This window comes from Melanerpes formicivorus, unplaced genomic scaffold (assembly GCF_026170545.1).
Source record: "Melanerpes formicivorus ecotype bairdi unplaced genomic scaffold, bMelFor1.0.p_v2 SCAF_37, whole genome shotgun sequence".
NCBI classification, from domain to species: domain Eukaryota; kingdom Metazoa; phylum Chordata; class Aves; order Piciformes; family Picidae; genus Melanerpes; species Melanerpes formicivorus.
Window position 1 is genome coordinate 2017520 of NW_027142389.1, and position 59807 is coordinate 2077326.

Genomic DNA, 59807 nt, shown 5'->3' on the forward strand with positions numbered 1-59807 from the left:
GGCGCAGCACTCCCAGTGACACCTGATACGCGAACACACCTCGGGGTTTTCTCAGTACCTACAGCGCTCAGCTTTTGCCCTGCTGGGACTCGGCCGCTCCAAGGCCACTCTTTGCCAGGGCGCCGCGCAGGGACCGCTCCCCCGCGGGGGCCACGACGGCTTCGCCCCACGGCGAGGCCTGCCGGAGCCTCCGTAGCGGCGCCGCATGGCCGAGCCGAGCCGGGCTGCTCCGCGCCGCGCCCTCCGCAGAGGCCGGGGCGGGGGCACCGCAGCTCCAGCCCCGAACGGAGGCGCGGGGAGCGGGGCCGAGCCGGGCCGTGGGGCGGGGTCGGGCGGGGTTTGCGCCAGGGCGGGCGGGCGGACGGAGAGGCGCGGCGCCGAGTCCCGTTAGAAGCAGCGCGGAGCCCGCCGAGAGAGCCCACCGGCGCAGGAGCAGTGACCTGCCGTGCCCAGCCCGCCGGGAAGATGCCGAAAACGGTGGGTGCCGCCGGCGCGGAGTGGGATCCCCGCTTCGGGGGTGGCTTTCGGCGGCAGCCCGGCGGGGTTGGCGCCCGGGACGGGGGCGTGGGGCTGGGGAAGGGCGGTGGCGGCACCCAGGCCTCGCGCTGGGGGAGGATGGCAGCGCCCCGGCTGCTCGCCCCGGCTGCCCGCCGGCCCGGGGGACTCTTCTCGCCTGGGCCCCGCTGGAGAGCGGCCGTGGCCGGCGGTGGGGCCCGGGAGGCGCCGGCGGCTGCTCCGGAGGGCGAGGGGAGAGTAGGAAGGAGGTAGTTCTGGGGAGCGCGGCGGGCGGGAGGCAGGGGGGCAGAGCTGCCCGCCCCTCCATCTTGTGCTCCCCTCCCCGGCCGCTCCCTGCCCGGCAGCGGCCCCTCCGCCCGAGGGGGCTGTGCCGTGGCCCCGCCTGGGCCGCGGTGCCCGTTCGGGGCGGCTGGTCCCACGGCTTGGCGGGGCTGCTTCCCCGCCCCGACAGCTCCGGCGGAGCGGAGCCTGCGCCCTGCCCGCCCGGCTCGGGACGCGCTGGGGGGAAGCGTTCGGAGCTTGCTGGGGAATTAATGAATCCTATGGCCGCCTCTCATGTGCCCTGTAAGGAAGAGAAGTTGGGGTTTTCACAAGTTGTAATTAGTCAGCTTGAGTTGTTAGGGAGCCTTGTCCCAGCTTGACTCGAAGTATTTCTTGGCTGGAGAGATCTTAGTACTTCAGAAAGTCTGGTCAAGTCTGTACTTGACTCTCCTCGCAGCAGGATTTCGGTGACTAATGAGGAGCATGGGGTTTTTCCATTTAACTTCTGGTTGGAGTGAAAGAATCGGTCCTAGCCCTTCATTGATAAAACAGGAAGGAGCAGGCTGGAAGGCTCTGGATGTTTCCTCACTGGGAGTGATCCGAAACGGCCTAGGAACATCTAATGTTTAAGCGGAGAGCCTGTGGTTTACATAAAGAAGAGGAAAGGAAAAAAAAAACCCAGCCCTAAACAAAAACACACCCCTGTGCAAGTGGAAGTTGAAATGGAATCCACCCCGATTTATTATTTTTTCCCCCCAGATAGCTATTTTAAAAGTAATAAAATTAAACTATGAAATGCCTGTCTGACCGAATTCTGCTTTTCCTGCTGTCCGAAATGCCAGCTCCCCCAGACAATAGCTGGATTATTATTTTAAAGCATCAGTATCTTAAAGGAAATCAAAGTGAAGGCACTTAAAGGTGAGGCCAGTGTTTTGTGAAGCTTTAGAAAAAGCCTTTCTTCAAACATCAGCGATGACTAATGAAGATGTACTTCCTAAAAACTACAGGCAGCAGTTTGGTCAAGTTTAACAGAAGTAGCCCGAGCTGGGGGACTTCTGTGTAAAATGCAGTGGAAACCTTTTAGCCCAAGTCTGCAGTTGTGAGGAGGACTCGATGATCTTTGAGGTTTCTTCCACCCTTAGTGATACTGTGATACTGAGGGGCTTTGCTAGTGTGTATCAGCCAAGAAATCCTGACCGTGTGTTGCAGAGAGGGTCCTGAAGCAGGTGGGCAGGGTTCCCACCCAGAGGCTGAATCCAAACCTGATGCTGCCCTTTGCTACCAGGTGCCCGTTGCAGCCTCTGTGTCTGCGGACACACCCTAGGCTGGATTCGCGTTCTCAGTCTTGCTGCTTTCTGCTTCTGACAGAGCAGTTCTGCTTTTGGAGGAGATAATTCTCTGTGCAACTGCTTTGCTGTGAGACTGTGTTGCACACCGCAGAGCCCGCAGAGAGTGGTTCGGATGTTTGTGCCTGCTGAGGTAGAGGGCTGCAGGCCTCCTGCTGTATCAGCCCTCGGTTTCCTGCCTCATCTGCCCTAGTTGCAGACCCAACTGAAATAATATTTTAACCATTATTTCTCGAGCTGTGGTTTGCAGGAACAGGATATGCTGGCAGAACTGTGTAATCAGTTCTTCATGTGAAGGAAATGTGACTACTAGTGTGCTAGCTTAAGATTTGTTAATAGCTACTTAATTACCCAAACAGTAAAATGCAAGTGACTTTCCTCCATCAAGGTCAACTATGGGTGAAACTTGAGCAGTTAGATGGAGCTATACGTGGGCTTCATCGCAAAAATAAATCCATTGTGAAGAAGACAGATGGAGGAAATGTTCCAGGGAACAGTTCTGGCTGGGCAGGAAAAGCATTTGTGTCTAAAGTGTTTGGTAGCTCTTATCATTCATCTCACCAGGCTCACAGAACATGCTGCTGCATGGTGTGAGCAGCAGAACCTGTTGAGTTCCGAGTCCCTGCTCCTTGGGAAGCTAGGGTAAATGTTAACACATCTAGCTAGAGATTGCTGTGTCTTCACCTCAGATTTGCTACTAGTGGCACTGTGACTTGGTGCCCTATTAATAGATTAACTTTGGTGACCTTTGAACTAGTGGCACATGACTTGCTGTTGTGAAGTGTCATGTCTGCACAACTGGGGGGGTTTTGGTTGCTGAAGGCCTGGTAGGGTACATAGGAAGTCCCGTTGTGGGTGGGTCTGCTGGTCCTGATGTATGTCTCCAAAGGAAAGCTTCACTGTTTTGTGTACAGTGATCTTAGAGTTAAGCAACCAGCTCTGGTTTATAAATTCTTTTGTTCTGGAAAGTGTGCAAGATGTAAACAGTTAAAGCACACACCAGAGAGAGCATATAGTTGTGTGTGTCCCCCCCACCCCCCTTTTTATTGCAGTAGGGTGGAAGTAGTTGAGTGCTAAAATGCCTCTTGCAAGTCATTGTCAAGCTCTGAAGTGTCTCTCCCCTACTTGTGAGAAGTCTGGTCTTTGGCCATGAGTAGGCTCTGGTCTCATGCCTGCTGGCTAGGGCTCTGGTCTCCCTCTGAGTCATTTCAGACTGGGCAGAACTGGAAGTCACACTCAGTTGCAGAACCTGAGAGGAGTGAGTGAGCTGTCAGGTTTGATGGCTAGTCCAAGCCCCATAGTTCTTCAACTTGAACCATAGTACTACAGAAAACCCATCTTAGTTGGAGGAGTGGGAGGGAAAGTGACCTTTTCTTGTACTGTTTGTTTAATGGACTGATACAGAAGCTAAAAATAAAGTCTCAGGACCCATTAACTATTTCCCCTATTAATGCACTTACTTTGTGGCTATGTTAATGGATAGGCTGCTAGACTTGAAGGCCAAGCACGTGTTACGCATGGGATGGGCATTCAGCTGTCCTATCACTAGGAGCTGAGCAGTTCTGTTTCAGGAAACAGCCTTTACTCGTTGTAGAGAAATGGATTCAATCAGAGCTAATCTTGCAAATACAGAAATCTCCAAGCTGAGTTGTAATAAAGTTTGGGCTCCTCTTATTGTGTTAGCAGCACTGAGTGTTCCTCTCGACGTTCAGAACATAAGTCTCCAGGTATCTAGGGCAAAGTTAACTGCAGAGAAAATCAGCTTGGACAAGCATGAAGTCTTCAGCACAAAAGATTAGTAAGGTTTGCAAGTCTCAGCTCCATGCTGTTGTAGATTTTGTAGTTTTTAAGGCTTTCCTGCCATTGCCTTTTCCCTTAATGCTTTCTGAAACTGGGAGCAGTAGTGATTAGGGCATCCAGGGATCCTGACAGTAGCTTCAGTTCATGGTCTCCCAAGGTCCTTGAAGCATTATCTCCCTTTGTTCTTTGGAACTGCGTGGGTCTGGTTAGAAGAACGGTCTGTGGTAGATACCAGAGGTATTCTCTGGATAATTTGTTTCTTGATTTGTAGCTACTTGCTACCAAATCCTGCCACAAGATGACAGCTGGTAGCAGAGTGCTACACTTGTTTGGGTGGTCCTTTTTCTTTCCCCCTCTCACTACAGGCCTTTAAAGTTGAGGGCAAGCAATGATGGAAAGCATGACTTGCAATGAATGGTGACTTAAGATACCCTGGGTTTCAATCCTGTTGTGCTGTGAAGGAACACTAGAAGCATTCCTGCTATCTTCCATCTTACCTGAGGACCAACCCTTTGATGTTACATCTTTGGCTCTCCCTCCCTCATTCATTGGGAAGTGTGGCAGTGCTGAACGGAGTTAGGCAGGCTTTGGTGGGCTGTGGGTGCTAGCTTATTAGGCAAAACCAGTCTGTTGTGCCTTTCTGACACTAGCAGATACATGGGGTTGCTTTAAAAAGGTGTGTTTGAGAGTTCCCAAAGGCCTTGCTTTTCAAAGAAGTCAGTGTTGCCCCTGCTGGTGAATTTCAGATGAGTTTGTACTTGAGCAACAGTAGGCAGAACATGCTGAGTATACAGTGAGAACCAGGGCAACTACTGGACTGGTAGGCAATGAATTATCTCTAGCTTTATATCTACCATGGGATTTTACACACCAGGTAAGGCCTTGACATGGTATTCATCAGCTTGGTTCCTATATCCTGCAGGAGTAGCAAGGTTTTACCTCCTGTGCAGATGAAGCAGTTTAGCTTGATAGTGAGCAAAAGCGTCTGTTTGATACTTCTGGGCCTTCTATGTTGAAGTTCATCAGGGAGTTGTCAAACTAGTGTTAATTTTTCTTGTTACTTACTGGTGCAATCTTGCTTCCCTTTCTTATGGCAGACATTGCCATACACTGGCAGTGTTGTGCAGGAAACGCCGTGGCTTCAGCCTGTAGTGAGCAAGAGCTGTGCTGAGAGCCTGACCTGAGGCAGTGTTAGGACTAAGTGCTTATACCCAAGATTCTAGAAGATCAAATGTGTTGGTTGAGTCCTTTCTTTCCTTTTTTTTGACCTCTTGGTTTGTTGCTTGAGGCAGAGGAGCAAGAAGCAGTTTAGTAAGGTTCACACACTAAAAGGAGTCCGAGGAAAGCTGTGGACTTCACAGCAGCTGCTTCTGCTCTGGGAATCTTAGGGGGAAAAGAATGTCTGAAATCAGGGCTTGATCATCACTCACTTCCTGCAAATATCCTGTCCCCTTAGCATTTCCAGGCAGTACCTTTTTTGGCCCTGCAAGGAGTTGCAGCACTTTCCTTAGGGTGACTGTCTTGTCTCATTAATCACCCCTGAAGGCTAATTACAACTCTTCCTGTTCTCGTGAGGATAGTTCATCAGATCTCTTAATATGGACTCTTTTTTTGGTGGGGTTTTTTTTCTTTCCTTTCTTTTTTTCTTTGACAGGAAATGGCATCACTGCCCCTGGAGAAAACTTGTTTCAGTAGTTTTCTGCCTAGTGTCTGAAGTCCTCCTGCACAGAGCTCCCTGAAGTCCCTAGGTAGCCTCATCAGAGGCAGCCGATGAACTGAAACTGAGCTATTCAAACATCTTTTGTCTTTGCTGCTTGCAAAGCTGAGCATGTAAGGGGTGCAGGACCCTCCCTGAGTTGCTGGGCTCTGCTTGTCCTTGCTGATCGCTGACACTTTGCAGAGAAACTCCTGTGGAAGAGGTAGCTCTGGCCCTGCTCCAGGTTCTAAAGGAAACTGACTAAAAGCTTCCTCTAGCTACGTCATCTCCTGGACCCTTTCCTGCCTTGCTGCAGCTCAAACAACCTTATTTGGCTGACTTTTTTTTCCCCTTTTCTTCCCTCCCTTCTGTGCGGCGAGAGGGCCTCCCTGAATTTGCACAATAAAGCTGTTATCTGTGCTTAATCGCTGTTCTGAGGGCTACAATGGGGTCTGCTTGAAAAGGAGTTCCAAGATCTCTACAGTAACTCCTCGGGTCCCCCCACTTCCCCTCCCTGGGTCCTGTTTGTCTGCTAAATGATTACACTAGAGATCAACATCACCCTGCGAGGAGTCTCTGCTGATGCAGAAACAGTATTGGAAGAGAGGAAATCCCTCTCTGCCCAGGAATAATCCAGGGCAATTAACTGATGTAAATTAAGAGCACTAGTAAGCAGCCAGTTAATTGCTTGTCTTTCCCTCAGGGTGTTTGGGAACAGCAGGAATTTGCATAGTGCAGCCAATAATACTGCATCAAAGGAATTTGCTTTTATCCCATCTGAAACGTCTAAAGTAGGCTGAAGACTCGAGCTAGATCCATGGAAGGTTACCCTGTTGGGCAGACCTCTCTGTAAAACTTCTGTGGCTGTTTCTAGGTGGAGCACTCAAGTGTTTGGGAAGTTGTGGGCACAAACCTCACCCTCCTGACTCCAGCAGCTAGCCCTGGTTCTTACTGGAACAGTTTAAAAGACTGAAGGGCAAGTCCTTGGTGGGGATGGAGGAAGAGAACAGTCACTTGCAGGCTTGGTGGTTACAAAGCCACAGGATCAGCTGCAGCTGTTTGAAGGGTAGAACCTGAAGTTGCAGAGCTTTGGGCCTTATGTTGGTAAGAGGCAATTGTGGCTGCAGCAACTCTGCACACGTAGGTAGGTGAGCTGCTGCTGCTTCCTTCCTGGGCAGCTATGAGAGGATATCTTCACTTGTAGGAATGTAGATCTTCACCAGTGGAGGACTGAGGCAGTCAGAAATTCCTGGCCTTTTTATAGCAGTTTGTTTCCTCCCACTTAATACAAGCTCAACACTCTTTGAAGAAGTTTTTAATGGTAGGATCCCTGTATGATGCTTCTTCCCTAGTTGTTTCAGCATCTCTAAATCTGTAGATGTTCTGAGGAACCTGTTAAAAATGCAGCCTTTGGCTGAAGGAATGATGTTTGGTTCTCAGGCTAAGGAATAAAAGTGTTTGGCCATGCTAGGGTTCTCTCCCTCTGGCTAGTTGATGAGTAGCTGCAAAGGTATGGGGGTGAAGCTAAAGGAGGGATGAATGAAAGAGCTCTAAATCTGACTTGCTCTGTAGAGAAACATGCAATTAGGCAAGGAAGAGTTGATGAACTAGGAGGAGGAAGAGGCAGACTCCTTTCTCTGCCAGCAGTCATTCTGTGTAGAGAAAAATGAAATCTCAGAAGAGATCAGGAAGAGGGTAACTTAATGTGCTGCCCAGGGAGGTGGTGGAGTCACCACCCCTGGAGGGGATTAGATGTGGCACTTGGTGCCATGGTTTAGTAGTCATGAGGTGTTGGGTGACAGGTTGGACTTGATGATCTTTGAGGTCTTTTCCAACCTTACTGATTCTATTCTATTGAAGTGATGAATAAGAATGGTGTGGGAGGCATGGTCCAGGCTGATCAATACTTTTCCAAAGACTTCCAGCTTTGCTGTTCCATAGAGGAAGGCTCTCAGGAGAACAGACTTCTCTGTGTTGGGGTATAAACACTGTAAACCCTCACTTTTATGTGGTTTGGTTTTGTTTGGTGGGGGTTAAGTCCACGTCAGAGAACCTTGTGTGCAGCATATCGGTGAGCTGCTGTTCTGTGATTGATTGTATGCCTTCCAGTGTTCTCCAGCTATTTTATTTCTAAAGCAAAACTGACTTCCTGAAGCCATCAGCCATTCTGTGTGTTACTGATTCCTCCTCTTCTTAGTAAGCCCTTATGACTCACAGCCATGTTCTCTCTGGACTGGGATACCTACCTAGTTACGGTAGGCAAGTGACTAAGTACAGGAAGAGTCTGCCATCAGAGTCTGATCAATCCCTTAGTCACACCACTTAGTGAATTGATTTGATTTTTATCTAATGAAGCATGGGATTCTGGCATGAATCTTTCCTTGCTATAACTTTTAAGCCCTACTGAACCTGACTCTTTGGCATTAATTCAGTGCTTGGTTTCATTTTGGCCACAACCACCCCAGGCAGTGCTGCAGGCTGGGGTCAGAGTGAAGAGTGGCCTGGCAGAAAGGGACCTGGGGGCAATGGTTGATAGTAGGCTGAGCATGAGCCAGCAGTGCCCAGATGGCCAAGGAGGCCAGTGGCATCCTGGCCTGGATCAGGAACAGTGTGGCCAGCAGGAGCAGGGAGGTCACTCTGCCCCTGTGCTCAGCACTGGTTAGGTCACACCTTGAGTCCTGTGTCCAGTTCTGGGCCCCTCAGGTTAGGAAAGATGTTGAGGTGCTGGAAGGTGTCCAGAGAAGGGCAACAAAGCTGGGGAGGGGTTTGGAGCACAGCCCTGTGAGGAGAGGCTGAGGGAGCTGGGGTTGCTTAGCCTGGAGGAGGCTCAGGGGACACCTTCTTGCTCTCTACAACCCCCTGAAGGGAGGTTGTAGCCAGGTGGGGGTTGGTCTCTTCTCCCAGGCAACCAGCACCAGAACAAGAGGACACAGTCTCAAGCTGTGCCAGGGGAGGTTTAGGCTGGATGTTAGGAAGAAATTCTTCCCAGCAAGAGAGATTGGCCATTGGAATGTGCTGCCCAGGGAGGTGGTGGAGTCACCATCCCTGGAGGTGTTTAGGAAGAGACTGGATGGGGTGCTTGGTGCCATGGTTTAGTTGATTAATGTTGTGTGATAGGTTGGACTTAATAATCTCAAGGTCTTTTCCAACCTGGTTAATTCTATTCTAAAGGAGATAAAGTGGTTATTTTCTTGTCTTAGGAATGGGTAAGAGCTTTTCATTTTGGGAGGATTTTGTCCTGTCATTCTGTCCCAGGTGCTCAATCTGTCATGCATGCTGGTTAAATTTCATGCTGTTGATGTTTGCCCACTGCACCAATCTGTCTAGGTGCTTCTGCAAGGCCTTATGTCTCTCAAAGTCAAAAGCACCTCCCAGTTTGGTGAACTTGCTAGTGGTACATCCAGATCATTGATAAAAATGTTGAACAAAACTGGCCCAAGACTGAACTCTGAGGACTCAAATTCAGTGATCAGTTGCCAGCCAGATGTAGCACCATCCACTGCAGCCCTTTGAGCCCTGCCATCCAGCAGGTTCTTCCCCTAGTGCATCACAAACCTGCTCACCTCACAATTGAACAGTGGGCCCCGAAGGATGCTGAGAGGGACAGCATCAAATGAGCCAGAAAAACTACATCCTCCACCTTCCCTTCATCCATTAGGTGAATGACCTTATCAGAGAAGGATGTCAAATTAGTTGGGACTTTCCCTTTGTGAAATCACATTGGCTTTGCCTGATGATTGCATTGTCCTTTAAATGCCTTTCAATATTGCTCCACTTACCTGGTTAATCTGGTTAATATCTGACAGATGATATGTCAAGAAAGCAAAATGTCCTGGGGAGCTGGAGGGGTTGAAAGAAACTTGCCTCTCTTGGAGCTCATGGTGCAGCTGAGCCAGAGGAATACTCAGTCTGAGCAATAACCATGTGTGCAAATATGTACACAGTTTGATTTGGTGAGAGTGTTTGTAGAGACTGGATGGGGTGCTTGGTGCCATGGTTTAGTTGATTAGATAGTGTTGGATGATAGGTTGGACTCTATCTCAAAGGTCTCTTGCAACCCCCTTTATTTCCCCTTTATTTCCCCTTTATTTCCCCTTTATTTCCCCTTTATTTCCCCTTTATTTCCCCTTTATTTCCCCTTTATTTCCCCTTTATTTCCCCTTTATTTCCCCTTTATTTCCCCTTTATTTCCCCTTTATTTCCCCTTTATTTCCCCTTTATTTCCCCTTTATTTCCCCTTTATTTCCCCTTTATTTCCCCTTTATTTCCCCTTTATTTCCCCTTTATTTCCCCTTTATTTCCCCTTTATTTCCCCTTTATTTCCCCTTTATTTCCCCTTTATTTCCCCTTTATTTCCCCTTTATTTCCCCTTTATTTCCCCTTTATTTCCCCTTTATTTCCCCTTTATTTCCCCTTTATTTCCCCTTTATTTCCCCTTTATTTCCCCTTTATTTCCCCTTTATTTCCCCTTTATTTCCCCTTTATTTCCCCTTTATTTCCCCTTTATTTCCCCTTTATTTCCCCTTTATTTCCCCTTTATTTCATTTCCCCTTTATGATAGTACTCCTTAAATTCATATGTTCCACTAGGTTTTTGTCACCATTCATTAGTGGAGACACTACACAGCATGCACAGAGGTGGTGCTGATCCAGTTGACCACTGGGAACTGCTGTGTGTTACATACCAGATGCTCAGCTAACTCTCTGCTGTCTGAGATGAGCTCAAAAGCTTAAGCATCAATAATTGCTGTGCCAAAGTTTGGGCATTTCATTTGCTGCTATGTAGTGATGCACTAAGGAAAGTTCAAACCACCTTTGAAAAAGTGGATTGATTCCCTTAATTAGTTTTATTGGGTAGCTAATGGGAACTGTAGCTGAGATGTATCAAATCCAGTGGTTGGCTGTGTTTGGTGCTCTGTGCTTAGAATCCAGTTGGGGGCAACTGGGTTTTGGTTGCAACATCTCTATCTTCACCAAGCAGCACCTGACAGGGTAATTTCACGGTGCTGGTGAAGTGCAGGAAGCAGACAGCAGTAAAATGATTGTCTTAGGCCACAGCCACAGTCTGCCAGAGAGCCAGCAGCTGTTGTAGGTACACACAACTGCTCATCTTGTGGGCTGCCTCAAACTGTGAGGTTACTGGGAGCTCACGTAATGGGCTTGGAAAAGGCTGGTCTGGAGCCCTCAACACAGGAAGGATGTGGACCTCATAGAGTGGGTCCAGGGAAGTGCCACAAAAATGGTCAGGGATCTGGAGCACCTCTGCTGTGAGGACAGGCTGAGGGAGCTGGGGTTGTTCAGCCTGGAGAAGGGAAGGTTCTGGGGAGGCCTAATAGCAGCCTGCCAGTACCTGAAGGGGGCTACAAGAAGGCTGCAGAGGGACTGTTTGCAAAGGCCTTCAGTGATAGGGTGAGGGACAATGGCTTGAAATCAGAGAGGAGATTGGATATTAGGAATAAGCTCTGCACCATGAAGGTGGTGAAACACAGGGACAAGTTGTCCAGGCCCCAGCCCTGGAGCTACTCAAGGTCAGGCTGGACAAGGCTCTGAGTGACCTGCTCTAGTGGAGGATGTCCCTGCTGACTGCAGGGGGGTTGGACTGGATGACCTTAGGGGATCCCTTCCAACCCAAACCATTCTATGAATCCATGAAAATACCTGACAGCTTGCAGTCCATGGTGGTAGGCTTTGAGAGAGTTCTTCCTCAGTACCATAAAACACTTTATTGCTAACCCCAGAAAACACCTGGATAAGAAATGTGCCTTAATCCTTCAGCTTGCAGCTCCATTGTGCTGCCCATCTTGTGGGAGCTGGGCTGTAACTTACTCTTTCCAGGATTGCTGAGGTGACATGCTTTGCTGCTCTAATGTTAGTCTCTTGCTCTAAAAACCAAGCTAGGAGCCTCTGTTACCTGAACTTGGTGTTCAGAAAATCCAGAAGTGGTTGCTACCTGCTGACCTAATATATTTCTTTGCTTAAACCACCCAACTGCACCTCAAACCAATGATCCTCTGACCCAGCCACGACAAACTGGGAAGCAGTAAGCTCTAGCAGTAAGTTCCTGAAGACTCAATTTCCTTCTCCTTTTTAATGACTTGCTGCTGCAAGTGGTGCAGGGCTACATGAAATCTATGCTCAGCAATGTCTTCTGCACTGATGGGTAAAATGCATGCCTAGGGTGCTGTGGTGACAACTCTACATGCAGCAGTGAGTCAAAGCTCAAAACCTCTAAAGCTGTCTGTTGGGTGGGTTTTTGCTTTGCCTTCCTCTGTGGTTGAGATGGTAGCATCACAAGTTGAAGGTTGACTGCAAGCTGCAATGCAACTTTCATTATGCTCAGTTTGAATCCCAAAGGGCCTAGAGCAGAGGTCTTTTGCAAGTGAGGATGTGTGTCACCATCTTCAGCTGTGAGAAGGCAGCACTGTGGTGTGTCTTGAATCTCACTCTCAATAGACAGAGAGAATAGGAGGGCTAAGTAACTTCCAAATTGCTGAAGGATCAGAGCTCTCTGCTGAAGATGAGATGTCCTGGTCAGTACTTGCTTCAGCATTATCCAGGGGAGCTATGATGCTGTCTCAGTGTTCTAACAAAGTACTCCAGTAGAAATCTGACTGAATGCTCTCCTGCTTCTCCTTGGCTACTTCACTTCTGACAAAGCTAATACATTCCTGGAGGCATGGTTGGGTTTGATGGGACTCTGAACAGCCTGACCCAATTAGAGACATCCCTGCTTAATGCAGGGGATTGGGTTAGATGACCTTTGAAGGTCCCTTCCCACTCAGTGCATTCTAGGATAGGCCTTGTTGCTTGCTCTGTACTTGCTTCACCTCAGTGCAAAGTTTCTGCTGCTGCCAAACACCAAATGTAGCTTAGTTGGAGGTGACCAGCCATGTCTTCATGGCTAAGCTTTGAAAGTGTCTCTATCACAGTATCACTAAGGTTGGAAGGGACCTCAAAGATCATCAAGTCCAACCTGTCACCACAGACCTCATGACTAGACCATGGCACCAAGTGCCATGTCCAATCCCCTCTTGAACACCTCCAGGGATGGTGACTCCCTCAGTTTGGAGTAATGTTGGGAGGGAGGGCATTTTCAACCCCCCACAGGTGCATTTTGCATGACTCTTCCTTTCTATCTTAAGGACCATGTGCTCCATTGCTCTGTCCTTTCAAGTTCTTCCTTATCTTTGTGCCATTGACTATGTGCAAATGCTTTGGTCTCAGAAAAGTTTGGTGTAGAGAGGTGAGGAGAAAGTTCTTCCCAGAGAGAGTTGTTGGCCATTGGAATGTGCTGCCCAGCGAGGTGGAGTCACCATCCCTGGAGGTGTTCAAGAGGGGACTGGACATGGCACTTGGTGCCATGGTTTAGTGGACATGAGGTGTTGGGTGACAGGTTGGACTTGATGATCTTTGAGGTCTCTTCCAACCTTACTGATTCTATGATAGAAGACTCTCCAGTGAAATGCTTTGACACTGCTGTAGTGACAGCTTTGATTTGGCAGTCTTTGAAGGGATTTGGATCTATGAGGGGATTCATTCAGTCCTGTACACCAGATGATTTCATTGGTCTGGCTGTTGGCTGCATGAAGGTGGATCTATCTGTTTTCACAACAAGGCTGACTAAGTGTAGTTAGCTACTCCTACTGCTTCTAGTGTTCTGGAGATGTACAGTTGGGGGTGAGAGATCTGCATGCAGGAACACTGAAGGGAGTCCCCAGGCTTTGATTAGTTGAGTTAATGCCTGGAACTCCTCTGCTGATCTTCCTTAGCACGTGGGGGAGATGGAGGGTAGTGAAAACCTTAAAAGCAGCCCTACAAAGTGAAGATGAATAAGAGCCAAGCTCTGACTGACTGATGAATGGTCCTTGCAGAAGGCTGCTTTGCAGACTGCTTGCCTCTGGTTAGTTTAGTAAGCTTTGCTGTTTGCTTTCCTAAGTTACATTTGCATCCATGCTGACTTACCCAGGAGATGCACTCAGCATCTATTTCTCTTCTTACAACTGGGTTGTGCTTCTGAGTTTTGACCTTCAGCTTCAGGAGGGGCACTAATAGTTTGGCTTGGATGCATAAAGGTAGTCATAACACCTCTGCTCTTAGAGGGAGGTTTAAAGGATCTAAATATTAAAACTGCTCATGTGAAATGAAATGGCTGCAGCCAGCTTGATACAAGAGGTATGATGCCATGAGCATCAGAAATGTTTTAAGCTAATGCAGGGTAGCTCCCAGCAGCATCTCTGGTCTTGTAGAATTCTAGAAGTGCTTAAGTGAGACAGAGCTCCAGGAGTCCTCTCTTCCAGCCCCATGCTCAACACAAGGCCAGCTTCAAAGGTGGATCACTTTCTAAGTTAGCCCTGGGTCTTTTGTTGCACTTTAAGGGTGGTATGTGATGGACCTCCATTTGAAAGGCACGTTAACAGACCTTACTTGGCCCCTGAGATTCCTGGGTGTTTAGGAATGTCTTTGGGCATGCATCTAGGTCTCAAGTGATAACTGAAGTTCATCAGGCATTGGGCTATTTGCATTTCAGGAGTGTGAGCTTGAGTGTGTCCATTTAATAGCAGCCTTTAGTGAACTAGATCAGCTTGGTTGCATGCCTGAGAGCTTTGGTGCGTTGCTGCCCCCATAAAGTTTTCCTCCCATCGGCGTGATCCTGCTGTGCTCTCAATAGTACATCAGCTGTGCTCTGCTGGCTCAGCAGAAAGCTGGCTTACTGGCATGTGTGGCTTGATGAAGGACAAATCTCAGCAAAGGGTTGTGTAGCAAAGCACAGCCTAAAACTGTCACAAAAGGATCAAGTGGGAGTGCCTGGGAGTGAGGAATAAGAAGTGCTCCAATAGCCTTGGCCCATCTTGTCCAGCCTGGGGAAGAGGAGGCTCAGGGGTGACCTCATTGCTCTCTACAACTACCTGAAGGGAGGTTGTAGCCAGGAAGGGGTTGGTCTCTTCTCTCTAGCAGCCAGCACCAGAACAAGGGGACACAGTCTCAAGCTGTGCCAGGGGAAGTTTAGGCTGGAGGTGAGGAGGAAGTTCTTCATGGAGAGAGTCATTCGTCATTGGAATGTGCTGCCCAGGGAGGTGGTGGAGTCCCCATCCCTGAAGGTGTTCAAGAGGGGATTGGATGTGGCACTTGGTGCCATGGTCTAGTCATGAGGTCTGTGGTGACAGGTTGGACTCGATGATCTTTGAGGTCTCTTCCAACCTTAGAGATACTCCTTGTCCAGCTGTACCCAAAAGCCAGTTCACCCTTCCCTCCTCCTCCTCTGATCTGTGCCAGCAGCAATGCCTCTGTGTGAATGGAGCAAGCTTGGGACCAGTGAAATGGTTCTGCTGGGGGGAAGGGGTGGGGGGGGGGGGGGGGAACCCAGTAGCAGATGAGTTGTCCTCTGCCTGATTCATTCTTTGGTCCCAGCCCGTGGTGTAGTCTCGGAGCGGTGCTGTGAAGCCAAATAAGGCAGCGGGAGGGTGAAGGCGGTTTGGGATGGTTTGCTGGGGTGGTTGGACCACACCCTGAGCGTGCTGGCAGCCTGCTGCAGCTCCCTGAGCAGCTCCCTGCCCCTTTGGGATCCTTTGGGGACCCTGGGTTCTGCGTATCCCGCTGCCGTAGCGACTCTCCTCTATATTAGGAAAGCTCAAGTGCTTGAACTAGATGGAGCTTAAAATAACAAAAGGTACTTCAGCAATCACAGGCTGGTCTCTTGCAAACTATGTACGGTCCCAACAGTCATTTAAGACCTCAAAAAGGGCGGTGGTGGGGGAAGCAAGTGTGGGTGGGGGAAACTGAATGTTAAACAGGGTAGAACTGAGCAGTTTCAGGGAAGTCCTGAAGTGAGCTCGAGAGAGATGAACAGGCAGCCAGCCCCAATGAGACCCTGCACCAAAAGGAAGTTGCAGGATTTGTCCAGCACATTAGAAATGACAAAGCTGAAAATCACAGGATGATGAAACATCTTTACCTCATGCTTGACTGTGCCTGCAGTTAAATTTGGAGAGATGGCTCATAGTCTGGGCAGTCAGATCCCACAGTAAGGCTGTGTTCTAGCTCCTAGAAGTCTGGCTATTGTTCAGATATTCAGTGAGTGCTGCGAGCTGGCCAAGAACTTGATGTGCCACACCCAGGCAGTGCTTTGGATGTCTGAAACAGGCAGCCCTGTGTTCAGCTGCCCCTCTCACAGCCAGTCAGCTGAAATGTGAGGTGGCTCTTGGTTGAAGAACAGAGAAGCATGTGAAACAGGTAAGCGTGCTTCTGACTTGCCCATCCAAGCACAAGAATGCTTTGGAAGGAAGAACTCAGTCACAGCAGTTACCTCCAAGCCATCATGCCTGTGGAAGGTCTCTTGAATGATAAGCAGAGTGTTTGAGCATACCTGCTGCTCATTATTTGCCTGCAACTTCCAGTTACCTCTAGAACAGTCCTTAACTGCACATGAACTTAGAGCCCTTTACATAGGGAGGGAGTATTTAGTGTACCAGCTCTTCAACCTCAGGCACTTACTGTACATGTGATGCCTCTATGCAGCTCACACTTGTCTTGTTAGCATCCTGTCTTGATCTTGTTTTGAGCTCCTTCCAGCAAAATAACTGCCTGTGTTTTTGGCAGGCATCCACTGGATGCTAGGTTTGGAAAAGCTCCTTGGCTGTCTGGAAACGTCCTGGCTACTGGGCTTGTCTGTTTAACCCCTTGAACTGGGTGCTTGCAGCCGTTAAACGGTGCAGGGAAATCCCCTGCCTCTGGAATGAAGCTCGGGAGGGAAGAATTAGGTGGAGGCAAGTTTAGGAGGGGGGGGGTCGGGGGGGAGGCTGCCCTCTGTGACTCTTCTCAGACTCTCTAAAGTGCTCCTGGTGGTGGTGGGCACTGCTGGAGCTGATTTGCTGGCTAAGTTACTGCAGGAGCAGCCAGGATCGTAACAGCAGCGTGCCAGGTGCAATTTAAGGGAGGCACAAACTGCCTCTTTGTGAGCAGAATAGAATAGAATAAACCAGGTTGGAAGAGACCTTCAAGATCATCATGTCCAACCTATCATCCAACACCACCTAATCAACTCAACCATGGCACCAAGCACCCCATCAAGTCTCCTGAACACCTCCAGCGATGGTGACTCCACCACCTCCCTGGGCAGTCCATTCCAATGGGCAATCACTCTCTCTGTGTAAAACTTCCTCCTGACCTCCAGCCTGAACCTCCCCTGGCGCAGCCTGAGACTGTGTCCTCTTGTTCTGGTGCTGGCTGCCTGGGAGAAGAGACCAACCTCTGCCTGTTTACCTCCCTTCAGGTAGTTGTAGACAGTGATAAGGTCACCCCTGAGTCTCCTCCTCTCCAGGCTAAGCAACCCCAGCTCCCTCAGCCTCTCCTCACAGGGCTGTGTTCCAAGCCCCTCACCAACTCTGTTGCCCTTCTCTGGACATGCTCCAGCAAGTCAACCTCCTTCCTAAACTGAGGGGCCCAGAACTGGACACAGGACTCGAGGTGTGGCCTAACCAGTGCAGTGTACAGGGCAGAATGACCTCCCTGCTCCTGCTGGCCACACTGTTCCTGATGCAGGCCTAGGAGGGGCACACAGGAGCTGTGAGGAATGTCACCCGTACCACTGCTGCCATTTCACACCCCCCTGCTGCCCTGCTGCCTGCCTTGAAGAGCTTTAGCCGGGGATGTGATTAAGGTCTGACATGTGGAGTACAACTGCCAGCCCTGCTATTAGTCTGCAGAGGCTGTAATGGGCATGTGCTATTTCTCCAGAGGACAGCAGCCTCTCACAGGCACCAAAGGAAAAAGTGTTTACAAACCAAACCTGAAAACAAATCCCAGAGCTTCCCGCAGCGTAGAAGCTGAGCGACAGCAAGTTTTGCAGAGGGTTAGATTGGGCTTCAAGTGTTACTTCCTGATCCAGTTGTTGTGGAAGAGGAGCTTTTTGCCCCCAGGGTTTGTTTACTTATTTCTAATCCCCTGCTGTGTTCTGACCACCAAAGGATGTTCTCTCTCTTCAGCAGCTCAAACAACAGGTACAAAAATAGTGACTTGGTTGAGGGGCCTCTTCAGACTAGCGCTGGAGAAGCAGCAGATGGCAACGTTAAGGGCTGGGAGCAGCTACAGGAAAGCAAAGGGAGGTGCATGAAGGAATCTATTTATGAGAAAGGAAATGGCAAAAAATAGAGGAATTGATCCATTGCACAAGGTTGTGAGTTGTGTAATCAATGGCAGACGAGCATCAGAACTTGACTGCGAGTGTGGGGATCCACCCATGGCTTTTTTTTTCCCCCCCCTTTCTGCTGGCTCAGTGCTCTCCTCTCCCAACTCCTTTTAGCAAACTGAAACTTGTTTGCCCTCCAGGCAGGGTGGCGAGCTGCTGGCAGTCGTGGGTTTTGAAACGCCAGCGGTAGGATGTGACTACTTACTGTCTGCTGGGCTGAAAAGGAAGGAATTGTGCTCAAGGAGCTGTAATTTGGAAGCCTGTCGTGAATGATTGTTGGAAGCAGTCCTGTGTAGGGGGTAGGGGAATTCCCTTTTGATTGTTTTGAATGAATAACTTGGTAGTAATCCTCTTGATAAAGTAGAACTTTTATTCCTGAAAAAGCTGGCTGCCCAGATCAGGTCCCTCATTCAATGAGGTGATTCTGCCACTTTGCTCTGCTCTGGTGAGACCTCACCTGCAGTACTGTGTTCCAGCTCTGCAGCCCTCATCACAGGAAGGACATGGACCTGATGGAGCAGGTCCAGAGGAAGGCCATGAAAATGATCAGGGGGCTGGAACACCCCCTGCAGAAGGCTGCAGAGGGACTGTTTGCAAAGGTCTGCAGTGATAGGATGAGGGGCAGTGGTTTGGAATTAGGGAAGAGTAGATTTGGGTTGGATGTTAGGCACAAGTTCTGCACCATGAGGATGGTCCAACCCCACTGCAGTCAGCAGGGACATCCTCTGCTAGAGCAGGTTGCTCAGAGCCTTGTTGAGCCTGACCTTGAATAGTTCCAAGGATGGGACCTCAGCTACCTCCCTGGGCAGCCTGTTGCAGTGTTCCACCACCCTCATGGTGCAGGGTGCTTGGTGCCATGGGTTAGTTGATTAGGTGGTGTTGGATGATAGGTTGGACTCAAATGATCTTGAAGGCCTGGCCACTTTGCCTGGCCACTTCTTCATCTAAATCTCCTTTTCTCTAATTTCAGACCATTGCTCCTTCTCCTATCACTGCAGCCCTTTGGAAGCAGTCCCTCTCCAGCCTTCCTGTGGGCTTGCAAGGAGGACATGCCTTTCAAGGAGGGTTCCCCCAGCCTCTGCTTGGTTACCTTGTACTCAGGCCCTGTTGAACAGTAGGCATGGATGAGTTGCAGAGGTAGGCTTCAGCATGAAGGCAGTTGTGGCTCTCACACTTGGTCTTGAGAACCAGAAAACCACAGAACACTGCTGTGCTGCTGCTCTCTGGAGGCATTACCTTTTCCATTTCAGCAAGACTCTTTCAGGATAATAATATTCAGTCATTCCCTCCCCCCCCCTTCTTGTCTTTTCTTCTCCATGGTAACATTCCTGTTTACCACTGGCTGCATGGAAGAATGTTATTTTCCCTATCACTGGGAGATGAGCAATCCAAATTGACTCCCAAATAGCCTCTTAACAGCCAGACAAATACATATTTGGGGCTCTTGACACTGCAGTATGACAGGGTTTATATTAGGATAAATCACTTTGGTTTCCTTTCTGAAGCAGACTGCTTTAGCCTTGTGTTTGTGTGCCAGCTTTTTGCAGCCACCTCAGGTCAAATCTCTTCTCCTTAACCTTTTCAAGAGGTGTCCTTGCTCACTGCAGGGAGGTTGGACAAGGTGACCCTTGAGGGTCCTCTCCAACTCGATGCAATTTGTGAGTCTGTGGCTACAATGCCAGCTCTAAACCCTGTCAGAAAACCTGTGTGGAGGATGCTGTTGGGAGTGGACGCAGAATTGGTTTATTCTGAACCCCTTTGGTACAGAAAACAGACATTTTCTGCTCTTCCAAGCCCCACATGGGACAGGCTTACTTCTGAAAGCTTCCATGTTAACCACTGGAGGTGGGAAACCTGCAGCACAGCTGCTCCCATGCCCTGTGCTGATAAACCAGTGCTGTCAGGGTGGGTTTTACTGGAAGTTATGGGCAGGGTGCTTTCTGTGCTGGCAATACCTCCTTGGTTGCCTCTGCTGAAGTGGGATCAGTGTCAGATGCACACTTGTGTCAGAGGACATGTCTGGCTCCCTCCTCCACCCTTTCTCATCTTCTGCAAGCAGACTCCAAAGCTGTGAACTCTGTCTTCCTGTCACTGTGGCTCGCTTCCTGTGGCAGCTTTTTCCTCTTGTCATCCTCACCAGCTTGGCTGCTTCTGAAGCTGGGTGGAAGCTGCAGCTTGCTGCCCACATAAAGCCATCTTGCCTCGGTGGTAACTAAGAGCAACCAGTGGAGGTGGAGGGAGGGACACAGCTGTGATGTGACTTAGCTTGAGGTGTGGCTCCACAGCAGTTTCTGAATCTAAGCTGGCTTGCTGCTGTGCTTCTTCACAGGAAAGGGCTAAGACCACGTGAGCACAAATCTAGCCAGATTTAGCCTGATTGCCTGCCTGGGCAGGCTTGCTGCTGGGGCTGGTGTGAGCAGAGGGCCCTGCCTCAGACCAGCCTGCGCTGCAGCAGAGCCTGGGCACAGCTCAGCACCTTGCATGGCTTTGAAGGGCACCAGAGCCAACAGAACTGTCTGTACTTCTGGGGTATCAGCTGGTGGTGCCTTCTCCCAGCTTTCCTTCAATGGATCATTCAGCCACCTTGCTTGTGTATGATAATCATGCGGCAGTGCAAGTGATTTTTGTCGTCTTCTTAGCTCAAATACTGACCCAAGGATGAGATCTTACTGATGGGATGCTGCTCAGCCCTGTCTGCCACTTGATTTTAAATGAAGCAGTTTGTTGGGTGTTTTGGGTGGAGTTTGGGGCTTTGTCTTGCCCCTTTTTTTTTGGGGGGGGAAGGATTGTTTTTTAAGTGAACTTATTAATACACATATCATAGAATCAGTCAGGGTTGGAAGGGACCACAAGGATCATCCAGTTCTAACCCCCCTGCCATGGGCAGGGACACCCCACACTAGATCAGCCTGGCCAGAGCCTCGTCCAGCCTGGTCTTAAGCACCTCCAGGGACAGGGCCCCAACCACCTCCCTGGACAACCCATTCCAGGGCTTCACCACTCTCCTGGGGAAGAACTTCCTCCTCCCCTCCAGCCTGAATCTCCCCACCTCCAGCTTCATTCCATTCCCCCTAGTCCTATCACTCCCTGAGATCCTGAGCAGTCCCTCCCCAGCCTTCCTGTAGGCCCCCTTCAGATCCTGGAAGGCCACAATGAGGTCACCTGGGAGCCTTCTCTTCTCCAGACTGAACAACCTCAACTCCTTCAGTCTGTCCTCACAGGAGAGGTGTTCCAGCCCTCTGCCCATCCTCGTGGCCCCATCCTATACTTAGGGTTGAGCAGTATATTGCACATGTGGCTACAGGGCTCTGCACATAAATGCAGTGGCTGTGGGCTCTCCTTGAGGACTTGGATGACATTTGTGATCTCTAAGTCAGGCAGCAGCAATCTGCAGTTTGCAGTGGAATCTGGAGGATGCTGCCAGTTCCTCATGCTTTTGGCCTGGAGCCCAGTCATGTGTGTTTCATAGATGTATGATTTTTCCCCATCCTTTGGGGCTATAAGGGGAGATAAGGAAGCAGGCCAGCAAAATATATATATATATAAGTGGAGCCTACAGTGTTTTAGCCTACAGTTCTTGATGTCTCTACTGAGCTGAACTCAACCAGTGATTAAGCTTGCTAACTGAAGTTTGGAGCACCCAGTTCCTTTTGCCACTGGCTGCTTGCAGGACAGCCTGTCCTTCCTCTGCAAGGTGCCTTTTAATTTAGTTTCATTAGAGATCCAAACTGACATCTCCCTCAGCAAATGACACCAATCTATGGAATTCAGTGTAACAGTGGATGCAATTTAACTGTAACCTGCCATTTCTTGCTGGCTCTGACTGTACCAGTTGGCTTTTTGTGTGTGTGTGTGCTTTAATGACAGCCATGTGGTGTTCAGGAGGAGACTTGATGGGGTGCTTGGTGCCATGGGTTAGTTGTTTAGGTGGGTTGGATTGGTTGATGGGTTGGATGTGATGATCATGAAGGTCTCTTCCAACCTGGTCTGATCTATTCTATTCTAGCCTTGTTTCATGCAAAGCAGCCTGAAGTTTGCAATGTTGAGCTAGTTTTAAATGGTGGCTGGGTGGATAAGGTACCTTAACACCTAAGAAAGGCAGTAAGCTGCATCATCATAGTGTGCAAGTTCATAGTATCAGTCAGGGTTGGAAGGGACCACAAGGATCATCCAGTTCCAACCCCCCTGCCATGGCCAGGGACACCCCACACTAGATCAGCCTGGCCAGAGCCTCATCCAGCCTGGCCTTAAACACCTCCAGGGATGGTGCCTCAACCACCTCCCTGGACAACCCATTCCAGGGCTTCACCACTCTCCTGGGGAAGAACTTCTTCCTCCCATCCAGCCTGAATCTCCCCACCTCCAGCTTCATTCCCTTCCCCCTAGTCCTATCACTCCCTGAGATCCTGAGCAGTCCCTCCCCAGCCTTCCTGTAGGCCCCCTTCAGATACTGGAAGGCCACAATGAGGTCACCTGGGAGCCTTCTCTTCTGCAGACTGAACAGCCCCAACTCCTTCAGTCTGTCCTCACAGGAGAGGTGCTCCAGCCCTCTGCTCATCCTCGTGGTTGGAACAGAAGAGGTTCTACTTGAATATAAGGAAAAACTTCCTCACTGTGAGGGTGGCAGAGCCCTGGAGCAGGCTGCCCAGAGTGTCTCTCTGGAGCTAACTCAAAACCTGCCTGGAGGCGTTCCTGTATGACCTGCTCTGGGTGATGCTGCTCTGGCAGGGGGATTTGGACTCAAATCTTTTGAAGTCCCTTCTGATTCTGTGATCTCAGCACCTTCAGAAGTCTGTTCCACAATCTTTAGCTGGCTGTCCTGTGTTACACCTCAACGTGCAGCAGGTGCAGAGAGCTGGGGTGCATCTCTAAGCTGTGTGTTTCTGTGAGGGGCAGTCAGCTCCCTAGCTGTCTGGTTCAGTCGGAAGTGACACTAAAAATAGCCCCAAATGAATAACTGACAACTCCTTCTGCAAAACAAGCTTAGGTGCTGTGCTGTCAAATGTGCAAAGAGAACAGAGGATGGGTGGAGAAAGTGTGATTTTACTTAATTCTTTTCCTCCTTCTTACAACAATGATGAGAATGAAATCACTTCACCAGATAAAGCAGATAATGATCTTTGCTTGTGTCCATTTTTAGCCTTAGCAGAAGATGACTCAAAGATGCATATGCAGAGAGGCTCAGGTGTTTGGTTTTTTTTTTTCCTGTAACACCAGCTCTGCCTTGAGGCTTTGCCCTAGAATTGCTAGGGATTCTTTGAAGGGGTGAGTGGCTGCTGCAGGCGGCAGTGAGGCACCAGGATAAAGCCAAGCCAGGCAGTGCCTGTGAGGGTGACACTATAACATGTCCTCTACAGCTGAGAAGCTGTACTTCTGGCTCACTGGTATCAAGTGCATTGAAGGTGAGCAAGCTTCCTCTTCTGCTCCACTTTGGTGACTTTATTCAAATTGCCATAGTGGGGTGGGAAATGAGGGGTGCTTTCCTTGGCCATAGTGGCCTCAGGGGTGCAGTGGTTGAGTGGAGTGCTGTGTCTGCAGCAGAGTGGGGAGGAAGGTGGTGGGGAGCTCCAGGGAGGACTAACGCTCTCTCTGGGGGCTGCAGGGCCAGGGCTGGTGCTGGAGGTGTACCTGCTGCTGTTCTGTTGCCTGATGAGCTTAGGGGTATGAAAAGGCCCTTTAAGACTGGGGGAAGGGGGCTTGGTTTAATGAAGTGTAATCCCTTTAGAAATTGCAAGCGCTTTCACATGACCCGATTCCAGCCTCACCCTGCCACAGAGGAGCCAGGCCTGTTTCGCAGAGTGCTGGCACTCAGGAGGAGCCAGATGTCTGTGAGTATTGCTGCTGCTGCTGCAGGTGGGGGGCATTGCTGCTGGTGCTCTCTGAGGCTGTGCACAGCGCCAGGACCCGCAGCGCCGAGCAGGGCTGTGTGTGCCTCCTGTCCTCGCACCGGAGCCGTGCTGCCTGCTCGGTGTGGGGAGGTGAAGCACAGCCCTGGGGAGCATCTTAGCTCCTGAAAACACTTCTCTCTTTTAAGGGACAGGGGACCAATTCCTGCTGTACTGTCAGCACTGGCTAGGTCACACCTTGAGTCCTGTGTCCAGTTCTGGGCCCCTCAGTTTAGGAAAGATGTTGAGGTGCTGGAAGGTGTCCAGAGAAGGGCAACAAAGCTGGGGAGGGGTCTGGAGCACAGCCCTGTGAGGAGAGGCTGAGGGAGCTGGGGTTGCTTAGCCTGGAGAAGAGGAGGCTCAGGGGTGACCTTCTTGCTCTCTACAACTACCTGAAGGGAGATTGCAGCCAGGTGGGGGTTGGTCTCTTCTCCCAGGCAACCAGCACCAGAACAAGAGGGCACAGTCTCAAGCTGTGCCAGGGGAGGTTTACGCTGGATGTTAGGAAGAGGTTCCTTGCAGAAAGATTGGCCATTGGAATGTGCTGCCCAGGGAGGTGGTGGAGTCACCATCCCTGGAGGTGTTTAGGAAGAGACTGGATGGGGTGCTTGGTGCCATGGCTCATTCGATAGTGTAGGGTGACAGGCTGGACTCGATGATCTCAAAGGTCTTTTCCAACCTGGTTAATTCTATTCTAATCTTGCTGAAAGAAAGAAAATGTGAGCATTTTTTAGATTGTTGGGGTGTCTTACAAGAATTTGAGCTCAGAGTTCATGTAACTCCAGCTGGATTTGCTGTGCTTCTCTGCTCAGAGCTGTTGGAACTGATGCATGGTATCAGAGTAGTCCCTTCACCTGCAGTAACTGCTGGGTGAATTGGTGCCCTGTTATAGCTCAGAGGGTCTATAAAGGGTGGCCTGGAGTTTCTTTTCATCTGATCTTACTGCTGTTCTCTGTAACAGTCAAATGAACACTGAAGTATGACTGTTCCCTGGGCCACTTTCACCAGTAGTAGTCCCCATGGTGGCTTGAACCTGAGAAGCAGAAGTATCTGAAACCCGAAGCCCCCGCAGCAGCCGGGCACAACGGCTTCCCTGCATTCAGGAAATCCAGGGAGGAAAGAAGCTTTAGCTCAGGGTCAGGGTTTTGCAGAGGTTGATTCTGTTGTGCTGACTCTCCCTATTATTCTGGCATGAATTTCCTAGTGCTGTGTTCCTGTCTCGGCTCACGCCAGCCGGAATTGTCTGTTCTGCCTCTCGCGCCGCTCAGCGTGCTGGGGCGCTGCTACGAGTTACACATCCGTTACCTCCTGGGAGCCTACCTCCTTCCTGTTTGTCCTGCCCATGTGCAGCTCCAGATGCTCAGGCTAGGAGCTAGTCACAGCAAGTTATAAGTAGGGTTCACTCAGACTCCTTGAAAGATAGCTGGTGGTGATTGCTTCTAGTACAACTTAGTGGGAATCTCAGTGGGGCAGAAAGGGAAACTTGCATAGAATTAACCAGGTTGGAAAAGACCTCTGAGATCATCCAGTCCAACCTATCACCCAACACCATCTAATCAACTAAACCATGGCACCAAGTGCCTCATCCAGGCTCTTCCTAAACACCTCCAGTGATGGTGACTCCACCACCTCCCTGGGCAGCACATTCCAATGGCCAATCTCTCTTGCTGAGAAGAACTTCTTCCTAACATCCATCCTGAACCTCCCCTGGCATAGCTTGAGACTGTGTCCTCTTGTTCTGGTGCTGGTTGCTTGGGGTACAAGAGCAACCCCCACCTGGCTACAACCTCCCTTCAGGAGTTGTAGACAGCAATAAGGTCTCCCCTGAGCCTTATTGATATGAGGTAATGATAGAGGTAATGTTAAAAGCTGTGGAAAGGTGTTACAAGTAGGTGCTTGGTGCCACTGTGTTTTCAGCTTGCCTGCTGTGGTCTGCTACAAACCATGGGAGAAGGCTGATGGTGTCCTGCAGCTTGTGAAAGCTTTTGCCTGTCAAAAGGAGCTTTCTTTGCAGCTGCTCTAGGGGCTGGAACAGCCTCTTCCATGCAAGAGGCTCTATCTGTGCAGAAGGTCTTGCCCTCACCACCACACTGTCCTTGGCAGCAGGAAGCTCTTTGATATGCTGTGGTAGTGGCAATCTTTAGCTGTGCTTAGAATGGTAGAACAATGGTCATTCCTCAAATAGAGAAGAGGAAGAGTTGCTAGGTTTCTGGGCCCTTTCCTGTAGGTGTTATGAAATGAATCAGTTAAATATGGGCTGCTTCTTTTTTTTTCCCCTGCAGAATTTCACGGGCTGCTTTTCTTGAGCATTTTGTCTTGGTGTGAATTCCCCTGTTGAAATGTACAGAGGGGAAGCTTCCCCTGCAAGCTTTTCCTAGACTGATAGTTTTTGCATGCAGAACATTAAATGGGGCTAGGAAGACAAAAGAAGGTGTGTGGTTTTTTTTTGAGGCCACCTACTAGGGTAAAACTTCTGCTAGTTTCAGCTCTAAGCAGAATGTAGAGAACAGAGTTTAAAGGGGCTGTGTACACTGGGGTGCAGCAGTGAGTGCCTTATAAATGCTCCATGAATTGCTTTAAATAGATTGTGAGTAGAAATGGCTGTTAGGGAGGTATTCATGATGAAACCCAGCTAGTCCTCTAAAAACACCTTCTGAGTGTTGAAAGTTTAAGACAGAAGTTTACTTAGATTTTGGAAGAGGGGTGTGATGTACTGGGGCATGAGTGCTGCTGCTGCAGTGGACCACAAGGTCACAGAATCAGTCAGGGTTGGAAGGGACCACAAGGATCATCTAGTTCCAACCCCCCTGCCATGGGCAGGGACAGCCCACACTAGATCAGCCTGGCCACAGCCTCATCCAGCCTGGCCTTAAACACCTCCAGGGATGGGCCCCCAACCACCTCCCTGGACAACCCATTCCAGGGCTTCACCACTCTCCTGGGGAAGAACTTCCTCCTCACCTCCAGCCTGAATCTCCCCACCTCCAGCTTCATTCCATTCCCCCTAGTCCTATCACTCCCTGAGATCCTGAGCAGTCCCTCCCCAGCCTTCCTGTAGCCCCCTTCAGATACTGGGAGGCCACAATGAGGTCACCTCAGAGCCTTCTCTTCTCCATCTGATCACTGGAGGGCAATGCCATTTTTCTCATGGTGTTTAGTTCTATTCCTTGTGTTTCAGCACTGTGCACCTTGCCTCTCTGGCCTGATGGAGTTGGATTTGTATATGCTCAGGGGTTCAAGCTGGTTATCTTTCTGAGGAGCACTGTCTTTTCAACCTGAATGGCAAGCATGCTGCTGCTGATGGCAGCTGTCAAACCTAGGGAAACCTCTCTAGAGGGTGTAAGACTACAAAGCATGAAAGCTTAATGTTAATGAATCACAGTATCATTAAGGTTGGAAGAGACCTCAAAGATCATTGAGTCCAACCTGTCACTACAGACCTCATGACTAGACCATGGCACCAAGTGCCACGTCCAATCCCCTCTTGAACAGCTGAATCTGGAGGCTTCTCTTAGAATAAGCATTGATGGTGAGTTAAATAGTTTAGGAGTGTTTGGGTGGGGCAGTTCTGAAGGGATGAGATGGAATTAGGATGGGACTGGAACACACTGGCTTCCTTTTGGTATAGGGAGCCTACAGGAAGGCTGGAGAGGGACTGTTTCCAAAGGCCTGGAGTGATAGGATGAGGGACTATGGATTGAAATTGGAGAAGAGTAGATTTAGCTTGGATTTTAGGAACAACCTCTTTACCATGAGGGTGGTGGAACACTGGAAGAGGTTGCTTATGAAGGTAGCTGAGGCCCCATCCCTGAAGATACTCAAGGTCAGGCTCAATAAGACTGAGCAACCTGCTCTAGTGGAGGATGTCCCTGCTGACTGCAGGGGGGGTGGACTAGAGGACCTTTGGAGGTCCTTTCCAACCCATTCTATGAAGCTATATCACTTTGGTTGTGTAACATCTGTGTTGGGCTCAAGCTGGCTGTGGATGCTGAGTGATGAAGTGGCTTTACTAAAAGTGGGACTTCAAATCAATGAGGATGAAGATAAACATGCAGTGCCTGGCATTGCACTTGTCAGGTAGAGATCACAGCAGCCTGTAGATCTCTGAGCTGCTGGCAGAGAGCATTTTAAATCGGTAAAAACCCAAATTGCTCAGGGTGAGGTGGCCCCTGGGCCTCTCTTCAGAACAAAGCTTCCCTGGTGCTTGGTCCTTCAGCAGTTTTTGCATGCTGGGAGAACCCATTTGTGTTTGTGTGCCAGTACCCTGGCTCCTGAAACGAAACAAAACACTCGGTACATCTGCTCTGGAGCATTCTCAGGCCTCTTATCAACTAACTGGGAATGGAGAGAAGTGCCTCCCACCACCTGAAATGGTAGAAACCTCACTTTGTGGTGGTTTTTTTTCCAGTTCACAAATGGCTTAAAAAAAAACCCAACCCATAAATCCCTGACTTGGTCAGATAGGGGCTTGTATGTTGTGTCAGCACTAATGAGGCTTAACAAAGCTCAATTTTACATCGAGCTAACTTCTCGGCACAGCATAAACTCCTTTGAGAAGGGGTGTTTGAAACGCCCCCGGCAGCGGCCGGCACGTTGCCTCGCCCAGCCCGCAGAGAGCTCGGAGCAGGGCGCCGCTGGTGCGCTCAGCCTTGCCGCAGCCGGGGGAAGCTGGCGCCCCCGGGGTGTGGTTCTCTACAGCACAAGCTCGTTTCCTGTGCTGTCTTAGCTCAGGCTGCCTGCAAAAATAGCCCCGGCTCAACCTACCGTTCAGACACAGTGCTAGGGGTTGGGAGGGACCGGTCAGGTAGTGTAGGGTCACACAGGAATGCATCCAGGCAGGTTTGGAATGTCATAGTATCATAGTATCAGTCAGGGTTGGAAGGGACCACAAGGATCATCCAGTTCCAACCCCCCTGCCATGGGCAGGGACACCCCACACTAGATCAGGCTGGCCAGAGCCTCATCCAGCCTGGGCTTAAACACCTCCAGGGACAGTGCCCCAACCACCTCCCTGGACAACCCATTCCAGGGCTTCACCACTCTCCTGGGGAAGAACTTCCTCCTCACATCCAGCCTGAATCTTCCCACCTCCAGCTTCATTCCCTCCCCCCTAGTCCTATCACTACCTGAGATCCTGAGCAGTCCCTCCCCAGCCTTCCTGTAGGCCCCCTTCAGATCCTGGAAGGCCACAATTAGGTCACCTCGGAGCCTTCTCTTCTGCAGACTGAACAGCCCCAACTCCTTCAGTCTGTCCTCACAGGAGAGGTGCTCCAGCCCTCTGCTCATCCTCATGGCCCTTCTCTGGACACCTTCCAGCACCTCCAGATCACTCTTGTAATAGGGGCTCCAGAACTGGAGGCAGTACTCCAGGTGGGGTCTCACCAGAGCTGAGTAGAGGGGGAGAATCACCTCCATCGAGGTCCTCAGAGGAGACTCCACAACTTGGGGCTTGGAGCACAGCCCTATGAGGAGAGGCTGAGGGAGCTGGGATTGCTTAGCCTGGAGAAGAGGAGACTCAGGGGTGACCTTATTGCTGTCTACAACTACCTGAAGGGGGGTTGTAGACAGGCAGAGGTTGGTCTCTTCTCCCAGGCAGCCAGCACCAGAACAAGAGGACACAGTCTCAGGCTGCACCAGGGGAGGTTCAGGCTGGAGGTCAGGAGGAAGTTTTACACAGAGAGAGTGATTGCCCATTGGAATGGGCTGCCCGGGGAGGTGGTGGAATTGCCATCACTGGAGGTGTTCAGGAGGAGACTTGATGGGGTGCTTGGTTGCATGGGTTAGTTGGTTGGGAGGTGTTGGATGATAGGTTGGACATGATGATCTTGAAGGTCTCTTCCAACCTGGTTTATTCTCTTCTATTCTATTCCCTGGGCAGCCTGCTCCAGGGCTCTGTCACCCTCACAGGGATAAAGTTTTCTGTCCTGCTCACATGGAACCTCCTCTGCTCCAGCTTGCATCCATTGCCCGTTGTCCTATCACTGGACATCACTTGAGCAGAACCTAGCTCTGTCCTCCCAACACTGCCTTGCACATCTTTATCACCATGAATGAGGTCACCCTTCATGCTCCCCTCTTCCAAACTAAAGAGCCCCAGCTCCCTCAGCCTGTCCTCAGCAGGGAGGTGTTCCACTGCCTTCAGCATCTTTGTGGCTGTGCTGGACTCTTTCGAGCGGTTCCCTGAGGCCCTTCTTGAACTGAGGGGCCCAGAACTGGACACAGTATCCCAGATACAGCTTCACTAGGGCAGAGCAGTGGAGGAGGAACACCTCATTCAACTGTTTGTGCTCCTAAATCTTGCTTTGCTACTCATCTTGAGGACAGCAGGGTTTCTACTGGCTGGGGGGGAGGGAGGGGAAAGTATCTCTCTGTCTCTTCGTACTGAATGTACTAATGGCAAGATGAGAAATGGTTGGGTGGCTGAAGTGCATTTTTTAAGTGAGGGACAATGAAGGAGTTTTGCTGGCTCTGGCATGGGGCTGTGTTTCACTGTGCTAACAAAGATGTGAGGCTTGCATGTCTATTCTGCATGCCCTGTGAGGATGCCTGTTGAAGCAGCTTCATGTCAGATGTTAAGGTCTGATTGCTCTGAGCAGCTCAAAAGCTCTTGGGGCACAGGTTGTGAAGAGCTGCCCCAAGTGTTTCACTTCTGATTTTCTTGGTGCTTCCTCTGTGCTCAGATACTTCAGCCTTCCATCAGCTCTACAGATGGTATCAGATAAGTGCAGCCACTGTTTTTGATCCATAAACAGTGGAGCAGAAAGACTTTTTCTTCCGTGGCAGCTGGCACATTTGTGTGCTAGCTGAACAGAGAGGACTTTAAACAAAGCACCTTGTTGCTTAATGGTTTGTTTAATGTCTTGTGGACAGCTTTGCTCTCACTGGTAGGCGTGCTGGGCAGGTCAGACCTACAAGGCAGCACTTTCCTGGTAGAACAGACTGCTAAGTATCAGTAACAAAGCTGTTCTGGGGAGTGCTCAGTCCTTGCAGTGAGCAGCTGCATTCGTGGCTCGTTAAAGCCCTGTGAAATAAGCCTTGTCAACATCTGGGAGCTGAGGGGAGGCATTTTGGGAAGGTATGGCAAGAGAACTGAAGGCAACAGCTTGCTCTTGAAAGCTGATAAGTTTAGACTAAAGCTTGATTGCTTCTGCCTTTGGGTTGGTTGTTCTTGCTGCTTCTGTGAGGGAACTTTTCCTCAGTTTGATTTCACTGCATTAGAAGATTCATGACGTTTCAAATCCAATTCATTTCTTGTCTGCCTGTTCATATTCTTGTTCCAATAATGTCTAAATTAGAACTGCCACTCTTGACTTCAGCTTTGCTGCCCTCAGCCTACCTTTAACCTCTTATGGAATATGCTTAGATTTTTAGCTAAACTTAACAGAAGAAACCCTTTAGGCTCATCTCAAGGAGATGAGTACAGACTGGTGCTGTGCTTAGGCTCAGGTAGGCTGCTTCATTCACTCATAGAATGGTTTAGGTTGGAAGGGACCTTGAAGATCATCTAGTTCAAGCCCCCCTGCCATGGAAAGAGACACCTTCCACTAGACCAGGCTGCTCAAGGCCTCATCCAGCTTGGCTTTGAACACCTTCAGGGTGGGGGCATCCATAACTTCCTTGGGCAACCTGTTCCAGTGTCTCCCCACCCTCACTGCAAGGAATATCTTCCTGATACCCAGTCTAAATACCCCTCCTCAAGTTTCAATACATTCACTCTAGTTCTATCACTACAAGCCCTTGTAAAATGTCCCTTCCTGACTTTCTTGTAGGCCCCTTTCAGGCACTGGGAGGCTGCCTTAAGGTCTTCCCAGAGCCACCTTTTCTGGGGAGACCTTAGAGCAGGCTTCCAGTTTCTGGGAAACTTCAAGATGTGTTTGAATGGAGTGGTCTCTTTCAGCACTCATTAATAAAAGGCTTCTTGAAGAAAACCACTTGTAGCTCTCTTGTAGTCTGCTGCTGAAGCTCTTCATAGAGAGATTGGCCATTGGAATGTGCTGCCCAGGGAGGTGGTGGAGTCACCATCCCTGGAGGTGTTTAGGAGGAGACTGGATGGGGTGCTTGGTGCCATGGTTTAGTTGATTAGATGGTGCTGGGTGATAGGCTGGACTCGATGATCTCAAAGGTCTCTTCCAACCTGGTTAATTCTATATTCTATTTTATTTTGTAGTAAACTGGGTGTTAAGTCTGTCATGTGCTTGGTAGAAAGACAGGGATGAGAACTGGCTGTGATCATATCACTATTGGTGGGTCCTGGAATACTTCTCTGCTTGTTTTAGCTTTTCTGGTCTCTGGTGTCATGTGGTTAGCTTATAGTATGTGAATGTGAATTAGTCTTACTAACACTGTTCACAGCATAATTCCCCTTACCCTTCACCCCTGTAAAGCTGGTGGGGTGTGTTAAGAGGATTGATTGCCCTGATTGGTTGATGTGGGCTGAATGGCTCTTGACAAAGAACTATGAATGCAAGGCTTGCGTGCTGGGGCTTGGTGCACTGCTGCTCATCTGCACACCTTCAAGTACTGAATGTTTGCTCTCATGGGAAAAGCATCAAAAAGAGTTTGATCTAAAATGTCTGCAGCTTGTGTTCATAAATTTGTGAAATAATCTCTCACTTTTTTCCAGTGTGCAGATAGCAATGAATTCTCAGGCAGCTTGGGGTACTTGCAAGCATTCCTTGCTGTGCCTGCCCAAAACTTAAGGCATCTGTGTTCAGGCAGGACTAGGTCTATCTACCCTAAGAATCTACACAGAATGGTTTGGGTTGGAAGGGACCTCCAAAGCTCATCCAGTCCAACCCCTCTGCATTCCACAAGGACATCCTCCCCTAGAGCAGGTTGCTTAGAGCCTTGATGAGTCTGACCTTGCATAGCTCCAGGGATGAGGCCTCAACTACCTCCCTGGGCAACCTGTTGCAGTGTTCCACCACCCTCATGGTGCAGAACTTGTTCCTAACATTCAATCTCTCTTTCTCTAATTTCAAACCATTGTCCCTCATCCTATCACTGCAGAGGTTTGCAAGCAGCCCCTCAGCAGCCTTCTTGTAGCCTCCTTCAGGTACTGGCAGGCTGCTCTTAGGTCTCCCTGGAGCCTTCTCCTCTCTAGGTTGAACACCCCCAGCTCCTTCAGCCTGTCCTTGTAGCAGAGATGTTCCAGCCCCCTGACCATTTTCATGGCCCTTCTCTTGACCTGCTCCCTCAGGTCCATGTCCCTCTTGTGTTGAGGGCTCCAGAGCTGGATGCAGTTCTGCGGGTGAGGTCTCACCAGAGCAGAGTGAAGTGGCAGAATCACCTCTCTCAATCTCCTGGCTATACTTCTTTCCATGCTTTGCAGTAACTATCAGGAGTTGTGAATAGAATTTGCTACATTTAACACTAAGCTTTGAGGTGAAGTTGCTCCAGTGAAGGAGGCTTGGGGGCTGGCCCCTGGCTGTGGCAGATGTTGGTTTGCATCCTTGGGCAGTGTTGTGACGTTGCCTTTTCTGTCTTCCAGATCAGTGTGCGTGTGACCACCATGGATGCTGAGCTGGAGTTTGCCATCCAGCCCAACACTACAGGGAAGCAACTCTTTGATCAGGTAAGTGTGGGAGGAGCTGCAGAAGACCTAAATTTGATACAGATGTGATTTATATGAAGGCAACAGCAAAACTTTTCTGAAGGCTTTGTGATGTCAGCAGCAGTCTGTGCAATAACCCTGAGAGAACTCAATGTAGTAAGAAATTAGACATTTTGTCCAAACTGTTGCATGTTCTTATCTTCAAGAGTGTGTTAGGAGCTCTCCTTGCCTGGAATGAACTGAATTGTTGCTATAGCTCATCATAATGGCAAATCAGTAGATATCTGCAGCCATGATTCAGAGCAAGTCTTACAGGGGAGCTAGTAAGCTGTCCTCAGTTGGCTGACTTGCAGGCATTGTGGAATTGACTTCAGAGCAGTTGGGCTCTAAAGCAGGAGATGCTTAGCTCCGCTTCAAATGGTTCTGCAGTTCTTTAGTGCAGTTGAAGTGATGTTCTATAGTATCAGTCAGGGTTGGAAGGGGCCACAAGGATCATCTAGTTCCAACCCCCCTGCCATGGGCAAGGACACCCCACACTAGATCAGGCTGGCCAGAGCCTCCTCCAGCCTGGGCTTAAACACCTTAAATCCCATCAAGGTCCTGGAAGAAGTCTTAAGATACTGAATTAAGCTGTCTTCACCTGGGTGCCTCAGCCTTTCTCTGCTTCTTTTGCTGGCTAAGCAAATGTCCTTCTACTTCAGTCCAAACAGAAGCAGGGAGGCATGTGCAGCCCAAAGCTGATGTCTTTCCTCAGCTGCTCAAATTGTAGCAGTTGAAACCTTGACAGTCTCCACTGTGTTCCTCTGCTGTAACTCTGAAGGCTGTGGATTTGCTGCTTGGAGGAAAATCTGAACAGTGAATTCATAGTTTAAAGCAAAGTGAAATGAATCTTGGAGTGATGACAAGATGCAGGAACTGCCAGCCCAGATATGTCAGCTATGGGTGTGGCTCAGCAGTGCTAAGTGTTCTGGGGCCAGCTCTGCATCGTGTCTATCTTCATGAAGAGAGAAACCCCAGGGCTGACCCACCCACAGAAGTCAGCTACTTCATTTGGGGCCAGCAAACTTCTTTCCCCAGATGTTTAACCACAAACTACTACTTTCTCTCATGCCTAGCTGGATGATTCAACACTACATATTATACTGCTCTTTGCAGCCCAGCCCTGAAATGGAGGGGATAGAGTGAGATCCCAGGGCTTTACTACAAGAGCATCTTTTCACAGTGGGTAAAGCAGGAAGTCTTTCAGGAGAGCTCCAAGCTGCAGTGTAGCTCTCAGCTGTCTCTGTGTTACCACATAGTAGTTCCTATTTATCTTGGCCCTGTGTGGCCTCAGATCTGACAGTATTTGATTGATAGAAGTGAGAGCTGGATCCTCTCCAGAAACTCTGCATGCAACATGGAAGTCCACCACAGTTAGTCCATGGGAACAGGTGCCCATGAAGCTGAGGTGGCAGAGCCCCAAGTTCATCAAAAGCTGGGCTGGGATTTTTGAGGGGACTGTTCTTCACAGGCAAGCTTCCTAGGATTATCTTCCAGCACCTGTTTTTTGATGTCACAGTATCACCAGGGTTGGAAGAGACCTCAAAGATCATTGAGTCTAACCTGTCACCACAGACCTCATGACTGGGCCATGGCACCAAGTGCCACATCCAATCCCCTCTTGGGTCGTTCAAGCAAAGTAGCAGGTGCTAAGAAGTGACAGCAGTGGAGCCAAGGTTTTAAACCTGCATGTGATTGATCTACTTTGCTAAAATCAGCTCTGGCCCACCTGTAGCTTTTGCTACAAACTGACCTTGTGGTGGCAAACTTGGGCTTCAGAGGTTTTCCTCTGAGATCATCTTTTCATTATGGGAACTCTTCATGTCTTAGTAATTGATTTCGCTCCTTTGTGTCATGTTCTCCCAACAGCTGCCTGCTCTCCTCCCTGCAGTGTCTCACATGGCACCTGTCTAAACAGAAGTTTTGTTTTTTCCATAGCAAACCCTTTGGGAAGAGGGAGACAACCACTGCTGTTGCAGCCCGAGGTGATCATGCAAATGAGGCAGTGTTCAGTTCAGCTAAATCAGATTGTGGGTGGAGGTGGAAGAGGAAATACAACGGTGGGGAGGGTTAGGGGGATTTTGGAGCTAGCTATGAAACATTTGCTGTTTCCTAAAGGTCTGCTGGGCACCATCTCTTTGTACTGTCCATATATCACACTTGCCAGAATAAAGGTTAGACTGTTTTCTACTGCCTAGCACACGAGATTGCCTTGTGGAGGCAGTGATAGGAGTAACAATGAAATGAATGCCCTGGAGCCTCAGCTGTGGCAGATGTTCAGACTTGGACTAAATGATTAGTCCAAGACCTAGCACAAGAGTGTTAGTTAGTGTGGTACCACCACAGTGGTGCTGGTAGAAAGGCTAAGCCTCTGCCAGGGCTTGAGAACGCTGTGAGCAGTAAGGCAGGGAGCTGGCCGTAGATGTGGGGATGTTGAGCCTCCCACTTGGAGCATGAAGGAGGAGTTTCAGTGGCCACTGCTCTGTGAGTGACAGTGGAGTCTAAGCTCAGCTTTGTTTTGTGCCCTGCAATCTAATCATTGTCCCTTTACAACTAAGGAAACTTAATTGCAAAGGAGGTAGCTGTTCAGCTCCTGCCACAGCAGGAAACATTTCATCTTGGTCTCTGAGTGCAGATCCATAACAGACTGTTGTCTGTCCATCTTCTTTTGGGTGGAAAATTCAAGGCTCTTTTCTGTAACAAAAGAGACTTTATGGTCAGACTTAAGAAATATTTGCCTTTCTTTATGTGTTGTATGTGGCCATGCTCAAAGGGATTATTGATCTCTGCATAAAGAACTAACTGAAGACCAAACCAAAACACGGGAGCCTGTAGTGAGCTGACAGTAAACACTGAACTTGCTGCCTGTAGTGTGGAGATGGGGCTCTGAATATACTGTCAGCTGGCATGTGTCCAGCATGTTTCAAATGGCTGAGCTATTTCAGTGGATTAGTTCCTGCAGAGGGATAGCCTGGAGCTGACACTGCTGATGGGGACTAAGCAGTGGCTGCTGTCTGACTGATACCTGTTGGCTCCCTCTCAGTTTCCATCCTGAGCTGGTCTTGGGTCCCATGCTGGGTGTGTAGGAATGAAGTTCACTTTCTAGCTTCCTTAAATGGTTCTGTGCTCCTGGACTTGCCAATTCAGTGTCTTCTGCATGGTGCTGGTTCTAGAAAAGGAGCTGCTTTCATCAGTGATATTCTGGAGGGAAGGGAGAGAGTTCCTCTACAAACCAAGCCTAAGGGTTCTGCTGTTGCAGCACATTGACCTTCTGCTGTGAAACCTGACTTTTGGACTTTCACACTAAAATTTGAAGATGCCATGCATCTTTTTTGCCCTAGAGTGGCCTTTCAGTTTGAGCTGTCTTCAGACTTAAGCAAAAGGGAACCTGCTAAGGATGAGCAGGGTTTCCTCAGTGCGTGGTGCTGTTCAGGCAGTATTTGCTTCCACCTCTTCTGTACAAAAGCAGGTGATTATTATGAGACAACTCTGACTAGGATTTGGAAGAGAGCTTGCATCTAAATAGGAGCTTTATTGGGGGGGGGGGGGGGGGGGGGGAAGTTTGAGCCTGAAGTTCCATAGCAATAACAGATGAGTGGGCTTGAGGTAGAAGCTTGCATATCTCCCTCTTTTGCTGGTTGGTTAAATTCCCAAGTGGATTTTTGTAGTGGTAGAACAATGAAGGTGTTCTACTGATCTGTTTGAAGTAGTCTTCTGCCCCAGAATAGCTGACTGTAGAAATAAAACTGGGCTGATAGCTGTTGCAGTAATGTGCCTTATACTAGAGATGTTCCTGGGACACCCCATCCCCTAGACTTGTGCACAGCATTAGCTTAAAAAGCTTAAGCTTGTGTGCATGGACAAAACCTGGATTAATTGAGACAGGAGTGTACTGTCTGTCTGCTGCAGCTCTGCCTCTGTACCCCTTAGCATCAGCTGCTGAGCTCCAGTGCTTTCTGACATGCACAACCAGGAACTCTGCTCCCATTCCTCAGCTGCTAGTGGTGGGTTCAAAGAAGAGCTTGAGGATGTGCCTGTTTGGGGTGATTACTTCACAGGCACCTTGAAATGCTGCTTTCCTGCAGGTGCAGGGCAGAGACACTGCTTGTTTTCCTTTCCTTAACCCTTTCCTGTGTCACTGAAGTGCAGCTGGACTGGAGACTAGTGTGAACTCCAAGCATTGCTTTGCTTTGTGTGTTTCCTACACGTGAGAGGTTAACACTTTTTTATTCCTTAAGTGCCCTACAGATTTAAGAGCCAGAGCTCCCAAGATTCTGAGTTCCCTTGCCCCACTGTGGCTTGCTTATCTCCTGCAGTGAGTTTAATGGATCTGCATGGTACCAGTTCCTCAGCCTCTACTTTTGTGGTGGCTAAAGCTTACAACACAGGCTGACCAAATCCCTCTTAACTTTTGAGTAACTCCAGCTGAGTGGAGCTGTGTAGTGGTTTGAGCCTTAACTGAGAGTTAAAAGCTCAAATGGGGAAAAGGCTGAGAATCTCTTCCCCACTTCCCCCCCCCCACCTCCTCCCTCCAAATAGGAAGAGGAGGGGAAAAAAAAAAGGTAAGGAGCAAATCCACTAATCAGCAATCTGGAGTCAGCTTGGAAGTAGAGAGGCAAGTAATTTTTTTTTTTTCTTCAAATATATATATATATATAGCAATAACAGGGAATAAGGTTCACAAGGGCAAGGAACAAGAATGGATGGGAGGGGAATAGAAAAAAAATAATACAAAACCAGTCTGTCTCCGAAGAGGCGCAGAGGCAGCAGGGAGAAGGATCAGGTCTGGCCACGTGGCTGAGGAGCAGCTGCAGTAGCTCTCATCCAGCAGAGGCAGGAGCCAAAAAGGAGACCCAACAGCTATGAGGTCCTGCTTTTTATACCCTTGCTGGGCAGGGAGGGGGGAGTGGAACAGACTCAGCTTTCCCAGGGGGGAGACGCCCTTCAGGGAGTGAAAAGTACCCGCAAGCCCTCCACCCTGCTTTCTTCTTTTGTTTTCAGAAAAAGGTGTTAACCCACCACAATCCACCCCTCTGTTCCACTTCCTCTCTCCTGCCACAGCCCCTTCATGTGATTTTGACACATGGTATTTGAATCCTTGGTGCAAGTCTCTTGCTATCCCGGCTTGCTCTCTCCCAGGGCAGTCTCTCTCTCTGCTGATGGTCACTGTAGGTGGTGCTTGAACTGGGCAGGCATGTGGAGAAGAATCAGGAATCAGTCTGTCTTTGAAAGGGAAAGGAAAAGGTCAGGAACAGTCTGTTGCTGTATGGACATAGGGAACAGTCCGTTGCTGTAGGGACATCAGGAACGGGTACAGGTAAGATGATGCTCTTTGGGTTGGTGTGCAGTGGGTACGTTGGGTCCTGGATGCTGGGCTGGTATTAAACTAGGATGGAGAAACTTAGAACAACTTATAACTATTCACATAATTACATTGATGAGTGTTGCCTCCTCTGAGTTCATCCTCTCTCAGCCAGAGTCACGTTCTGCTGTGGGATACACTGAATGTCCCCGGTTTCTAACATAACCCAGTACGTGTGACCAGGCCCCTCAGCTGAGACCACCCCTCGGGTTGGTTTGCCCCCACCAGCAGCAGGAAAAACCCACACTGACTTCCCCAGCAGGTTCTTCTCAGCAATCACAGGAACTCCATCTCCATCCACTGTTTGCAGCAGGTGGGACTGGGCAGGACCAGCTCGGTTCACAGATCCTCTGCTGTTCACTAACCAAGTGGCTTGAGCTAGGTGCTTTTCCCAGTTCCTGAAGGTTCCACCCCCCATGGCTTTTAGGGTGGTCTTTAGCAAGCCATTGTAGCGCTCGACCTTCCCTGCAGCTGGTGCATGGTATGGGATGTGGTAAATCCACTCAATCCCATGTTCCTTTGCCCAGTCCCTTATGAGATGGTTCCTGAAGTGGGTTCCATTGTCTGATTCAATCCTCCCAGGGGTGCCGTGTCTCCACAGGATATGTCTCTCTAGGCCCAGGATGGTGTTGCGAGCAGTGGCATGAGGAACTGGATAGGTCTCCAGCCACCCTGTACTTGCCTCCACCATGGTCAGTACATACTGCTTGCCACTGTGAGACCGAGGAAGGGTGATGTAGTCTACCTGCCAGGCCTCTCCATATTTATATTTCGACCATCTCCCCCCATACCACAGAGGCTTCATGCGCTTGGCCTGCTTGATGGCAGCACAGATGTCACACTCATGGATGACCTGTGAGATGGCCTCCATAGAGATGTCCACAGCTCTGTCCCGAGCCCACCGGTATGTGGCATCTCTCCCTTGGTGGCCAGAAGTGTCATGGGCCCAGCGAGCTAAAAACAGCTCACCCTTGTGTTCCCAGTCCAAGTCTATTTGGGAGATCTTAGCAGCCAGGTCTGCTTGGTGGTTGTGCTTGTGCTCCTCTGTGGCTCTGCTCTTGGGGATGTGTGCATCGATGTGCCGTACCTTGGTTGGCAGCCTGTCCAGGCGGGCGGCGATGTCTTGCCACAGGTCAGCGGCCCAAACAGGCTTCCCTTTTCTCTGCCACCCGTTCCTCCTCCATTCCTTCAGCCACCCCCACAAGGCGTTGGCTACCATCCAGGAGTCAGTGTAGAGGTACAGCACTGGCCAGTTCTCTCGTTCTGCTATATCCAGGGCCAGCTGGACAGCTTTTACCTCTGCGTACTGACTGGATTCACCTTCTCCATCCCTTGCTTCTGCCACTTGCCTTGTTGGGCTCCAGACAGCTGCCTTCCATCTCCGCTTGCTTCCTACAAGCCGGCAGGACCCATCTGTAAATAGAGCATAGCCCTTCTCATTGTCAGGGAGATCATTATATGGGGGAGCCTCCTCAGCACGGGTCACTGTCTGCTCTGGTGGCATTCCAAAGTCAGCACCCTCTGGCCAGTTGGTGATCACTTCCACTATGCCAGGGTGTTCGAAGTTCCCCATCCGAGCTCGCTGAGTTATCAGGGCCATCCACTTACTCCAGGTAGCATCTGTGGCATGATGTGGGGTTGAGCCTCTCCCTTTGAACATCCAGGTCAGGACTGGAAGTCTCGGAGCTAGAAATAGAGGTGACTCAGTCCCAATTACCTCAGAGGCAGCCCGGACGCCCTCATAGGCAGCTAGGATTTCCTTCTCTGTCGCGGTGTAGTTGGCCTCAGAGCCTCTGTACCCCTTACTCCAGAAACCTAGGGGCCTGCCCCTGGTTTCACCAGGAGCCTTCTGCCACAAGCTCCATGTAGGACCATTCTCACCAGCCGCAGTGTACAGCACATTCTTGATCTCTGGCCCCATTCGAACAGGTCCCAGAGCCATAGCATGGACCACCTCTCGTTTGATCTGGTCAAACACCACCTGCTGCTCAGGTCCCCACACAAAATCATTTTTCTTCCTTGTTACATGGAAGAGAGGCTTCACAATTTGACTGTACCCGGGAATGTGCATTTTCCAGAAGCCCACAAGCCCCAAAAATGACTGTGTCTCTTTCTTGTTCGTGGGCTGCACCATAGTGGCTACCCTGTTCACCACCTCCTGAGGGATGTGGCGACGGCCATCCTGCCATTGAACACCCAGGAACTGGATCTCCCTGGCAGGCCCTTTCACCTTGCTTCTCTTGATGGCAAAGCCAGCCTCCAGCAGGATGTCAATTATCCTCTTACCCTTCTGGTAAACTTCCTCTGCTGTCTCACCCCATACAATGATGTCATCAATGAACTGCAGATGCTCAGGAGCTCCACCTTTCTCCAATGCAGTCTGGATCACCTCATGGCAGATGGTTGAGCTATGGACCCAGCCCTGAGGCAACCGATTCCATTGATACTGTACTCCCCTCCAGGTGAAAGCAAACTGTGGCCGGCATTCTTCTGCAATGGGAATGGAGAAAAAGGCATTAGCAATGTCAATTGTGGCATACCACTTGGCCGCCTTCGATTCCAGCTCGTACTGGAGCTCCAGCATGTCCGGCACGGCAGCGCTGATCGGAGGAGTCACTTCATTCAGGCCACGGTAGTCCACAGTCAGTCTCCATTCCCCATTTGCCTTCCGCACTGGCCATATTGGGCTGTTGAAGGGGGAGTGAGCCTTGCTGATCACGCTCTGGCTCTCCAGTCGTCGAATCAGTTGGTGTATGGGGTGCAGAGAGTCTCTGTTGGTCCTGTATTGCCTGCGATGTACTATGCGAGAGGCAATAGGTAACTTCAAATCCTGCACCTTATGGCTGCCCACTACGGAGGGGTCATCTGAAAGCTCGGGCATGGTGGACAGCTGTTCTTTGCCTGCAGTCTCCACAGCTGCCACCCCAAACGCCCACTTGTGCCCCCTAGGGTCCTTGAAGCATCCCTCCCGCAGAAAGTCAATGCCAAGAATGCAAGGTGCATCTGGACCAGTCACTATGTCGTGCTTTCCCCATTCATTCCCGGTCAGGCTTATCTCAGCTTGCAGTACAGTCAAGTCTTGTGAGCCTCCTGTGACTCCTTGAATGCTTATGGACTCAGCACCTTTGTACCCCGATGGTATCAGGGTGCATTGGGCCCCTGTGTCCACCAGAGCTCGGTACTTCAGGGCTTCTGAAGTGCCAGGCCATTTCACGTACACATCCCAGTATACTCTGTTATCCCTGGCCTCCACCTGGCTGGAGGTAGGGCACCTCTAATGCTGGCGGCAATGTCCACACTTGTCACATGGCCCTGTGTTACTAGGGGAAGGGTCTCTTGAGCGAGAGGGACCACTCCAGGAAACTGGGGCAGCTCTTCTCCTAGATGAGTTATCTGCGTGGTGCCCACCTTGCAGTTCCCGCACCCTGTTCCAGAGGGCAGAGGTGGGTTGGCCATGCCAGGTGTCCATGTCCTCTCCATGGTCACAGAGGAACCTCCACAGAGACCCCCTTGACATTCCCCGATTGGCTTGGGGTGATCTCCTAGGGGAAGGTCGCCTGTTCCTGATTGCTGAAACCTGGACCCATTCTGAAGGAGAAGGGGAAAAGGAGGCATCGCTCCCCTTTTTCAGTTCAGACATGGAGGTCTTGATCTCTTTGACAATGTCTTTAGCCATAGTTTCTATGGCTGAGATCAGGGGTTTCTGATTTACGCTGTCCTCATATTCCCTTAAATCATTGGCAAACTCACAGACAGTTTTAGGACTTCCATCCTGTCCAGTCAAGAGTATCCCTCCTAATGTGTGAGCATATTTCTGAGGAGCACCCTGGGTGAGTTTCTTTACGAAGGGCCGTCTCATGGGCACCTCATCTGGGTCCGAAGGGAGCTGGCCATCCCCATAAATTATTTCCATCACGGCCATCTGCCTCAGATACCGAATGCCCTGTTCCATAGTTGTCCATCTAACTGGGGCCCAGGGCAGGTCATCTCTTGAGCGGTACCGGCTCTTGATGGCGTTCAGAATCCGGGCCCAGAGAGTGTGTATTCCATCAAGTTTGGCTAACTCCTTGTCCAGACCAGCATCACGAGTCAGGGAGCCTAAAAGCTTTGCCTCCCTCTTATCCAGGTCCACTGTGTCCACCCCCTCGTCCCAGCATCTCAGGGCCCAGCTTAGTATTGGCTCACCCTCTTTCCTGGCGTAGTCCAGACGAGTTTGCCTTAGTTCCTTTCTGGGCAGCGATGTAACAGTTATTTCCTGGTCTGAATCATCTTCATCCACCGCTGGGTTCTGTGAGCTGCTGGGGCCTGCTGAGGTTCCTTCCTCACCATCCGTGCTTGGCGATGATTTTTGATTTCTTTTCCTGCGTGTGGTGACCGGTGCTAGAGAGACTGCATTGGCAGGAGCATCAGGGGTCAACTGTGGGACTGCTGGTGGTGGGGCAAACCCTTGTGCCTGGGGCTCAGGCTGAGAGCTGGCACAGTCATTACAACCTGACCCCTCCCTCTTTGTGTCTACAGAGTGCTTACAATGCCCACAGCAGACACGCCCCCAGTCATTAAAGAGCACAAAGGAGTGTGTTATCACCCTCCAAACAGCTCTTAATGGCTTAGCTAGTCCTCCACCCAACACGGTCCCAGCAAATGCCACTATAAGGATTACATTTAGGCATATGGAGCATATTGCAACGTAGAGCAATTTTCCATCACAGGCACTTTTATCTACACCATTGGTTTCATAACTTGCTTCAGGAAAGTTTCCTATATTAGAAAAGTTACCACTGACAGTGAAATTCAATGAATTCAAGAGATACATGCCTAACTTAATTGGTAAAGTTTTTATCCACTTGATCAGCATCTCTATCGTTAACCACACCACGTGGTACGTTATTAATTTGTAGATGTGGGTCCAAAAGATCCAGCCAAAAGCCCATGAAAAGGCTTGGACCATCAGGTTCTTTAAAATTGCCATTTCTACTTCAAGCTCCTTTTTCAGAAAAAAAAAAAAAAAAAAGGTATTGCTTTCCCAATACAAGATCAATTTCCAAGCCCCACGTTGGAGGCGCCAAAAATTGTAGTGGTTTGAGCCTTAACTGAGAGTTAAAAGCTCAAATGGGGAAAAGGCTGAGAATCTCTTCCCCACTTCCCCCCCCCCACCTCCTCCCTCCAAATAGGAAGAGGAGGGGAAAAAAAAAAGGTAAGGAGCAAATCCACTAATCAGCAATCTGGAGTCAGCTTGGAAGTAGAGAGGCAAGTAATTTTTTTTTTTTCTTCAAATATATATATATATATAGCAATAACAGGGAATAAGGTTCACAAGGGCAAGGAACAAGAATGGATGGGAGGGGAATAGAAAAAAAATAATACAAAACCAGTCTGTCTCCGAAGAGGCGCAGAGGCAGCAGGGAGAAGGATCAGGTCTGGCCACGTGGCTGAGGAGCAGCTGCAGTAGCTCTCATCCAGCAGAGGCAGGAGCCAAAAAGGAGACCCAACAGCTATGAGGTCCTGCTTTTTATACCCTTGCTGGGCAGGGAGGGGGGAGTGGAACAGACTCAGCTTTCCCAGGGGGGAGACGCCCTTCAGGGAGTGAAAAGTACCCGCAAGCCCTCCACCCTGCTTTCTTCTTTTGTTTTCAGAAAAAGGTGTTAACCCACCACAAGCTGTTTGAAGTAAAAGTGGCTGAGCTTTGTGAGGAAAGAGACTGTAGACAAGACTTTAGCCTTGACAAGGTCCTACCTAGCTGTGTTTAAAATATGTGAGACTGCTCTGGAGCACTTGAAAGCACTGAACCAAAAACTTGCTATGGCAATTTCATGGTAGAAAGCAGCAGTCTCTGGACCATGGCTGATGCCTCCAGCAAACCCCAAAACTCTTGTTTGTGTAATGAGTGGCTGAGTGGTGCAGAAACTGTCTCCAGTTTCACAGGAATGTGTAGAAGTGGCTTCTAGGAAGGCAGTAGTCCAACCAGAAATACCCTGCTTGTTTCTAAAGAAGCCCTTCTCTGGACACCTTCCAGCACCTCCACATCCCTCTTGTAATAGGGGCTCCAGAACTGGAGGCAGTACTCCAGGTGGGGTCTCACCAGAGCTGAGTAGAGGGGGAGGATCACCTCCCTTGCCCTGCTGGCCACACTTCTCCTGATGCAGCCCAGGATCTGATTGGCTTTGTGGGCTGCAAGTGCACACTGAGAGCTCATGTTGAGCTTCTCGTCCACCAGCACCCCCAAGTCTCTCTCCTCAGGGCTGCTTTCCAGCCAGTCCCTGCCCAGCCTGGATTTGTGCCTGGGATTGCCTCAACCCAGCTGCAGGACCCTGCCCTTGGTCTTGTTGAACGGAGCTCCTGAGGTTGGCTTGTGCCCACCTCTCCAGCCTGTCAAGGTCCCTCTGGATGGCCTCCCTTCCCTCCAGCCTGTCTGCTGCACCACACAGCTTGGTGTCATCATCAAACTTGCTGAGGGTGCACTCAATGCCACTGTCCATGGCACCCACAAAGATGTTGAACAAGACAGGTCCCAGGACTGATCCCTGAGGAACTCTGCTTGTCCCTGGCCTCCACTGGGACATGGAGCCATTGACAGCCACTCTTTGGGTGCAGCCATCAAGCCAGTTCCTTATCCATCTAGTGGTCACCCATCACACCCATGTGTCACCAGCCTGGAGACCAGGATGTGGTGCGGGACAGTGTCGAAGGCTTTGCTTAGGTCCAGGTAAACTATGGGATGTGAAATTGGATGTGGGATATTTGACTATGGAATGTGAAATTGCAGGTGTGGCAGCAGCTCAGAGCTCCTCCAGCAATAAGGTTTGCTAGCAGCTTGCTCTCAGAAGTACTCAACAGGCCTAGCATAAAAAGGAGAGGGGCCCACATCATTAGGACAGTAGGTGAGATTCAAGACAGATGTATTGTGCACTGTAACCTGGGATGCTTTGGCTCTGGAACTTGGCCTGAGTGGGAAGTTACTTCCTCTGCTTGCATGCTTTGGTCTTGCTCATGTGTAGAAAGTGCTTCCATGCACAGCCTGCACTTGTTACTAGCATGGTGGTGTATCTCCTGGGCTGAGGATGAAGGTGACCTTCAATCATCATCATGATGCTAAAATCACGTTTAACAGGCTGCCTGCAGCTTCCCTCCTGCTGTGGGGCAGCACTTGGTGAAAGGCAAGGACATAGATCAGAGGGAGATGGGTGAGTGTTGAGGGGAAGAACAGGAAGAGAAGTAAGGAGTAAGAAGCAGCAAGAGAAAAGGCTACCTGGAAAACTCTTTTCCTTCCCTGAACATAAGTCCAAAGTGGTACTAATGTGTGCTTAGAGTGCCTGCAGAAGGTGAGGGGAGAGCCACCAGAACTGCACCTTTCTCCTTGAGGCAGAATCACTTGCTGAGTGGAAATTTAAGCTAGTGGTACTTGATGAAGAGCTTTATCATGGCTGGTGAAGGTACCATGGGGCTGCTGGATTTTAAGGCTGCCTGTAATCTGTTGCCAGTTGTAGACTTGACCTCGTGGTGCAGGCCAAACAAGATCCAGGGACTGATGAATGCTCTCCCTGGCACAAAGAACAGATGTCACTCCCCAGCCCAGAGTGTGAACTAGGTATTTAAGTGTAGTGGTCTGTGATAAACAGTGCTTTGTGTTCTCCTCTCCTGTGTGCCAGCCTCTCTCCATCCTCTGCCAGGAGCTGTCTGCTTTCTGGAACATCTCACAGTTCAGCAGGGCTCTGGAAGCTGCACGCCCCCAAGCACAACCGAGCTGTGAGCTGCCAGCCAGGCTCCTCGCAGCTGCAGAAAGCTGGCTCTGCCTGCTTTTTGCCTCGCTAAATGGAGCTCAGTCAGCCCCTGAAGCTGAGGTGGGAAGGCAGGCTGTCTCTCCCTCCCACCCCTGCCTCGATTCAGTAGCAGCTCGGGGGTGTGCTGCTGTGTGCGGCGCTGTCTGCCCAGTCCCTTCTTGTCACCGCCATTGCTGTGCAGGCTTCTGCTGCGGAATAAAAGTCCTTTTGTGCCGGGCCCTGGTGTGATGCCTTTCAGTTCCTTGCTGGCAGACCAGCTTGTTGCATTCCCAGGCATAAGCTGCTGACAAATGGAAGTGAGGCAAGCAGACACATCAGCGGAGGGGGGAGCTTCCATCCCATTCAGATGTTAATGCTGCCAAGAACAGAGCTTTCCTTAGGCCCTGGGACAGCCTTTCTTCCTCCTTGTTCCACGTGCTTCCAGGGCATCCAGCAAACTCTGATTCTTCTCTGCAGCACACTGGGTGGGGTGCACAAGTCAAGGTTCATCTGCCCCAGGTTTCTGTGTTTACAGGGGCTACAGGCCAGCTCTCCAGGTCATATTTGAGCAAGGACAGCCTGAACCATTTCATGGACTCCTGTGGGATGATGTACACAGCCTACAGGATCTGACATCAGTTCAGTCTCTGTGCTACCCATAGCATGCCTCTGCTGAAAGCTTCTGTTGGTTTGGAATCTGAAAAGAACTAGAGCCCTGGTGCTGCTTTTGTAAGGCCAGAAGAAATGTTTGATCCAAGCCCTCAATCTAAGTAGTAATGAGTCTGTAGGGACCCTCTGTCTTTGGGTCTGTGTCTTGTCAGTGCTAGAGACAGCATGAGAAGGGAACAGAGTGTATCCTTAGGATTCAACAAGGAATTAATTGAGAAGGAGGTAGGCATTTAGGAAGAAATCATAACATGTGGGACAATTCAACACAAGATTACTTCAGCTTACCTGGCAGAGGACACACCATGACCAGGCAGCTGCTTTTACCCCAAGCAAGGCTTATCTCTTGCTCTGCAGTTGAGTCCCTAGGAAGGAGGGGAGCTGTGAGCAAGCCCAAGGGGTGGGTGGTGTGTAAAAGCAGCTTCCAGTGCTGTACTTTAGGCACTGTGACAACCTCAAGACAAATGTGTTCTCCTTTCCACTTCCTTGTTCATATACTTGCAAAGGAGGCACTTTGCTGTCACCTCTCTTACTAGGCAACTCCTGGGCGTTAGGGAGAGACTTGGGGGAACTTAAACTTCTACACCCTGTGGCATGTCCCAGACTTGACAGGGCACAAAGCTGTGCCTTCCTGCTAGTGAACAGGCTTTGCCCAGAAGCTTCCCCCTCCCTTTTACCAGCAGTGGCATTATACTGCAGTAGTCTTGCCCCCCCATGAGGCTCTTGTCTCTTGTTACAGTATGTCTGTAGAGCCTCCTGGGTACACCCAAGTTGTGCTAGGGGAATCACAGAATGTTAGGGGTTGGAAGGGACCTCAAAAGATGATGTAGTCCAACTCCCCTGCCAGAGTAGGGTCACAGAATTGTAAGGGACCTCAAGGATCATCCAGTTCCAACCCCCCTGCCATGGGCAGGGATACCTCACACTAGAGCAGGTTGCCCAGAGCCGCATCCAGCCTGGCCTTAAAAACAACTAAAGGGAGAGATTGTAGGGTGGTGTAGTTCAGTTCTGTGGTGGCTGCTTGTGCTGGCACAAGGGGGGGTGTATTGATTACCTACTGCAGTACCTCTGAATGGTGCCACTCCTTGAAGAGCTGCCTGAAAGGCCTGCCCACAGCTATGAGTGGGGTAAATACAAATTGCTAAGTGGCACAGCCTGGCAGGGTGATTCAGGGCTTGCCCAGGAGTAGGACATTTGAATGACCTGCAAATGGAGCTGTGTGCTCGATTCCCAGCAGCTGGTGCACCTGTCAGACCTGTTGCATTGTGTTCTGGCTATACAGTGGTGCCTTAGGAGTAGCTGAAGAAAATAGTGTCACTGCTGGGGTTTATAAATAGCAAGAAGCCTGAGAGAGATGAGGGAGAGGGAAGAATGCATCTCCCACTTGAGACCTCTCAGGTGCCCTTTGTGTTCATCTGAGCTTACCTCTGGCAGTGCCCTCTGCCACCACTGAGACTAACTCATCTCCCTGGGGCTCTTGCCTGCTGTCTGTCTTTCAGGTTGTCAAGACAATTGGTCTAAGAGAGGTCTGGTTTTTTGGACTTCAGTATCAGGACACCAAGGGCTTCTCCACATGGCTGAAATTGAACAAAAAGGTAGGTTGGCTCTAATCTTTCCTGGGTGTTTGCTCTAATCTTGGGTTCCCTTCTCTTGAAGGGCAGGTTCACTCTCTTTTTGTCAGGGTCAGGGATCTGGTTTTGCCTCTCCACACACCTGAAGTACTGCAAGATTGGTGAGTTGGTGTGGCCTTCCTTCAGTCCACATCCCACACCCAAGGTGCAGGAGTCATGGTGTCTGGCCTGGTCCTGTTGGCTCTCTGGGCAGACCTGTGACCCTTCCTGGTAACACACTGTTGTGGTGCTTGTGTGACCATCTTGGAGAGAAGCCTGGAGAGGAACTCACCTAGCACTGATCATAACTAATGGCTTTTCATAAGCCCTGTGGGGAGAGGTGATGAAGTAGAATAGAATTAAATTAACCAGGTTGGAAGAGATCTTTGAGATCATCCAGTCAAACCTATCACCCAACACCATCTAATCAACTGAACCATGGCACCAAGTGCCTCATCCAGTCTCTTCCTAAACACCTCCAGGGATGGTGACTCCATCACCTCCCTGGGCAGCACATTTCAATGGCCAATCTCTCCTTCTGTGAAGAACTTCTTCCTAACATCCAGCCTAAACTTCCCCTGGCACAGCTTGAGACTGTGTCCTCTTGTTCTGTTGGTGGTTGCCTGGGAGAAGAGACCAACCCCCACCTGGCTACAACCTCCCTTCAGGGAGTTGTAGACAGCAATGAGGTCTCCCCTGAGCCTCCTCTTCTCCAGGCTAAGCAACCCCAGCTCCCTCAGCCTCTCCTCACAGGGCTGTACTCCAGACCCCTCCCCAGCTTTGTTGCCCTTCTCTGGACACCTTCCAGCATCTCAACATCTTTCCTAAACTGGGGGGCCCAGAACTGGACACAGGACTCAAGGTGTGGCCTAACCAGTGCTGAGTCCAGGGCAGAATGACCTCTGTGCTCCTGCTGGCCACACTGTTCCTGCTGCAGGCCAGGATGCCATTGGCCTCCTTGGCCACCTGGGCACACTGCTGGCTCTTGTTCAGCCTGCTATCCACAGTAAACCAGGTGTTTAGCGCTACTGAAGTGACAATCCTTGGGTTTTCTGCCTGCTCAGTTCTGTGTTGGAAAGGAGAATTAGTTTTCTGATGGGTGCTTGTCTCCCTGTTCATAAACCTGCTGCCCTTCACTGGCTCCTGGGGCTACAAACTCTGCTGCCTCTGTTGCAGGTAACAGCTCAGGATGTCCGCAAGGAGAGCCCTCTGCTTTTCAAGTTCCGTGCCAAGTTCTACCCCGAGGATGTGGCGGAGGAGCTGATCCAGGACATCACGCAGCGCCTCTTCTTCCTCCAAGTGAAGGAGGCCATTCTGAACGATGACATTTACTGCCCTCCAGAAACAGCTGTCCTCCTGGCTTCTTATGCTGTCCAGTCCAAATATGGAGACTTCAACAAAGAGGTGCACAAGTCTGGCTACCTTGCTAGTGACAAACTGCTCCCACAGAGGTAAGCGAGCCTGCGTAGTCCTAAACCACCTTTCACACACAGAATCACCAAGGTTGGAAGAGACCTCAAAGATCATCAAGTCCAACCTGTCACCACAGACCCCATGACTAAACCATGGCACCAAGTGCCACATCCAGTCCCCTCTTGAACACCTCCAGGGATGGTGACTCACCACCTCCCTGGGCAGCACATTCCAATGGCTAACAACTCTCTCTGTGAGGAACTTTCTCCTCACCTCCAGCCTAAACTTCCCCTGGTGCAGCTTGAGACTGTGTCCTCTTGTTCTGGTGCTGGTTGCTAGAGAGAAGAGACCAACCCCCACTTGGTTACAACTTCCCTTCAGGTCATTGTAGACAGCAATGAAGTCTCCCCTGAGCCTCCTCTTCTCCAGGCTAAGCAACCCCAGCTCCCTCAGCCTCTCCTCACAGGGCTGTGCTCCAAACCCCTCCCCAGCTTTGTTGCCCTTCTCTGGACACCTTCCAACAACTCAGTATCCTTCTTAAACTGAGAACTGGACACAGTGCTCAAGGTGTGGCCTAACCAGTGCTGAGTACAGGGGCAGAATGACTTCCCTGCTCCTGCTGGCCACACTATCACCATCACTGGAGGTGTTTAGGAAGAGCCTGGCTGGGGCGCTTGGTGCCATGGTTTAGTTGATGAGATGGTGTTGGGTGATAGGTTGGACTCAATGATCTCAAAGGTCTTTTCCAACCTGGTTAATTCTATTCTATTCTAAACATACCTTGTACTCACTTATTTTTTTCAGAGTTCTGGAGCAGCACAAGCTTAACAAAGACCAGTGGGAGGAGAGGATCCAGGTGTGGCATGAGGAACATCGAGGAATGATCAGGTAACTGATGCAGTGTGAAACTGCTGTCTTTAAAGTCATGTTCTAAGTGCTAGTGTGGTGTATGAATGCATGCAAAAACCTCTGCCTTGCTTCAGGGTGAGCTGGCATTCTTCAGCTGTTTTGCTCAGAGTAACTAGATTCAGATGCCCCTGCTAGTCCTGGGGATCCTGTTCCAGTGCCTTAGTAAAACAAAACTGAGTTTGCAGAGTTTGTTTTTATCTGCTAGGGTGGTGCTTTCATAGTATCATAGTTCCTGTCAGGGTTGGAAGGGACCACAAGGATCATCTAGTTCCAACCCCCCTGCCATGGGCAGGGACACCCCACACTACATCAGGCTGGCCACAGCCTCATCCAGCCTGGGCTTAAACACCTCCAGGGACAGGGCCCCAACCACCTCCCTGGACAACCCATTCCAGGGCTTCACCACTCTCATGGGGAAGAACCTCCTCCTCACCTCCAGCCTGAATCTCCCCACCTCCAGCTTCATTCCATTCCCCATTTGCCAGCTTGTTGCTGCTCTGCCCCACCTAGGAAAGACAGCACCTCCTTGTTCTAGCTGCTTATATACTCAACAAAGATCATCTGCTTTCTTTTTGCACACTGCAGAGAAGATGCTGTCCTGGAGTACCTGAAAATTGCACAGGATCTGGAAATGTATGGTGTGAACTACTTCAGCATTAAGAACAAGAAGGGCTCTGAGCTCTGGCTAGGTGTAGATGCTCTTGGACTCAACATTTATGAGCAGAATGACAGGTAACCAACTCCCTCTCCTCTGCCTTTCTGGTATAAAGGCAACAAATCTCAAATCTAGAAGCAAACTCTACGATTCCTCTGTCTGCTTTGTTTCTTGATGCTGCCAGCATGATCCATGAAACACAGCTTTGGACCAAAACCCACAAGAAACTCACACAGCAGCCTAGTTTTCCTGTTGTGCCTTGCCTTCCTGCCACAGATGCATTTTCCACTTCTGGTTTCCATTAGAACACAAGGAAAGCAGAATCAGAAAACTGCTTCTAATGCTTCTAGTTCATCTGCCTGACTTAGTTTTGTTTGCTGGCTCCAGTCAATGTGAGAGCACTGAAATAGGAGGGTGGGTTTAGTAGAATCTTGAGCTTTATGGTGCACAGAAAGAATCTGGAATGGTTTGGGGCTCTTACTCCCTTTTGCTTTCCATTTCTGCAGGTTAACACCGAAAATTGGCTTCCCTTGGAGTGAGATCAGAAATATCTCTTTCAATGACAAGAAATTTGTTATCAAGCCTATTGACAAGAAAGCACCAGTAAGCAGCAACATTCCAGTTACACTTTTTGGGGGGGGGAGCTTCTTAAAACAGAATTATTTTACATTTGATGTGTTTCTTTTGAATTGCAGACAGCACTTTCAGTAATAATGTCAACACTGAACTGAGCACTGCTCCACTACCTGATCTGTTCAGGGCAGTGGGCACAGAATGAGTCTAATGGCAGGCAAGGGGATAATTGGAGTTGGTTTCTGGCTAGGAATATGGCATCCAGTTCTGGGCTCCCCAGTTCAAGAGGGACAGGAATCTACTTGAGAGAGTCCAAGGGAGGACTACAAGGATGTTTGAGACTGGAGCACTGCCTTATGAGGAAAGGCTGAGAGACCTGAGCCTGTTTAGTCTGGAAAGGAGAAGACTGAGAGGGGAATCTAATCAATGTCTATAAATACCTGAGGGTTGGATGTCAGGAAGGAAGGGAGAGGGACAGCCTCTGCTCACTTGCACCCTGTGATAGGACAAGGGGCAATGGATAGAAACTGCAGCACAGGAAGTTCCACCTCGACATGAGGAAGAACTTCTTTACTGTGAGGGTCACAGAGCAGTGAAACAGGCTGCCCAGAGAAGTTGTGGAGTCTTCTCTGGAGACTTTCAAGACCTATCTGGATGGGTACCTGTGTCACCTCCACTAGATTCTATGGCCCTGCTCTGGCAGGGGGGTTGGACTTGAAGATCTCAAGAGGTCTCTTCCAACCCCTAACATCCTGTGATAATAGAGTAGAATAGAATTAACCAGGTTGGAGGAGGCCTTTGAGATCACAGAGTCCAACCTATCACCCAACACCGTCTAATCAACTGAACCATGGCACCAAGTGCCTCAGCCAGGCTCTTCCTAAACACCTCCAGTGATGGTGACTCCACCACCTCCCTGGGCAGCACATCCCAATGGCCAATCTCTCTTTCTGGGAAGAACTTTTTCCTAACATCCAGCCTAAACCTCCCCTGGCACAGCAATAAGGTCACCCCTGAGCCTCCTCTTCTCCAGGCTAAGCGACCTCAGCTCCCTCAGCCTCTCCTCACAGGGCTGTGCTCCAGACCCCTCCCCAGCTTTGTTGCCCTTCTCTGGACACCTTCCAGCAGCTCAACATCTTTCCTAAACTGAGGGGCCCAGAACTGGACACAGGACTCAAGGTGTGGCCTAACCAGTGCTGAGTCCAGGGCAGAATGACTTCCCTGCTCCTGCTGGCCACATCGTTTCTGATCCAGGCCAGGATGCTATTGGCCTCCTTGGCCACCTGGGCACCTTGCTGGCTCAACCAGTACCTCCAGGTCCTTTTCTGCCTGGCTGGTCTCCAGCCACTCTGTCCCCAGCCTGTAGCACTGCCTGGGGTTGCTGTGGCCAAAGTGTAGAACCCAGCACTCAGATGTGTTCAATCTCATGCCCTTGGACTTTGCCCATCTGCCCAGCCTGGCAAGGTCCCTCTGCAGAGCTCTCCTCCTGACTGCAGAGGGGGTCAGACTAGCTAACCTTTGGAGGTCCCTTCCCACCCAGCCTGCTCTAGGATTCTAATGCTGGTGCTTTGCTGTCCCAAGGACTTTGTGTTCTATGCCCCTCGGTTACGGATCAACAAGCGGATCCTGGCGCTGTGCATGGGCAACCACGAGCTCTACATGCGCAGGCGTAAGCCGGACACCATCGAGGTGCAGCAGATGAAAGCACAGGCTCGGGAGGAGAAGCACCAGAAACAGATGGAGAGGTTGGTAGGGCTCTGAGTAGCCTGGGCTTTGTCAGTCACTGCATGATAGCGTCGTGTGCTGGCAGCACCTTCGTGTGCTTGAGCCAAAACCAGAGCAGACTGCTTTCCGCTTCGGCAGGCCGCAGGGGGTGGTGGAAAACGGCCCTCATCACAGATGTGACACACCCTCACTTCCCTCAAGAATTGCCCATGTGCTAGATGGGAGCAATGTGGATCTTGAGAAAAGCAGATTTCCCCCATAATACTGCTGTTGTGAGCTTGCCATTGAGATGAATGCCCGCAGAACTTGTTCTTTCTGCACTGCTGTGAGGAGTGATCTCACGTGCTCATGGCTTCACTGGGAAGTGCTCCAGTCTGAGTAGCTATTCATCTGAAATTGGGTTGTGACTTTCCCCTCATCAGAGCCCTGCTGGAGAATGAGAAGAAGAAGAGGGAGTTGGCAGAAAAGGAGAAGGAGAAGATTGAACGGGAGAAGGAGGAGCTAATGGAGAGACTCAAGCAAATTGAGGAGCAAACCAAGAAAGCTCAGCAAGGTAATATCATAGTATCAGTCAGGGTTGGGAGGGATCACAAGGATCATCTAGTTCCAACCCCCCTGCCATGGGCAGGGACACCCCACACTAGATCAGGCTGCCCAGAGCCTCATCCAGCCTGGGCTTAAACACCTCCAGGGACAAGGCCTTGACCACCTCCCTGGACAACCCATTCCAGGGCTTCACCACTCTCCTGGGGAAGAACTTCCTCCTCCCCTCCAGCCTGAATCTCCCCACCTCCAGCTTCATTCCATTCCCCCTAGTCCTATCACTACCTGAGATCCTGAGAAGTCCTTCCCCAGCCTTCCTGTATCCCCCTTCAGATACTGGAAGGCCACAATGAGGTCACCTGGGAGCCTTCTCTTCTGCAGACTGAACAGCCCCAACTCCTTCAGTCTGTCCTCACAGGAGAGGTGCTCCAGCCCTCTGATCATCCTTGTGGCCCTTCTCTGGACACCTTCCAGCACCTCTACATCCCTCTTGTAGTAGGGACTCCAGAACTGAATATGAAATGATCCAGGAGTTCTTCAGATGCACAGGCTGAGTGAGGGGCACTTAAGGGGTAAAGCTGTGAGCACCTCTGAGCCATTTGGCTCCCCAGTATTGTCTAACTGGTGTTGGGTTCCTAGTGTAACTTTCTGAAGCTGAAGGTAAGCCCTCTACATGCAGCTGCAGAAACAGCACTTGCATTAGAGGGGTGGGTGACAGCCAAGATGCCTCTCTAGCAGTGTGAGCCTCTTGCAGTTGTTCAGATGCTGGCTGGAAGGTTTGTCCTAGCACATCTGTACAGGAAGGAGTCAAAGTGTAGCAGGAGTCACACCAGGTAGTTCTCTGGTGTGATTAGAATAAACCTTTATTTAGAATAAACCAAACCAGGTTGGAAGAGACCTTCAAGATCATCGTGTCCAACCCACCCAAACAGCTGACCCATGGCACCAAGCACCCCATCAAGTCTCCTCCTGAACACCTCCAATGACAGCAACTCCCACCACCTCCCTGGGCAGCCCATTCCAATGGGCAATCACTCTCTCTGTATAGAACTTCTTCCTAACATCCAACCTGAACCTCCCCTGGCGCAGCCTGAGTCTGTGTCCTCTTGTTCTGGTACTGGCTGCCTGGCCAATGTCACAGTGTGGTGTTGCCCAAGCAAAACACTGTTGCTTCTCTGCCCTTAAGGATGGCATTTTGGGATGGATGCTACCCCACAAATATATCAGGCAAATAACCTGCTGGCTTGGAACAGGCCTGGCTCTTAGTCTTCTAGCTTCAGGTGCAATGTCAAGGAGAGGAAAGGGGGGCAGTTGATTGCATCTCTACTTTACCTCTTCCTCTGAAGAAAAACTCTTATCCAGGGCATGGGTGTAAAGACACCTTCCTTTCCTACTGCCATTCTTTGCTTGATCTCTCTTTAAATGCACTTCCCTCTTCCTTCAGAACTGGAAGAACAGACACGCAGAGCTATGGAGCTGGAACAGGAGAGGAAACGAGCTCAGGAGGAAGCAGAGAAGCTGGCTAAGGAACGTAGAGAAGCAGAAGAGGCAAAGGAGGCCCTATTGAAAGCTTCCCATGATCAGCAGAAAACCCAGGAGCAGCTGGTAAGTGGGTGAGCTGACAATTGGGTAGGGAAAATAGTGGCAGTAAGCAAATCAGGCTATAAATACAGCGAGGAAGCAGAGTTTGGTTCTTTAATTCGTAGCCTCGGGAGATACACTTGTATTTAGGTGTAAGTTTATTTGGGCAGCAGATCTGGGTGGTTGTGCTTTTGCCTTTTATCTTTTCTTGGTCTGCCATGCTGAGAAGAGTGTAGAGCTCACTAATTGCTTCCCCTGGTTTGAATTCAAAGAATTGAGTTCTGTAGCTCTGTTTGGAGGAGAAGAAAAACCAAACCCAGCAGAAACCAAAAGCCCACAGAAAGCCCCAAACTGTTTTGTCCTTCCTTTTCCCTTGCATCATGAGGGTATGGGTGGGACTGAAGTTGACAGGAAGGATTTTTCCCTTAATGAAAAGGTATTAAAGGTTCTGGTTTTATTCAGGGCTTGAAGTAAATGCTTCATTTAGCAAGTACTTTGGGTTTGTCCCCACTGAAAACCTCTCTCTTGCAGGCTGCTGAGATGGCAGAACTCACAGCTAGGATCACGCAGCTGGAGCTGGCCAGGCAGAAGAAGGAGAGCGAGGCCCAGGAGTGGCAACAGAAGGTAAAGCAGAATCTGGGGAACAGAGATACTTTTTGTTGCTTCTCATTCTGTGTTGTGACCTTAACTACTGCAGTAGATGCCACACTAGAGTGAGTGTCTGCAAGCTTGAGGCCGTTGTGAATACCCAGCTCTGCTTTTCTCGGTGTCATGAGTGCCTTGTTCTAACTCTGTGTGGAGATATTTTGACTAATTAGGCCTCTAGCCCATTTTTCATGAATTGCAACCATTCAAATCTCTGAGGCATTAGCCAGCAGGAAGCTTTGCAAAAGACTGCAGCCAAGCAGCACTCTGGTGTGCAGGAGTTGCCTGTATTGAGTAGAGCTTCTGTGAGAATTCTCTCACACTTGGGGTTGTAGTGACTGACTGGCTGTGGCATGCCCTACTGCAGGCCCAGATGGTGCAGGAGGACTTAGAAAAGACCAAAGAGGAGTTGAAGACTGCCATGAGCACTCCTCATGTCACTGAGCCCATGCACTCTGAGAATGAGCACGATGATGAGCAGGATGAGAACGCAGCAGAGGCCAGCGCTGAGCTACGGTCGGAGGCCACCATCAAGGACCGCAGCGAGGAGGAGCGCACCACTGAGGCAGAGAAGAATGAACGGGTCCAGAAACACTTGAAGGTAAGAAGCTGGCAGCAGAAGGTGGTGTGTCAGAGTGCTGCTTGTATTTTTCATGCCATTAATCCCAGCTGGGAAGTATCACTGGCATTTAGAGGGGGGAAAAAAGACAGGCAGGGGGAAAGAGGATGATCAGTCAGGGAGGTGCTTAGCCATCGAGCAGAGGGGGAGATCTTGTTGCCTGGCACTTGACTTCCATGCTCCTGGAAGTGGGGAAGTGTTCTCAAGCAGTGCCAGAAAGCAGCATCTGTGAGCCGTGGGGTGCTTGTGGGAGTATTGCCAGCCACCTGACAGCTGTCCACAGCCCTGCCTGCAGCTTGGGCCAGTTCCTATCCAGCAGCTGTCTGTAACTGTCTTGTATGATTGGGTTGCATTGCAAAGCCCTGAGAGCAGCCCAGTAGGGCTCAACGTGGGAGTGAGCATTGCTGCACCACCTTCTTGTCAGGAGCTCCAGTGCTCTGGTGTTGGCTCTTCCCAAGTGATTTGTTGGCTGCCTGACTCGCATCAGGCTTTGCTTGTTGTGCCTCTGCTGTGGTGTGGTTATGCACAGGCAGATTCACAGAGGTGCACTTTATCTTCTGCAGCATGTTTCTTTTGTGGTAGAAGGCTACTAGTAGGTCAGGTTCTGCAAGATGCTGCTGTTGTCTTTAGGGAGCCCTCCACTTGACTGCTCTTCTGAAGTACCCTGGGCACAGTCTTTCACTGTGTTAGACAAAGATTAATAGGCTGATAAACTGTGTGTGTGTTCTACCTTCAAACATTAGAGGAGAAATAACTTCCACAGACACACAGAACTGTTTAAGTTGGAAGGGACCTCTTAAGATAACAGAAGTACAGAATGTTAGGGGTTGGCAAGGATCTCCAGAGATTGAGTCCAACCCCCCTGCCAAAGCAGGTCACACAGGAACACATCCAGATGGGTTTTGAAAGTCTCCAGAGGAGACTCCACAACCCCTCTGGACAGCCTGCAGCAGGCCTCCAGCACCCTCAGAGCAAAGAAGTTTTTCCTTGTGTTGAGGTGGAACCTCCTGTGTTGCAGCTTGTACCTATTGTTCCTTGTCCTGTCACAGGGCACCACTGAAAAGACATAGAACCATATCATCACCTTCATCCTGACACCACCACTCATTTATAGACATTAATAAGGTCTCCTCTCTGCTGCCTTCTGGCAAGACTGGGAACGTGTCCAGAGAAGGGCAGCAAAGCTGGGGAGGGGTCTGGAGCACAGCCCTGTGAGGAGAGGCTGAGGGAGCTGGGGTTGCTTAGCCTGGAGAAGAGGAGGCTCAGGGGAGACCTTCTTGCTCTCTACAACTACCTGAAGGGAGGTTGTAGCCAGGTGGGGGTTGGTCTCTTCTCCCAGGCAAGCAGCACCAGAACAAGAGGACACAGTCTCAAGCTGTGCCAGGGGAGGTTTAGGCTGGATGCTAACATCCAGTTCTTCCCAGCAAGAGAGATTGGCCATTGGAATGTGCTGCCCAGGGAGGTGGTGGAGTCACCATCCCTGGAGGTGTTTAGGAAGAGCCTGGATGGGGTGCTTGGTGCCATGGTTTAGTTGATTAGCTAGTGTTGGATGATAGGTTGGACTTGATCTCAAAGGTCTTTTCCAACCTGGTCAACTCTATTTTGTTCTATTCTGACCAGCCCCAGATCTCTAGTCCCACTGCCTTGCTCAAGCAGGGTGAGCTGGAGCAGGTAGCCCAGCAGTGTAAACACTCAGGCTTCTGTTTCCTGTCTCTCTGACTGCTCAATCTTGAGGAGTATCAGCAAGGAGCCTCCTTGCCCGGCTTTGAGTCCCTGGCGCACGCTTAACCCGTTGCTTTCTGTCTTCCCTCCTCCCCAGGCTCTCTCCTCAGAGCTGGCCAACGCTCGGGATGAAACCAAGAAGACAGCCAACGACATGATCCACGCCGAGAACATGCGCCTGGGCCGAGACAAGTACAAGACCCTGCGCCAGATCCGGCAGGGCAACACCAAGCAGCGCATCGACGAGTTCGAGTCCATGTAAAGTCTCCCCCCGTCCCGCCCCGCCGCCTGCTGCCCTGCACTCTCCTCTCCCCCTCTCTCCCGCCCTCTCCCGACATTCACTCCTACTCCTGCTCCGCTGGAACCACTACAGAAGAGTGACCACCGCCTTCTTCATCGAGTTTGGGGCAAACGCTGGAGTTACAGCACCGGAAGAGCTTAGAGTTGGCGTCGTCGCGGGGGGTGGCCTGGGGAAGCACAGACGGGTTGGGGCCGGTCTGAAAATGGTTTGGCTTTGGGTCAGGTCTCACTGCCTTCGCTTTTGTGCTGCCCCCTGCAGTGGCTGCGTTGCTGTGCTCCTCTCCTGTTGGCTGGGGAAGCCAGCAGGTCCTACCTGGCGTGCAGTCAAGTGCTAACGGTTTTGACACTGTGCCTTCCTACTAACTCCTGCAAGCTTCAGTATTAAGCTTAGTAGCCAGGGTCTGAGTTTCTGACTTACTGCAGGGTCTGAATGGTGTAGCTGAAAAGG

At 50.2% G+C, this 59807-nt stretch overlaps 1 protein-coding gene across 3 annotated transcripts; it reads left to right on the forward strand.

The window, feature by feature from the left end:
* The first annotated feature begins 351 nt into the window (after positions 1-351).
* On the forward strand, positions 352-59502 carry MSN (moesin). Of its 3 annotated transcripts, none has more exons than XM_068157582.1 (13): positions 352-477; positions 33178-33261; positions 48564-48659; positions 49851-50125; positions 50892-50975; positions 51582-51728; positions 52158-52254; positions 53806-53969; positions 54372-54502; positions 55937-56097; positions 56605-56697; positions 57086-57319; positions 59157-59502. In XM_068157582.1, exons 1-13 carry the CDS (start codon positions 466-468, stop codon positions 59319-59321), a joined length of 1743 nt encoding a protein of 580 aa, XP_068013683.1. In that variant the 5' UTR covers positions 352-465; the 3' UTR covers positions 59322-59502. The 3 variants fall into 3 exon arrangements, with proteins under 3 accessions (XP_068013683.1, XP_068013681.1, XP_068013682.1); XM_068157580.1 differs by lacking the exon at positions 352-477 and adding an exon at positions 23357-23630; XM_068157581.1 differs by lacking the exon at positions 352-477 and having other exon boundaries at positions 33124-33261.
* The last annotated feature ends 305 nt before the right edge of the window (positions 59503-59807 follow it).

What these genes read in the sequence shown, in the direction of transcription:
- MSN (XM_068157580.1), top strand. Translation starts at nt 23,466, where the DNA reads ATGAAAAGGCCCTTTAAGACTGGGGGAAGGGGGCTTGGTTTAATGAAG. An exon ending in CTATTGACAAGAAAGCACCA is followed by an intron (nt 52,255 to 53,805) that starts GTAAGCAGCAAC and finishes TGCTGTCCCAAG; the next exon opens with GACTTTGTGTTCTATGCCCC. An exon ending in AACCAAGAAAGCTCAGCAAG is followed by an intron (nt 54,503 to 55,936) that starts GTAATATCATAG and finishes CTCTTCCTTCAG; the next exon opens with AACTGGAAGAACAGACACGC.